Consider the following 52,517-nt stretch of genomic DNA (forward strand, 5'->3'; position numbering starts at 1 on the left):
GGGTTCTGCAAGAGCTGAAAAGCAGGTGAGGGCAGTAAGGCTGAGATCACAGGCAGCACTGGGTGCCATGCTAAGGGCAGGCTGTGGACTGTGGGAGATCGGGCAGGACTGAACAAGCCACAGGTCTTAGCAGAACCTGTGTAGAACCCTGTGCAGAGAAGGATTGCTGAAGAAACATAGGAACAGAGGTAGATATTAAAAGCAAGAATTATGTGACTGAGGACTACGCTGAGTAAAGTAGAAGAGTTATGGCCCGATGTGAGATGGGTATCTGCCATGCAACCAATTTATGCTCCTCCAGGCACATCAGTATCTCCTCTGAGAGCTGTTCACTGTGTGCTTTTGTTGCCAGATACCAACTGGCAGAAGGTGGCGAGCATTGGCAGCCGCAAACAAAAAAAAGCCCTTGGGAGCGGACCGCTGAACACCGCACAATAGTGAATGTGAAAAATCAGGTCACTGGCATCCAGCTGGTTTATATGTCTATTAAACTGCAGGCGATGCTGCGAACCACTTCACCTCTGCTACCCCGTACGTCAAAGGATGCTGAGGGCAAGCGACGCTTGTGAAGCACTATTTATTAAAGGCTGGATTAAAGCAGCCATAGGGCCACATATTTAAGAATGGGGGGGAGGGGAGAATAAAACAGCAGCGCAGCGGTTGCCGTGCCCCCGTAGCCGTGCAGGTGAGCGGGCACCGCGCCTCAGCGTCACGGCGCCAACACCCCGCGCCGCGCGTGCAGGGGCGGGACCGGGGCGGCGAGCACGCGGGGCCGAGCGCGGCCAATCAGCGGCGGGCGGGCGGCTCGCGCGCGACCTAACGGTCACTGGGACCCTGCCCCTTCCCCGCGCCGCTCTCCGCGACCAGCACTGCGCCTGCGCCGCCGGCGCCCACTCCCCCCCTCCGCAGGTGATGCTGCTGCCCGCGGGGACGGGGCCGCCACTGGCGGCGGGGCCGGTCCCCGCTCCGCCCCGCTCCTGAGGCAGTGGCGGCGCAGCCGGTCCCACCGCCCGGCTCCCTCCGGCCGCCGTCCCCTCGCTCCGTCCTCGATGTCTGCCCCGCGGCGCGGAGGCCCTTTCACCGCCTCCCCGCCCCGCTGCTGCCCAGCGCCCCCCGGCTGAGGGGCGGCCCACCCTGCGCCGCCATGAAGGTGGAGGCGGGGGACGGCTCCGCGATCAACCTGTCGGTGCAGCAAGTGCTCAGCTTATGGGCTCATGGCACCGTCCTGCGGAACCTCACCGGTGAGCGCGGAGGGCTGTGGGGCCACCGGGCTGCGGGGACGGGAGGATGTCTTCCTCGCCTGCCTGCTCCTCCCGGCCGCTCGTGTGCGTGCGTGTGTGTGTGAGTGAGCTGCGTGGGGATGCCGGCGTGTTTTTTTGCTTTTTGGTATGCGATAAGAAGCTAAAGGGGTGTCTGCGTGTGTCGAGGGGGTTGGAACTCGATGATCCTTGAGGTCTCTTCCGACCTAAGCCGTCCTATGGTTCCATGGGCGTGTGAGGGAAGGGCGGTAGGAAGTGTGTGCGTGTAAATGCGTTTGAGCGGGTGGTTTTTCTTCTCGCTGGGCGTGCGTGCTTATTGGCGTTTGAGGGAAAGCTGTAAAAAAGCAGAAATGAGTGTGAGAAAGAGATGCACTCTTTTTTATTTATTTATTTTTCCTTCTACTCTGGATACGCCCCTGTGCAATGAGAGAGGTGTGAGCGAATGGAGTGGCAGATGTTTCCTGGGAAATAGGCATAGTTTTAAGCATCAGGGATTCTTAAAGACAAAGCCATTGTGTCGAACTAGAGCTCTGAAAGGGATGGGTGAGGCAGATCTCTGCTCCCTACTAGAAGGGAGCCTTGGTTAGCTTTAGTAACAACTGGCTCCATTCTTTTCTGCCTCTCACTGAAAAAAGATTCTGGCCTATGAGCTGCCGTAAGACAACCCCATAGGCATGTAGTGGAAAGGTGCATCTTGTGGCTCCCTGTTCTGTCCAGCCTAGATGGAAATCACAGATTTCCAGCTCTGAACTAGAACTGGTTTCATATCTGTAGCAAAGGTGTTACTGAGTACATTCTCTCTGCTATTACAGGGGTATATTAGTTGGTGAGAGATTAATGGTGCACCTCATGTTAAGGGCATATGTTTTGAATATTTCTAAAAGAGAATATTAGGTCACCTTTTTCCTTCTGTCTGTACAAGTGATACATGGAAACATTTGTCAAATAAGGAAAACAGGTGGATGGAATTAGAGGTGTGGCTGAAGTTTGGAGATGTAGTGAGCTAGATTATTGTCTTAACCTTTATGATCTTTCAATCTTTCCTTTCTACTTGACACTTTTCAGCTTAAGTTATACGTTTTAAATGTGACCAATAAAATGTTTAAAATGTCTCTGACAAATTTCAGAGGTGTTAGAGAGGTGTACTAATACAGCTCACTCTCTGGGTAGTTATTTTTATGTGCTCTCTGTAAAAATACTACTTGTACCTTTAAAGGGAAGAGTTAACAATGAGTTTAACTTCTCTTTGTGTTAGACATGTTAAAGTTTTTCTAATTAGAGCATTACACAACACAGGCGTTTCTATGAAACCCAGTGCTGAGGATTGGGTAAGAAAAGCTGCTGCTTGGTGCTTTTGCAGTGTAACAAGAGGTTGCACAGAATGCTTTTGATGTGGAGTGGTTGCCCTTCTGTATTTTAAAGAATGTGAAGAATAATTATTTATCCACAGTAACACTGATGGAGAATGTTAATACAGGCTGTCCTTACAGCTATAAGCCATTGTGTGATATGACAACAGAGAATGTTTTTAGCCGTCTACATAAGGCAGTGTTCCTGATTGTACCCTAGGAGACTTTTTAAGTGTGGTAATTGATAATGAATGATTATTATAGGTTCATAGGTTCATAAGGTTGGAAAGGACCTACAAGATCATCTAGTCCAACCATCCTCCTATCACTATCCCTACCCAACTACTAAATCAAATCCCTTAGCACCTCATCTAAACGCTTCTTGAACAGCACTAGAGATGGTGCCTCAACCACCTCCCTAGGCAGGCCATTCCAGTGCCTGACCACTCTTTCAGAACAAAAAATGTTTCCTCAGGTCTAATCTAAATCTTCCCCGGCGCAACTTGTGGCCATTCCCTCTTGTCCTGTCATTATTTATCAGGGAGAAGAGGCCCACCCCCTCCTCACCACAACCCCCCTTCAGGAAGTGGTAGAGTGCAATAAGGTCTCCTCTGAGCCTCCTCTTCTCCAGACTAAACAATCGCAGCTCCCTCAGCCGCTCCTCATAAGACTTGTGCTCCAGACCCCTCACCAGTTTTGTTGCCCTTCTCTGAACACGCTCCAGGGCCTCAATGTCCTTCTTGTAGTGAGGGGCCCAAAACTGAACACAGTACTCGAGGTGCGGCCGCACCAGAGCTGAGTACAGGGGGATGATCACCTCCCCGCTCCTGCTGGCTACACTATTTCTAATACAGGCCAGGATGCCGTTGGCCTTCTTGGCCACCTGGGCACACTGCCGGCTCATGTTGAGCCGAGCATCAACCAACACCCCCAGGTCCTTTTCCTCTCTACATTCTTCAAGCCATTCTGCCCCAAGTCTATAGCATTGCATGGGGTTATTGTGGCCAAAGTGCAGGACCCGGCACTTGGCCTTATTGAACCTCATCCCATTGAGCTCAGCCCAGCTGTTCAGCCTATCCAAATCCCTCTGAAGGGCCTCCCTACCCTCAGGCAGTTTGACACATCCTCCCAACTTGGTGTCATCTGCAAACTTACTGAGGGTACACTCAATTCCCTCATCTAGGTCATCAATAAAGATATTAAACAAGATGGGCCCCAAAACTGACCCTTGGGGGACACCACTCTTAACAGGACGCCAGCTGGACTTAACTCCATTAACTACTACCCTCTGGGCACGGCCCTCCAGCCAGTTCTCCACCCAGAGAAGAGTGAACCTGTCCACACCACGGGCTGCCAGTTTCCTCAGGAGAATACTGTGGGAGACCGTGTCGAAGGCCTTGCTGAAGTCCAGGTAGACTACATCAACAGCCTTTCCCTCATCTACCTGTCTGGTCACCCAGTCATAGAAGGAGATGAGGTTGGACAAGCATGACCTGCCCTTTGTGAACCCATGCTGGCTGGGTCTGATCCCTTTATTGCCATGCACGTGTTGTGTGATTTCCCTCAAGATCATCTGTTCCATAACTTTCCCTGATACCGAGGTCAGGCTGACAGGCCTGTAGTTCCCCGGGTCTTCCTTATGGCCTTTCTTGTAGATGGGAGTCACATCGGCAAGCCTCCAATCTTGTGGGACCTCTCCAGATAACCAGGAATTCTGATAGATGGCAGAAAGTGGCTCAGCAATCACCTCTGCTAGCTCCCTCAGCACCCTTGGGTGGATCCCATCTGGCCCCACGGACTTGTGGCAGTTCAGATGGAGGAGAAGATCTCTGACCATCTCTGCTTGGATCACAGGGGGTGCATTATGCGCCCCATCCTGGACTTCCAGGTCAGGGCAAGTACTGTGTGGACAACTGTTCTGTCTATTAAAGATAGATGTGAAGAAGGCATTGAGAACCTCAGCCTTTTCCTTATCATCTGTGGTTACATTCCCTGGCTCGTTGAGTAACGGAGGGAAATTTTCCTTAGTTTTTCTCCTGCTGTTAATATATTTGTAAAAGGGTTTCCTGTTCTCCTTTACAGCAGTAGCCAGTCTAAGTTCAAGCTGGGCTTTAGCATTTCTAATTTTCTGCCTGCAGATCTTGGCCAGTTCTCTGTAGTCACCCCAAGTAGCCTGTCCCATCTTCCAGAGGACATAGACTCTCTTTTTCTCTCGGAGTCTCAACAAAAGATCCCGGTTCATCCACACTGGTCTTTTTCTCCTCCGGCTTGACTTACAGGACTCCGGGACAGCCTGCTCCTGTGCCTTTAAGATTTCCATCTTGAGGAGCATCCAGGCTTCCTGGACCCCTTTACCCCTCAGGAGCAAGTCCCAAGGGACCCTTGCAACAAGTGTTCTGAACAGGTCAAAGTCTGCCCTCCAGAAGTCCAAGGTAATAGTTTTGCTAGTCACCCTCTTGACGTCACCCAGAATAGCAAACTCCACCATTTCATGTTCACTCTGGCCAGGACAATCTCCAACCTTCACATCCCCCTACTAGTCCTTCCCTGTTAGTGAAAAGTAGGTCAAGCAAGGCATCTCCCCTGGTAGGCTCTTGCACCAGCTGAGTCAGGAAGCAATCATCCACACATTCTAGAAATCTCATGGACTGCTTCCTCTGCGCAGTATTGTATTTCCAGCATATATCAGGGAAGTTGAAGTCCCCCATGAGAACGAGTGCTGGCCATCGTGCAACATCTATGAGTTGTTTATAGAACACCTCGTCTATTTCTTCATCCTGACTAGGTGGTCTATAACAGACCCCCACCACGATGTCACTCCTAAAGACTATCCCCCTGATCCTTATCCATAGGGACTCTACTTTATCATTTCCAACCTCAAGCTCTTCAACATCAAAACACTCTTTGATATAGAGAGCTATGCCACCACCCTTTCTTCCCTGTCTATCCCTTCTGAAGAGCTTGTAGCCATCAATCCCAGTATTCCAGTCATGGGAGAGGTCCCACCATGTTTCTGTAACAGCCACAAGGTCATAGTTAGCCTGCCTCACAATGACTTCAAGCTCTTCTTGTTTATTGCCCATGCTGCGTGCATTGGTATAGATGCACTTCAGCTGAGATATCTGCCTCACCCCTTTCTCCAGCACAGCCTCCTTAGGCTCTTTACTGGTGAGCCCTGTTTTATCCCCTTCCCCCGTCACAGCTAGTTTAAAGCTCTCTCAATGAGTCCAGCTAGCTCCTGTGCTAGGATTCGTTTCCCCCTTTGGGATAGGTGCATCCCATCAACAGATAACAGGCCAGGAGCCGAGTAAACTGTCCCATGGTCAAAAAACCCAAAGTGTCTATCTCTACACCAACCTCTCAGCCAGTTATTCATCACCTGTGTTTTCCTAGCCCATTCTGTGTCCTTCACCACCCCAGAAGGTATGGAAGCAAACACCACTTGTGCTCCCACCCCTTGAACTAATCGCCCTAATCCCCTGAAATCTCTTTTCATAGTTCACAGACTTCTCTGAGATATTTCATTGCAGTCTGCCTGAACTACGAGTAACGGGTAGTAGTCGGTGGGGCGTATCAAGTCCGGGAGTCTTCTAGCAATGTCCCTGATCCGAGCCCCAGGGAGACAGCACACTTCCCTGCGGTTTGGGTCTGGTCTGCAAATGGGGCCCTCAGTTCCCTTTAGAAGGGAGCCACCCACTATGATCACCTTCCTTTCTTTCTTAGTAGCAGCAGTCTCAATGCACGGAGGTGACTGCCTTGCCATTGGTGACCTCCTGCGGGAATCTTCCTGCACTACACCCCTTATCACCTCTTCAACATCCAATGCTGCAAATCTATTGCTTAGGGGTATCTGGGGACACTGGGGAGGCAGAGGGGGAGATTGCCCACGGTACCGAGCAGGGACTCTCTGCCAGCCCTCCCTATCCCTCAGATATCCCCCTTCTGCCCTACGGGGACAGGTCAGGGAGTCCACCACCAATTGCGGGTGATCTCCCTGGTGCCTTTCTCTCTGGCGCTCTGGGGAGCTACTCCACCAGTCAATCTCCCGCTCACAGTCCCTGATGGCCCTCAGTCTCTCAACCTCCTCTTTCAGTTCAGCCACCATGCTAAGCAGATCTTCCACCCGCTCACACCTTGCACAGGAGAACTGCTTAGCACCCTCATCCAGCAGTAGCAGGCTCTGGCACTCCTTGCAACCAGAGACCTGTGTAGCCACGCTTCTAGGCAGACCTTCTGTCTGTGTTGCCACAGCCTTCTTAAGGCAAGCCCTCTGTCTAGTAGAGACCATGGCACAAAAAAAAATAAAAACAAAGAAATGAAAAATTGAAAGTAAATAAATAAATAAATAATAGTTTATAATAATATATAAATAGATATGAAATGTAATGTGATACTTCGCTGCCCTCCCTGAGCCTTATTCAGCTGAGGGGTGCGGGCAAATGCGCTGAAACCCTGGCAACGTCTACGCCTCATTAACGCCTACGACTTGTTAACCTCTCGCGAGGTTAACTTGGGACTGCCCGCTCTCACTCGGTTCCCGAGAGACTGGAACCTCCCGAAAATCCGCCCTGTACCTCAATCAGCCACTGCAGCTCCGGCTGTGCCGATTTCAAAGCAGTTGATCACGAGGACTGAGTGATACTTCCGGGTTCTGACCGTTTTAAATCCCCGCCGTTGCCCTGGCAACGCCTACGCCAGTCAGCCTCCCGCGAGAGAGAGCTGCCGGGGTCTGCTGGGACTAGCTGCTCTCACTCGGTTCCCGAGAGACAGGAACCTCCCGAAATCCAGGGTGCTGGTTAATGCAATCATGCAATGTCTTAATTCAAACTTCAGGAGCACGTTTTACTTTGTTGACTGAAATTGATATCTTTGTATTCAGAGCACAGATACTTCTTGCTTGACTTAATTTTGTAGCCCACAGTGGTAGACTCGATACATAGATGAAAATAGCAAGAGAACTTTTTTGGAGCCCTGTGTGAGGTGTTAGGGACAGTCATTTGTCTGACGATGCAAGGTAAGAACTGGAAGAGAAAGAAACACTGAAGATGAAGGGCTGAGAATGTGCTCGGTATTTACTGAAGCTAAGTGGTAGCATGTTCACACATGAGGGTTTCTCTGAAAGTTATGCCTCCTATTTTATTATGTTACCCCACAAAATCAGAGGTGGAAGCCGGTGGTATAACAGTTGATGTTGAACCTTCCCACCAGTGTTCCATTACATGCTGCTGCTGTGTGACAGAAGGTGGTCTAACAGAATGCTGTTTGACATGCAAGTGCAGATGGAACAAAAGTGTCATTGAATTCTTCTGTGTGGAATCAGTTGCATGCGCTGGCAGTCATTGGTGCTTGTTGAGCATTGACAGGGGCCAAACAATTGATGTGAGCAAAGCAAGGTAGTGGGTGGTGTGTTTCAGCAGTGGCAACAGTGGTGTGAAAGACGAACCATGTTCCAGACAGCCATGTGCAGCTGTCACAGCACAAAATGAAGAGTGTCTTGATCAGTTCATCTGTGCAGATCAGCTAATGGTGGTCACTATGCTGAGCAGTAGTGTAACTGAGAATCTGCTCTTCAAATAATGCCGTTGTGCTCTTTATGTCTGTTGTAGTTTCCACAGAAATAAATAGGAGGCATTACTTACAGAGTGGCTTGCCTACATAAAGTTATTTGGTAGTGTTAGCTTTTGCATACTCTGAGTCTTGACTTTGCAATTTTTTAATTTTTTTATTTGAACAAGCTGTTATTAGAGGGCAAATCAAAATTTTTAAAAGTTGGAAGAGATGTGAATGTTATTTTGAACTGGAGTGTTCAATACCTTTTTGTTATTACAAAAATCTAATCTTTCAGGTTTTCTATACCTACTGTGATGTGTATATGTGTGTTATGTTTCTTATATAATCTGAGTATGACATGTTAGATTTAGATATAATATCTATAATTAACTAAATTACCAAAGTAGTACTCTAAATCTGGAGTGTTAGGGCATGAATTTGGCTTTGTGACTGGTGCTGCTGCCAAGACTTTTCTTTGTTTGTTTAGATACCAGAGTGGCCTACATGGCCCCTGGCTTACAGGCAGAGGATGGGATTCATCTCTTTCAAAGAGGGAAGAATCTTTTTTGGAAAAGCTGTCAGGGATTTAAACTAGGTTTAAAGGGGGGAGGAAGGTGGATAGTGACCCTGCCTATGATTAGACATGGGACAGCACAGCTACATTACAGGGGCAGGGTGCTAGTGAAGGCCTGCTGCTCCAGATGTGTTGACAACACTGTAGCACACTTGAAATTGTATGATGATGAGCCAGGAACCACTGAGGCAATAGGAGATGGCAATAGAAAAATTCAAGGAAAGTTACTTCAAAGGAATTAAGGAGTTATCCTCTAAGGAGGAGGAAAGTCTGGCTACTCAGCTGAGGCACCTCTACACCAACGCACATAGTTTGGGAACACATGGGAGGAGCTGGAAGCCACTGTGCTACTAGAAAACCATGGCGTAGTTGCTATCACTGAAACCCATTAGGATGATTCCTGTGACTGGAGTGTGGCTATCAGTAACTAAAATGAAGGAGGGGAGGAGTTGCCTTCTGCATATTCCATACCCATATCTAAGGAAGAAACAATGTGAAGAGCAGTCCCTGAAGAATATCCATGAGCAAGTCAAGAGCCTGTAAATGGGAGATAGAGACTGAGGCAATGAAGGGAGATGTGTTGTGTGCCTACTATAGGCTGCCTGATGAAGCAGAGCCTGTTGATGAAGCGTTCTTCCTTCAGCTAGAGTAGGCATTGTGATCACTGTTTCTTGTCCTGCTAGGCTTATTCTGACACCTGCTTGGAAAAGTACCAGAGTGAGATTGTGGGCAATCCATGAGGCTCTTGAAATGCACTGAGGATATCTTGAGTCAAGTAATAGACAAACCTACCAGAGGGATGCAATACTGAACCTGCTACTCACCAACACAAGTGAACTGACACAGTGTTAGTCACAAGTGAGCTAACATCAGTATAGGAGGCTGCCTGGGCTATAGTGACAACACAATGGTGGAGTTCACACTTCTGAGGGATATCAGACAGATAAAAGTAAAAGCAGGATGCTAGATTTTAGGAAAGCCAGATTCCAGTTCTTCAGAACGTTAGTCGATAAAACTCACAGGAAATTTGTCCTCAAGGGCAAGGGAGGAGAGCGGTGCTGGCAAATCCTTAAGGAAGCTTTCCTTAAGGCACAAGAGCATCCCAAGGTGTAGGAAGTCAGGAAAGGGAGGCAAGAGATCAGTATGGCCTGCTGATCAAACTGGGAAGCAAGACGATGTACAGACAGCAGAAGCAGGGATGGGTACACTGGGAGGAGCATAGGAATGCTGCTAATTTATGTAGGGATTAGGCCAAAAAGGCCAAGGCCCAACTAGAACTGGACTTGGCAAGAGGTGCAAAGTAGAAAAAGAAGGTCCTCAAGAGGTACGTCAACTAGAAAAGAAAAGTCCAAGAAAGCAAGGTATACCTCTCCCCCTACTCTGTGAGCAATACAGGTAAGCTTGTAACAGTGGATGAGGAAAAGGCTGATATGCTCAACAAGACTTTTGCATCAGTTTTCATTGTCAGTTATTTTTCATACACCTCTCTAATAGAGGGTGGGAACTTGCAGAGCAATGTCCTTTCCACTGTAAGCAAACATCAGGTTTGTGACCACCTAAGGAACCTGAACATCTACAAGTCTATAGGTCCCGATGAGATGTATCTCAGCATCCTGAGGGAGCTGGCTGACATAGTGACCACACCACTCTCTGATATTTGCAAAGACTTGGAAGTTAGGTGATGCCTATGGTGACTGGGAAAAAGGCAGTGCTTTACTTGTTTTTGAGAAGGGTAGAAAGAATGTCTCAGGGAACTACAACCTGGAAGCCTCACTTCTGTGCTGGGGGAGATCATGGAACAGATGCCCTTGGAAGCTGTGTTGAGGCATGTAGAAGAGAGAGAAGTGATATGGGAGACCAGTACGGCTTTAACAAAGACAAATTCTGCCTGACCAACCTAGTGGCCTTCTATGATTGTGGAACTGTGTCAATGGACAAGGGAGGAGCTGCTGATGTCATCTATGTCAGCCAGTATGTTGAGGGAGGTGATCCTTCTTTTCTACTCTGTCCTGGTGTGACCTCACCTGAAGTACTGTGTCCAAATGTGGACTCCTCAGTACAGGAGAGACATGGACCTGTTGGAGCATGTCTGGAGGAGGGCCACAGACTTGTTCCAAGGGATGGAACACCTCCCTTGTGGGAACAGGTTGAAAGAGCTGATGTTCAGCCTGGAGAAGAGAAGGCACTGGGGAGACCTGAGAGCAGGCTTTCTGTATCTAAAGGAGAGCTATGAGAAGGTAGGGGACAGACTTTTCAGCAGGATCTGTTGTGATAGGAAAAGGAGAAATGATTTCAAAGTAAAAGAGGGGAAACTTATATTGGATATAAAGGGAAAAAGAAATACTGTAAGGGTAGTGAAATGCTAGAACACATTGCCCTGATAGTTGCCCTCTTCTCGGAGGCGTCAAGCATCAGTCTGGATGGGACTCTGAGCAACCTGATGTTGTTGTGTATGTGCAACTCCATTGCAATGAACGGGCAATAGGTCACCTTTAATGGTCCCTTCCAACTCAAATGATTCTATGAATTAGAAGTTATTCAAGCCCAGCTGGTTTTCTGGCAAAATAATAATGGTAATAATCCCACTCAGTGCAATCTGTGCAATGAATCAGCTACCATTGCTTGTAAGGATCTGTAGCTCACTTACAGGTAAAGCTAACTTGTTATTGCTACACCAGCAAGATATTCCATATGTGCAGTTCTTATCATGGGAAGAGCAAGCTAATTAGTGTAGTTGCATGCATGCATACACAGATTTTTTTGACAGTACGTTTTCTTTTCAAGGCAGCAGCAATTGATCACGTCAGTCAGTTTATACCTCTCTAAGTATGAGTCTTGTATGTAGGACACGTATCTGTTGCATCAGCATGTTCTTAAAACACTAAGGTTTCATTTTCTTCTCATTTTTAGGCATCAAAACTACGGGTTCTTTTTTGATCAAGCAAGATATTGATCTTTTTGTGCTCAGAAATGCACATTCTTTATTCCTTCATGGAATCATGGGATGTGTTACCCACAACCCTTCCTTTGCTGTCTCCAGTGCATCTCTAGCATGCTAGTTATCTTAGGACTGTCTCATTGTACTTCTGAATTTGGGTGATACTGAATTTTAGAGAATCTCAAGCTTCTCTGTGCACATTTGTGCACTATGTGCTAAGTTCTCTTCTTTCAGCCTGTCAGAATAAGAACGAGCAAGTTGCACTCTAGTATGTGGAGCTTGAAGCATCCTCCAATTTTCTTAAAAAGTTGGCTTCTTTTTCCCCTGTTCATTCATGAAAAAAAGTTTATAGAATCAGAGAATCATAGAGTGGTTTGAGTTGGAAGGCATCTTTAAGTTCATTTAATTCCAATCCTCTGCTATAAACAGGGACACCTCCCACTAAACCAGATCTTACAGGGAGTTTCAACTGCGAAGCAAAGTAGCAGAGTTTTGCTTTGTATCCTTCAATGGAGGACTTTTTTTCTTCACTCAAAATCTAGTTCTCCTTGCAACAGGAGAGAATATCTTCATTACGAATTCTGTGAGGGTAGGTGAAGATGAAAAACCATCTACTCTGCTCCCAACTCTAATCAGCTACTTCCATTTAACAAATTGAGACAAGTTGGTGAAGAGTGGGTAATCTAAAGGATGTGTACTTGATGGAGTTGCATACAAAATCCAAAGAGAGATTCTGAGAGTGATTTGCCTTCTCAGAGGATGAAAGACAGTTAACCAGTCCTCAGATGCTTGCTGTGTCCCTCATCCTGCTACTGACATTTGCAACTCAGAGCATTACAGCTGATGTTCCCAACTCATCTCTTCGCACCTGTCACTTCTACCTTCTGTGTCTTCTTCCTGAATAAACTCATTTTTATGTTCTTCATCATATGCAGATGAAGATATAAAGGCTTCTGCCCTCTATGCACCTCCCCTCCAACTGCTGTGAAGTGAATGCCTACGTGTTTTAGCATCTGTAGTCAGTCTGGCAAAAAAAAAATAGAAGGTATTAAGAATGATATATAATTAGATGGTATTGGGATAGTGTGGATGTATGTACTGCTACCTGCACTTCTTGCTTTGCTGACTTTAAAGCACTATTGGGTTGAAAACCTAAGCCTCTGTGAAGTTCTGGTCTGTAACTTTTTCCTTAAAACACTACAGCTGCATTTGTGGGGAGCAAGAAATACTTTTGGGTGTTCTCTGGTTTTCTTTCTAATGCATTTGATATATATATATTGCTTTAAGGAATGGGAGAAAAAAGTGCCAAAGGACTCCATTTTATATTCCTTTACCCAACAGGACATCTGGAGCTGGTTCTATTCTGATGTCATCTTCCCTAAATATAAAATACAGCATGATACTAATTTTCCTTGAGGCTTATTTGGAGTTTAAATAAGATCAAAGTAGTTGATCATTATGCAGTTATTTCCTTGTGTAAGGAGTTTCTACTGGATTCTTAGTTACAGGAGAGAGTAGTCAACCCTTCCATAATCTTTTGTTTTCTTCTAAGAATACTGTTGCTATAAGTCTTCCTATGACAGGAAATCAATTTCCTTTTCCATGTTGTGAAAGGGTCAGCAATGACCACATTGATTTCCTAAGGGGCATTGCAGTGCCTAGTAAACTCCGTGGAAATTGCATGGGTGATGATGACTAACTCACTGCCCAGTTTCATGCTGGAGTCTTTCAGCTCAAGCTCCTCAGCTACCATGTAAGAGAAAACAAGTGCAGAATTCAGTGTGCTAGTACTGTCCCTCAGATTTGCAATGGCAATACTAACAGCTTTACTTCTCTCCAGACCATATTTACATATTAATCATTAACTTCTAATTAACTGGCTACTTAACAGACTGTCATAATCTCAGATCCTTTCCTGCCTACTAGTCTTCTCTTCTTGGGTTACAAGTTAAATGCTTATCTCATTTTCTTGCAATTTTATGAAATTGATACCTACCCGCATTCAGTGTCCTGCAGCAGCATGTATTCTAGAAGATTTTAGTTAGACTGTAGAAGAACTGATGGACTAACCTTCATCAATACACCATTCTCACTCCTATGGAGTGTTTGGGAATCTTATGGTATACAAAAGATGGCAACTGTAACACTGTATAAGAACCAAGCTGCTGCTTTGCCTGTGGATTTGAAATGCCTACTCTAAGTACATCACTGTGGTGTCAGGTTATTTTGACCATAATGACATAAGATGTTCTCACTTTTCCCAGGTAGAAGTTTCATCTTTTGCATTCATATTAGTCAAGAAAAATTAAAGCTTGAGACAAAAACTTTGTCAGAACAGTGCCTTGACAACACAAGTTTCTTTTTCACTAAAAGTATTTTGTGTACCAGGATTTAAGATTTGTGATACAAAAATTGTGTAGCTGACTTGATTGCAGAGAAGAACACTGCATCCAGGAAATGAGTAGCATCTCTGCTACAGTGTTTACTGGGAAACAAGGTAAAGCTTTGTCACCGGTTTGCGGGACAGTTCGACCCGGTACCGTGACAATTGAGGCAGGGGACCCACGGGCCCACACCCCGGGGAAGGGGAAGGGGAAAGGGAAAAAGGAGAAGGGAGATGGGCCCAGGAACAAAACAGTGGCAACGATCTGAGGAGGAAAGCTAATTTACTAAATAAGATATCAGAAAGGAAAATAACACAATATAATATAATATAATTGGAATTGAGGCAAATGAATCAAATAAAATGAGCAAGAGAGAGAGTGTCCGATAAACCGAAGGCCTTACGCTAACGCTGAAGGCGGACGGCTGCAACAAACACCCACTGCCGAGCTCGGTCCCGAAGGGAAGAGAGAGTCCTGTGACTGCAGACAGTTTTTATCTTTCCCTCTGAGCGTAAACACGTAAGAACGCAAAGCATCGCAAAGTCCTCTGGGGAATGGAGTTCTTCTTCTCTTCTGAGACAGGCATACCTGGAACTATCGATGGTCCACGGAGCTGGAACATTAACTCTTTAACTCTAAATGCACTACATGATGTTATGATGTGGAATACCAGTACCAAAAATCATAAAACCATGACATTCCACCCCTTATTCAACATCATTACATCATGCTTAATATATATATATACATAAACAATGATTAACAAGCATTAAATACAAACACATACAACATACATATATACATATATACATATATACATAGTAATAGAATTACTGAGGGCGCTCTCCCCACATCAAATTCCCTTGTGGTACACACTGAACATCCCCATTCTTCTGCATCACCCACCAGGTAGACCCAGGTCCCTGAGCAAAAACAGTCCCACGGAGAGGTTTGCCCTCTCCAGAAGCTGGAAGAACCCAAACCGCTTTTCCCAACATGTTCTTCACATGTACTACAGGAACCTTATCTCCTTCTACAGTGGGTAGAGAGCTGGATTGGGCAGGACCATCGCGATTGATGGATCCTCTGGTGTTGACCAACCAGGTGGCTTCTGACAAATTCTTCTCCCAGTGCTTAAATGTTCCACCACCCATTGCTTTCAACATTGTTTTTAACAACCCATTGTACCTTTCAATTTTACCAGAAGCTGGTGCATGATAGGGGATATGATAAATCCACTCGATGCCATGATCTTTGGCCCAAGTATTTACAAGAGAATTTTTGAAATGAGTTCCATTATCAGACTCAATTCTCTCTGGAGTGCCATGTCGCCATAGGACTTGTTTCTCGAGCCCTAAGATGGTGTTCCGGGCGGTAGCATGGGGTACTGCGTATGTTCCAAACGTTTTACCTTCAGGCCAGTCCATGATCACCTCCAGGATTCCTGGACGGTTGAGGTTCCCCATCCGAGCTCGCTGTGTAATCAGTGCAGTCCACTTACTCCAAGTGGCATCAGTAGCATGATGGGTAGAGGGAGCTGTTCCTTTGAACATCCAGCTCAGCACTGGCAGTCGAGGTGCCAGGAGGAGCTGTGTTTCAGTACCGATTACTTCGGAAGCAGCTCGAACCCCCTCGTACGCGGCTAAGATCTCCTTCTCAGTTGGAGTGTAGCGCTCCTCAGACCCCCTGTACGCCCGACTCCAGAATCCAAGGGGTCGGCCTCGGGTCTCTCCAGGAGCTCTTTGCCACAAACTCCAAGTGGGACCTTCCTTTCCAGCAGCAGTGTAGAGGATGTTCTTTACATCCTGTCCCGTCCGCACTGGCCCCAGGGCCACGGCGCGGGCTATCTCCTGCTTAATTTGTTCAAAAGCCTGCTGCTGCTCAGGGCCCCACACAAAATCATTCTTCTTCCGCGTCACCCGATAGAGAGGGCTCACAATGAGACTGTAGTTTGGAACATGCATTCTCCAAAAGCCCACTACACCCAGAAAAGCTTGGGTTTCTGTCTTACTGGTGGGTGGAGACATGGCAGTAATTTTGTCAATCACATCTGTAGGGATGTGACGACGTCCATCTTGCCACTTTATACCTAGGAACTGAATTTCCTGTGCAGGCCCTTTCACTTTGCTTCGCTTGATAGCAAAGCCAGCTCATAGGAGAATTTGGATAATCTGCTCTCCTTTCTCAAAGACTTCCTCTGCTGTATTGCCCCATACAACAATGTCATCAATGTATTGCAGATGCTCAGGAGCACCACCCTGCTCCAATGCAGTTTGGATCAACCCATGGCAAATGGTTGGACTGTGCTTCCACCCCTGGGGCAAACGGTTCCAGGTGTACTGAACGCCCCTCCAGGTGAAGGCAAACTGTGGCCTGCATTCTGTGGCCAGAGGAATTGAAAAGAAGGCATTAGCAATGTCAATGGTGGCATACCACTTGGCTGCTTTTGACTCCAGTTCATACTGGAGTTGTAACATGTCCGGTACAGCAGCACTCAGTGGGGGTGTGACTTCATTCAGGCCACGGTAATCTACCGTCAGCCTCCATTCTCCACTGGCTTTACGCACCGGCCATATGGGGCTGTTAAAAGGTGAGTGAGTTTTGCTGATCACTCCCTGTCTCTCTAGCTGACGGATCAGGTTATGAATGGGGAGCAAGGAATCCCTGTTGGTGCGGTACTGCCGTCTGTGGACTGTTTTTGTAGCAATTGGTACCTGTTGCTCCTCCACTTGGAGCAACCCCACAACAGACGGATCTTCTGATAGGCCAGGTAAAACAGATAGCTGCTTAATGTTGTCTGTGTCCACAGCAGCTATTCCAAAAGCCCATCGGTACCCCTTGGGATCCTTAAAGTGCCCCCTTCTGAGATAGTCTATACCGAGTATGCATGGAGCCCCCTGTTCGGTCACTATAGGATGCTTCTGCCAGTCTTTACCAGTGAGGCTTATTTCTGCCTCCAACACAGACAATTCCTGAGAGCCCCCAGTCACTCCAGAGATATAAATCAGTTCTGCCCCTTTATAACTTGAAGGCATTAGAGTACACTGTGCACCAGTATCCACCAGTGCCTCATATTTTTGTGGTTCTGATGTGCCAGGCCACCGAATCCACACAGTCCAATACACTCTATTATCCCTCTCCCTCCTCTGGCTGAGGGCAGGGCCCCTCTATTGGTTACCTGTAGTGACAGGAACAACTTCACTGGTCGTTGGTCTGTGTTGTAATTCTCTCACCCGTGCTCGCAGTGCAGGGGTGGGTTTTTGATGCCATTCCTTCATATCTTCTCCATTTTCACGTAAGTAACTCCACAGAGCCGCGCGTGACATGAAGTTAGTGCTGTCATTTGCTCGAGCAGGACGGCGTTTGCTTCTGAAAGCTGCAATCTTTTCAACCCTATCAATCAGTCGGGATACTTTCTCTAACACGTCTTCCATCTGTACTTCTAACCTTGATATGGCTGAAATGGAAGCGTGTGATGGTGGAAATTTTTGTTCAAAGTTTTGAAGTGTAAGAATCAGTTCAAAAACTGGGGGTTTTCTGTCTTGGTCCTCATATCTGTTGAACGTTGTCACTAGTGTACCGGCGTACCTTTCTGGTGCTGTTTTTGAAAGCTTCTGACATATTTCGGGTGTACTCCTTACTTTCTCTGGATCATGGTCCCGATCTTCAGGATCAAACGTGGGATCATACAGCATTTCCGCCACAGCTGTTTCTCTCAAATACTGGATGCCTTCCTCAATAGTTTTCCATCTTTTCACTTTAGGTGCCAGGTCACTCTTGTAGGGATATCTTTCCCTCACAGCTACTAACATTCGTTGCCAGAGGCTGGCGATTCCATCCATATACCGGCTGATCCCTCTGTCGACAGCTGGGTCACGGGCAATGTTTCCTAGTTGGCGAGCTTCATTACTGTTGAGGGACACACTGTTGGCCCCGTTGTCCCAACACCGAAGCAACCAAGTGACAATACTCTCATCCGGACGTCGAATAAACTCTTTTCTTGAGCCTTGAATCTCAGACATTTTCATGGGTCGACGAAACGTGGTAACTTTGACTCTCTCATCATCCTCATCATCACTATGTCCATGCCTCTCACTTTTCTTTGTTGCCTTTCTTGGTGGTGGTGGTGTTGAGGACCCCCCCTCGCCTGGATCTTCCTCTTCTTTCGCCACCTCTTCTTTGCGTTCTAGGCGTGAGGACACACGTTTCCATTTCTGGCCTTCTACCGGGGCAACTGACTTTGATACTGGTGCTTCCGAACAAAAGACAGAGATTCACTCTAAAAATATGTCTCTGCCCGGCTAAGGTAGCTAGTCGTGCCCCACGTTGGGCGCCAAAATTGTCACCGGTTTGCGGGACAGTTCGACCCGGTACCGTGACAATTGAGGCAGGGGACCCACGGGCCCACACCCCGGGGAAGGGGAAGGGGAAAGGGAAAAAGGAGAAGGGAGATGGGCCCAGGAACAAAACAGTGGCAACGATCTGAGGAGGAAAGCTAATTTACTAAATAAGATATCAGAAAGGAAAATAACACAATATAATATAATATAATTGGAATTGAGGCAAATGAATCAAATAAAATGAGCAAGAGAGAGAGTGTCCGATAAACCGAAGGCCTTACGCTAACGCTGAAGGCGGACGGCTGCAACAAACACCCACTGCCGAGCTCGGTCCCGAAGGGAAGAGAGAGTCCTGTGACTGCAGACAGTTTTTATCTTTCCCTCTGAGCGTAAACACGTAAGAACGCAAAGCATCGCAAAGTCCTCTGGGGAATGGAGTTCTTCTTCTCTTCTGAGACAGGCATACCTGGAACTATCGATGGTCCACGGAGCTGGAACATTAACTCTTTAACTCTAAATGCACTACATGATGTTATGATGTGGAATACCAGTACCAAAAATCATAAAACCATGACAAGCTTCCTCTTATGTCTAAGAACAAGTTAGTGTTAAATATACCATTTCAAAATTGTGTTGACCTTCCAGCAGTTCAGTTTCGTTTTCTTCAAGACTGGCAGATGGCTCAACCACACTGTCACTGAGGACTGAAATGTAAGATTTTCACATATCTTTGAGGACTGAAGGTCTTCATAGCTCAACATCTACAAGCTGGAAAATGCTTACTCCTGGCTGCTAAACGCTTTCTTAATTCCTAAAGTGCTTTTCTGTAACTTCTGTTCTTTGTGGTTATTTGAATGGTAATATAGAATATAAAGCTTGCATTTTTCACTACCACTTCGTCTAAAGCAGTTTACACTTGAGGACCTGCTCATTCTTCTTCTAAACTATAGTCTGCTTAGTCTATACTAACAGTCTACTGTAAACGAACAGTCCACTCTTGGTCTTACCATGGGGCAGGGGCTTAGTTTTCATCATTTTGATAAAGTTTCAAGCCATTGGGAGTCTGATTTGAGATGCCTTTCTTAACATCTTTCTATGAAAGAGTCTTTGCAGTGAAAGGGTAACTTTTCTAATGCAACTTTTGAGAAAGGAGTATGTTCACTTGTGCAAAAATGACTCAAGGTGTTCCTTTCAGACGGGATTTTCTTGCCAAATTTGTGTGCGATTTACATATGTAGGAAACTGAACTTTTTCCCCTCTCAATTCATATTTACCATAAGTGCTTGTAGGATTGTAAGATTTCCTATTGTCAGATCCTCTGGTCAATCTTGCTTATTTGCTGCCACTAGGAGTAAAACAAAGGAAAAAAAAAAAAAAGATGGGAATGCTAAAGCTGTGCTAATAACAGATGAGGCATGGCATGTTAGGATTGCAAGAGAGATTTCCCTCCTGAGCCATCTATGACCATGGTATATTAGATTGGCAATTAGTCAGTCTTTATTAAACATAGTGTAGTGGAAATATTAAGTCACAGCTTGAAACAGTGTTTGAGCACCTGGTAGGAAGGCAGGGCCAACCCAGGGGAGATCAGGTGCAAGCAATGCACCTGAGTGACTGGAAGGGGTGGAGCCAGGATCTACCCCTTCCCAGACTTCATTTAAGGGTTGGTAGTGGAGATCCCTGCCTACCTGTGGACTTTACAGGCCTTCTGAGGGTAAGTGGTTTCTTTCTCTTATTTCTGCACCCACTGCTGTCATGTCTAAGTGGGTCTGCACTCACTGTTGCCTGGGACCTTGCTGCTCTGTTGTCTTGTTGTGCTTTCTGTTACACCTAGCAAAGAGGTTTTTCATATATTTGAAGACTGTGGCACTCTTGCCCCTATTCTATGGCTTCTGAGAATGAGGCATTTGAGAAGTGCTGTGGTTCTCATCCTTGCGCAAAATTTTTATGTGACCTAATTCAGGGCAGAGGGCAAAGGGGTGGAGGGCCTTGATAGAGCTGCTTGGGGCCACCATTAGTATGTATGTGTATGCATGTTCAATCACCTCGAAAGACAAGTTGCACCTTGAGCTACAGCTGCTAGTATCAGTTGTATTTAGATTTAGCAGCTACTTTCCTTGCTCCTCTCCTGAGTGGGTCTTTTGGTTATCCTAACTTGAAGGAGTTAATGTCTCATAGTGTGTATTTGCCTTTTATGCCTGTGTGAATGTGGAAGAGTTGATTCTATTCTTAAAATACTATTAATTGAAAAAGCTTGAATTTCTTGTGCTGTGGATATACATTCCATATGGAAATCGGTCTTAAAGGACTGCAGTTGGTGTATAGCAACCATTCTTTCATTGTTTCTGCTCAAATGACTGATGCGTGTCAAGCTGCAGTAATACAGGCTCACCTGATAAACAGTTGTAAGGAAACTTGCTTTTTTTAGGAGAAACTGCAGCAAAAACTCTGAATTAAATTTGAAATTAAATGTGGAAATGTCTCCCAGCTTGCTAAAGACACACGTGATCATCAAAATAGTTGATATTTTTGTTACACGTGAATACATTTTGGATTCCAATTTTTGTATTTTCTTACCCTTCCCAATTATCGTGTTTTTAGAAGATTATCACTAAATGAGCAAGCTTCTTTGATTTGTGTGTAGACTCATTGATGCTTTCTGTTCTTTGAAGGTAATGGCGAGGTCTAGCATTCTTAGGAATGCCTGTGCTCTGCTTGTTCTCATGATCACCTGCCCTTGTTCTGTAACTTACATTATGGTAGCTCCTTGTTTCTGTAAGAATCTGAGCTAAGCAATTAGAATAAAGCAGATGTGTTACACTCAGCATTATTTCTATTTTTCCCTTTTGAAGACCATTGGATGGAAGATTACCATTACAGCTCCCTCCTGGTAGAAGAACTGAAGTCTTCAATCTCACTTTTGCTATTTGGTGTTATAGCTTGATGTGGTCTTTTCTTGTAGAAGATAGTTCCTTTTTCCTGGTTCCCTTCCTTTCAGAGAGAATTCCCGTCCTGCAGCTACATTTTCAATATCTCAGTAAGAAAATAAAGTTAATGAAGAAACCATTGAAAGAATGATCTTTGTTAATAAGATCTGTTATTACAAAAACTGTCCTATAACTATTTTCATGCTGTTTTTTTAATCATTAGCACTATTCCTTTAAGACAGACTGCTGAAAGAGGCTAGTGTCATGATCATATGTTGATGTTTGCACCTTAACAGCTTTCAATACTGAAATCATTGTTATGTTTCTTTTGCTATTGATTGTATGTAATGTTTCTAAATCTCTTATAAAGCTGTTGCCTGAGAAATATTAATCTTTTATTTAACTGTTTTCTTTCAGAGATGTGGTACTGGGTTTTCCTCTGGGCTCTCTTCTCCTCTCTCTTTGTCCATGGTGCTGTGGGAGTATTAATGTTGGTGATGCTGCAGAGGCATAGGCAGGGGAGGCTGATCTCTGTCATTGTGGTCAGCATTGGATTTCTGGGTTCTGTAACTGGAGCAATGATAACCAGTAAGTTTATCTTTTGTGTTTTACTTCTTTACACCTAAAATTAAAATTATTAAGAGATTTGTTTTAATATATTTGGTAATTATTAAGGATTTTGCTTTCATTGTATAGTAATTCTAACGATGGCTAAGTTTTTCCAGTTCTGTGAAGATGAAATGATTTCAGAATTGTTAGCAGATGGTTGTCTTACTCTTTCATTTTGTCTACTTGTGTACCAAGCTATTCAAATATCTGTGGTCAACAAATAATATCGTTTGAGGGTCAGAATTTGCAGTCCTGTCTTTGTAATTGTTGCTGATTTTAGCCAAAGCATGTGGGTGGTGGTTTTTTTTTTTTTTTAATCAATCTTGTCTATCGGTACCCTTAGATCCACCTGTTTCCTTTGGAAATAAGGTCCCAATTCCTTTGATTTCAGGGCTGGCTTCCTGCTCTCTTCTTTGGGCCTGCTGGAGATATTTATTGCATCTAGATAGGATGTTGCACTTCTAAAAGAGTTAAAGGTGCTGTGTAGGCAGTGACTTACAGAAAGCTATTGGCTTTTATTTTGTTTTTAATAGGTATCTAATGATCTAATATATTCATTCCACTCAGGACAGACCAAGTAATTGTGTTTGACTCAAGGATTTGAAAGACCTTTCGTTGTTGTCAAAATAGTATTTTTTCTGTTTTATTTGGGATAAGGAGGAATGACTGTAGTTGTCATCCCTGCTCTGTTCTTCCCCTCCAAAATATTAAAAAAAAAAAAAATCAAGTGATGTATGTGTGTGCTATTATCTTGGGTACAATGCTCTTGGATAAGAGCATTTGTTATAGCATGTCTAATGGTGTTATTCCAAAGTCAACCACTTGAGAAATATTTTATACTTTTTATTTCTTCCATTGGAGTTAGTGCCTTATCTGGTACACTTTTCTGTTTAAAGAAAGATGAATTAATACAAGGTTCATCAAGCTATCTCTAAAACCTGTGCTGATCATTAAAACTTTACAGAAAGTGGAACTGTATCACATTAGAAAGTGCAGAGGTGTTCCACTTGACCAAGTATAGCACGCAGCTGGTGCTGCCAAGAACATTTTGAGGAACTGCTGCTTAGCTGTTTTCATCTAGTTGTTGGTATCAGGCACTGTTATTTACATTTCCTAAGAAATTATATTATGTTTCAATCTTGAAACATACTGTCAGGTCAGTAATTTTTTACTTTATCACATATAACTACTTTAATCCAGTTTATAAATGGACTGTGGTGTCTTTCCCAAACAGGCAATAGAACGCTGAGTTTTCTGTTTGGGTTGGACAGAGAATATTATTTCTGTTGGAAATAAGCTTGTGCTTATTGTCTGAAACAGTGTTGGTAAGGAATTCTTAACAATACAGTCAATGGATTGTGTGGTGCCCTTAATATCTTGGACAGAAACTATTGCTCAGACGTCTTCAGTGTTATTGACAAGGTGGTCTAACTTGAAAGGCATAGAGCCTTTGAAGGTAAGGAACTGTAAATCTAGAGGCCATTGTAGAGCCTTAAGCCGTAGGCAAATACTCTTGCATTTGTGTGAAGCTGTTCTTTGGTTGTTTTGTGGCAGGTTATTTCTTATGTTTTCTTAGACTGAAAATTCTTGTTGCCTATTAATTTTCAACTTTGATTAAAAATACAAAAATGCCTTTGGCCTTTTTTCAAAATGATGTTTTAATTTCTGTATATTTCCCAGCCTGAAATGTTATTGTTTAACATCATTTGGGTTTTTTTCTTTTTAGGGTAAGGCATATGGAACCATATTACATTGCATGTTATGCTTTTATTAAATTGTTCTGTGTTTAAAGTAGCAGTGATCCTGTTATCGTGCAGGTCAGCTGCATGACCAGTTGTGAAGAACTAAAGATAGGATGTGTAATTTTGAATATCCAAGCTTGTAATGTTTTAACTTTTCTATAGGTGGGGAAGTCTCCTTGTTTCTGACATGAGTTTACTTTGCCTCTATCTTCTGTACATAGAAATAGAGCAATATAGTTCTGTTTTTTTCACAACCAATTTTGGATGTCAAAATGTTTAAAGAGTAAGCAGTGCTGTTTACGAGTAAGAATGCATTTCACCAGGGAATTTCTCTGAGCTTACACTGTAGACTTGTCATTCTCATTGGTTTTGCACAGAGACAAAATTGGATTAGCCAAGAATGTTATTTCTGGACACCACTTCTATTTCATGCTAAAAGAAATTTTGTGGGGAGTTTCTAAAGACAAATAAAATATTTAAAAGAGGATTTTTAATTGCTACTGTGCAGCAAAGTAGGATATAAACAAGTGTTTAGCCTTTTGGATAGGCCCAGTCCTGCTTTTAAGAAATTGAAAGGGAAAACCAACATCTATTTCCAGTCTTCTTCATTGTTTGTGTAAGTGATAGTACTACAGCCTGTTAAATGGTACAAGTTTGATTTTGTGCATGATAAGCCTCTGGAACTTAAGTATTTTGGGGATCTTTTACCAATATATAACAATGTATTTAAAAGTGATGAAACAAACCCAGTAACCAGAGTGAATAGTGGTAATAGTGTCAAAAACAACCTTGGGAACTGTTAAATATCAGACAATTTGAGACATGGATTTTTAGTTGCATTTTATCCCAGAGGGTCTATTCTTCTTCCTCCCTCCATGCATGCTCTTTTGGTGATGTTCTCATCTTCCTCAGTGGTGCAGCCTATTGTAGTATCCTTTAGCTCTATATCATTTGTGTTGGGTTATGCATTACAGCTTGTATTTCATGCCATTATCTAACAAATATATGATTACCGAAGTACAAAATTTTGTTTTTGGTCATTTTTTTTCCCCAGAGTATCTCAATGCTTTCTTAAGAAGCCAGACACTGCTATTATTGGGATACTGTAATTTGATGCTACTGGCTAATAAATCTTACCAAGTTGAATTCACTTTGAGAGTTCAATTGCCTGAATAATTTTAACATCAGTACTGGGCTCACTCTCAAGGATCATTTTCAGTTCCTGAAAGATGATAGTCAGGGGGCAAATGGAAAAGCTAACACAAGGTGGCTGAGTGAAATAACAAGGCTAGTGTTTTGGTGAGTTTTTTCTGTAGGAAATGTGCTTTGCAGGTAGCTTTTAAAGAAACAATTAGTGGTGGATTATCCTCTTCCTGAAACATTTGTAAAAATGAGGTAGCATTCTTTATGTCAGATGACATCTTAAAAATACTTTTTGGGACTTACTTCCATATCACAGATGGATTTTGGATCACTTCTGCGGGCTATTCCCTGTAGTGAATGAACAGCAAGGGGATTCCCGTGTTTCTTAACTCCTGGCATTTATTTCCAAAACTGTGGTGGCTTTTCAGTTTTGAGTTGGAAAAAGCCTTTGTGTACTCTGAAAGCATTTAATTGAACAGCGTTTGAGGCATCACATACGGAAGGTCTATAATTTAAAAATTCAGTGTTTTCTTTAGAAGTAAGCACTCTACAGCAAATACTAGCTGAGAAAATACCAAAGCAATAACAAAAAAAAAAAAAGGCCGTGCTACAGGTAATTTTGAGATATGGACTGAGTTATATTTTTATCTATAGACACAGTTGTATACAAGCCTCTTTCTATTTTGCTTGAATGTTTTGGTGTCCTCACACTGAAGAAATTTGAGAAGAAATTGTTACTTATTAACATTATATTTTTGGAAGGTAAATGCAAAGTTTTTCTTTCTTAGGCTCTTATTTCAAGTCAACATAACCATTGATCTGCTCTGTAGCTTTTGTTCTCTAACTGCACATGAAGAATTCACCATGTGAAAGATAGTAGGGGAAGGAGTAGGAGCAAGTGACTTTGTCTTCAGTGCAGTGTCTTGTTAATCTTGGTCATTTGTGTTATATTTCAAAGGAGAATTTGCATGCAACTGTACCAGGAGAAATAGTTTTCTTAATTTTATATAACTGAGAATCTAACGATATTGATTAGAAACTTCTCCTCGTACACAGTCACGAATTATAGAGTAAGAATTCTTGTTTTTTTCAGTTTTCTTGATTTGCCAAACTGTTGCTAATTGTTTAGTAGCTCAAGTCAAAGCTAATTAGCACAGTATGACCTGATTGTTTAACTGAAATATTAAATGAAACCAATAGATGTGCAGAATTTTGTTATCTTGTAGGTGTTTGGTCTCAGTGTTATCTTCTTCCTGTCTGTACAAAGACAATTACAGTTTGGACTTGGTAAATTCTAGGTGCACATCTTACAGGTTGTTTTTTTTTTTTTTGTGGAAATTTTTCAAATGAGCAGGAGGTGAGAAATAAATTTGAAGATACTTTAAAATGTGTGATTCACAACAAACAAAGCTTGTATTGGAACAGTTAATCTGGTTCACTTGGGAAAATTATCCCTGAAGATCTCTTATAAAACTAGGAAAAGTAAAGCAAGGCTAAAAAAATTATGTAATGCCATGAAGTAATACAGTGTTTGGTAATATTCTAGAAATAGCTAAGGCATAAACACAGGCAGTGATTTGTTATGTATTTCAGCCTTAGTTTTATTTCTATGATTTCACTTTTTTTTTTGTGATTCTTAGGTGCTGCAGTAGCTGGAATTTACAGAGTAGCAGGAAAGAATATGGCTCCCTTAGAAGCTCTTGTCTTTGGTGTTGGACAGACAGTACTGACATTAATTATATCGTTTTCAAGGATTCTTGCAACACTTTGAAACTTACGTAAAGATTGTCTACTAGCCTAAAAAAGTCTCTAATCTGAAGAGGAGCTTCCCAGAAGCGGATTCGTCAGCCTCATCAGTCTGCGAACGTGAATTCTAGTGCAAGTGAAAGTTCATAAGTTCATAAGGTTGGAAAGGACCTATAAGATCATCTAGTCCAACCATCCTCCTATCACTATCTCTACCGAACTACTAAATTAAATCCTTTAGCACCTCATCTAAACGCTTCTTGAACAGCGCTAGGGATGGTGCCTAGAAAGGAAGCGATGTGGAACAAGCACTACAAATCTAGAGGTTCAGTCAAATGAACAGACTGTCCTCTAGTGTCTGAACTGTTGTACTTCTGCACTGCACCTTATGTGCCTCAGTCAAAGGCAAGGTGCAATCCTTGTGCACAAAGTTGAGATAAAGCACCTTGAGTAGCTGCCAGTCAGGTTAATGCTTGGTAATGGGATCATTGTTCTTATCAGTGTTTTAATGAAATAAAGGGGCTATCCTGAATATTGCTGCATGTGCCAAACTTGGAGTTGAAATCTTAATCATTGGATAAGCTTTTTGAAGTTGTAGTTACAGAAGAATGCTAGGGACATGCTCTGTTTGATTTCAAGTGGAATAGTAAGATAGCTAGTTTTTGTACTAACAGACTATCTCTTTAAATATTCTTATTCAGTGCTAAACACATCACTGCAGGTAAATGTTGATAGGATTTCAGAACTACAACTGGAGCAACCCCGTTGCGATTGCCATGGTCTTAGAGTCACTTGTGGCAGTTTTTTAAAGATCAGCACATTTCTTCCTGGTCTTTGCTCTTCAGACATCAGTAATTTAAGGAGACTCTGTGGGAGAGGTAAAATCTGTTGTGTATGCATCATAAAATGATGCTTTCCTTATAATTTTTAGTCAAAATAATCTTGGATGTTTACTGGCCCTTCTGAAAACCATAGCAAGACTGCCTGCAAGTAAGCTCCCTTTATTTAGTTAAGTACTGGTAGGACTCTTAGCCCTACACACTTTTTTTTTTAAAGAATAGGCAAGTGTAACACAGACTTTAAGCAAGTTCACCTATGACACAAATGGCAAGGGATAAAGAAAATGATATACAATTTTCTACAGAACAAAGATGTTATTTGTTTATTAAAAGTTATCTTCAGAAGTTTGGAAGCCGGGCAGCACTGATGTATTTACTACCTTGTTTCTGAACACTTTGTATCCTTGGAAAGGTTAAGATTCCTGGAGATCTCAATTACATAGCTTTCAGTAGATTTTGTGCTTTTCTAGTTTAAAAGGAGCGGTAGTGTTGTGCATGTGAGATGTCTTAAATGTGAATGTTTGGAGTGAATAGAAATTTTAATGTTATTTATGAAGTGCAAAATTTAAAGGGCGCGATGTTCTGTGTGAGGAATAAGACATCTTTTACATCTTTATCCAACTGGATATTTTTCAGGAGTTGATTATTAAAGCTGACAGTAAATTGCCCAAAGGTTTTGCTGTTATAAGGTGTCAAAAGAGACTTTCAGAACTGTTGAAATCACCGGCATCTGCTGTACAGCTAAAAGAATATGGTTCAAATGTATTTACAATCAACATGCATTGCTTAGTGCTTCAAAATATTACAGTGAATTTACTTACTTGTCATTATTTTCCTCCACGTAAGCTGTTTGGCTTTTTTTACGTGTTAAAGATGCTAATAATTCTTTTCTTTAAAAGTGTTGTCAAGTTTGTACATTTTTTTCCAAAAAAAGGAAACAAAGCAAAGTTACAGACTCTGAAAGGATCAAGATAAAATAGAGGTTACAAATGTTTTTAATGTTATGCTTTGGCTTTGAATTGCTTTAAAATGTGACTGAATGCATATATTCTCATTACTTTGAATGTTCTCAGATCTTATTTTTCATGGTTTAATTTTATTTTTTTTACTTTCTACTGGTAGTTTCTGAGGTAACAATCATTGCACTTTAGACAATTTTTGCATCTGTAAAAAGGCAATTTAAGCTTCTCTCCATTGTTTCATGATATGGGAAAGAACTGTTTCAGGTTTTTAAATCTAATGGAATAATGAAATAATTGAAGGTATTTCTCCTAATGTGCCTTGCTGTATGTATTTTTTAGGGGAGAAGATTAAAAAGTTTCTTTGTTCTTGTTCTATTTTTGGTATTATGAATGAATTTAATTATTTGATATGTTTTAGTCAACAGACATTAAAACATTTGTTTGACATCTTGGAAATATTTGTCTAGATCCAAACCAACCCTCTCACAAAGCATTGTATTCAGTAGCTTAAATTGTCTTATGACATTACCTCACCCTTACACTTCTTTCTTCATGATTTCTAAATTTCACTGAGCATCTGAATTCTTATTTATTATATGGGATGATTGTGATATCACTGTTCAAGGACTTGCTGTCTTTCACCACTTTAAACTGTCAGACTACTGCTAATGTAAGCAATGTATGTAACTAATAAAATTTTACTGATGAAATTCATTCTTCATTTTAATGCAGTGGCAATGAATTTTCTTCCATTCTAACTTCTTTGTCAAGGAGGCATCCTTGCGGATGTTAAATAACCTTCCTCTGAGTAATTTGTATTGTACAGATCCTTTTAGTGGCTTTAAATCAATTGGGTGCTAAGTTGTGTTCTGCTTTATATGACATTATTGCCTTCCAACAATCAGTGGGCAGATACAGTGCCTGGTTAGTGTAACAGAAAAGAGTTATGTATTCAGATAGGAAATTGGTCTTCACTATTCATTGTTAAGGGTAAATGAGTATAATTACTTTAAGAAGTTTTCCTTGTTAGTTGTGTGAATCTAATGCATAATAATTCCAGAAGGGAAAGGAAGTGCAAGTGCTCTTATGCCTCTGAAACTTTCAGGATTCACTCCCCTTCTATATGGACAGCACTGTTAAATAAAAGGTGCTCTAGTCAAGATGCAATGTGTGCGTGTGTGTGTGTGTATATATATATATATGAATGATGATGGTTTGGAGATGTGTCCATACCTTATGCAAATAATTTAAATACTTGCCCAAGAGAAAGAAAATTACTTAGGATAACCTTTTTTCCTTTGCTACTGTATCTTGTACATGAATGGCACTGATGGTACTCTGATTTGCTTTGAACAATAAAGTGTTGTGTGGATGTCTACACAGGACCTTTTAGAGCTGTCTTGTAATAGCTCTGTGTTAGTGTCAGTAGGTACATTCTGTGCATTGTTAATCACTTAATTTCCAGTAGAAAACAACGCCATCTTTAGAGGAGGTTAGAATACTGAATATATTGTTTACTGCAGAGACAGCTTTGGTGCTTTGTTAGAAGCTGCTGCTGCTAAAGATACAAGCATTCCTCACACTTAACATACCTCCGTGATAAAAGAAATTTTGTCTTGAGAAAGTCTTTCTGTTGATTGTTCTTTAAATTTGTGGGTAATTCTGAGTTTGTGAAACTAATCTATGTGCTATCACTAACAATGTAATATGAAGTTTCCTTAAGAAGCTGACCGTAAACCAATAACGTTATAGTTCTGAATATTCAACACAGACCTATGAGAGTAGCCCAGCAGCTTTCTGGTTTTAAGGTTGTCAATGGTTTGTGGGCTGATTTGGCCCAGTTCTGTGACTAATGGGGTGGGGTGCCCACACCCTGGGAAAGGGGCAAGAGGGGGAGGGTAGGGAGATGGGCCTAAAAACAAACCAGCAGCAATGATCTGAGGAAGAGAACTAATTTGATGAGTAAGATATCAGAATGCAGAATAATATAATTCAGAATAATTGGAACTGAAGCTAATAAATTAAGTGTGAGAGTGTGTCTAAAACTGAAGACCTTACTCTAAAGCTGAAGGTAGGACAGCCCCCACTGCAGATGATGCAGCGGGGAATAAAAAAAGGCAGTCTTAGGACTTGTGTGCAGTTTTATCTTTGAGTGGAAAACGGGAATGCAAAGTCCTCTGGAGTGTGCAGTTGTTCTTCAATTCTGAGAACCAGGTACCCAGAAATTTGTCTGTTCATGGAACTGGAGCATTAACTCTTTATCTTCCAGTGCCTTACGTGATGTTATGATGTGGAAGACTGATAACAAAAATCATAAAACCATGGTAAGGTATGGTGCTTTTACTAGTCTAATATAAAGCTGGACATTGGGATTTATTTTTATTGTGGTTTATATCTATTTGAATTGTGTTAGAGTTGGGGAGTGATTTGTATATTGCCATTTGAGAGGAAGCTGAAATGGACTCGTACCTCTGATAACTGCAAGAATGGATTTTATTGATGTTTTCTGTATTTTATTTACTAAGCAGATTGTAATAATGCCTTTCCTTCAGTAAGTTTGAATACCATATCATGAGTCTGTCAAGCTGCGTGTTTTTGTACAAGGACGTTAAAAATCACACAAGTATAATTCCACAGAGTAATTTTCATCTTCAGACAAAATAGTGAATTTAATATGTGGGAGTCTGACATCTGGATATAGCTGCTACTATGTAATGTATTCTCAGTTTTTCTGTGAATCTGCTGTGATAGGATTTTTCACATAAGCTTGCCAGCTACTACGGTGTTTTATCTGTGTAACTTTCAGCTCTAGAGGGTAAAATTAATGATGAGACACTTAAGAAGAAAGGGTTGTCTTGTCCCATTCTCTTAAATCTTGTCCCATTCTCTTAAATCCTGTCTTGTGGCTGATTGTATTACCTAGAAGAAATAAACACTTTAAGTATAATTAGATTATGAAGATGTTCTTCATTTCAAATTAAGTAAATGATCTAGACAATCCAGATGCAGTAAAATCAATCTATTTTCTTCTGTTCATGGCTTAGCTCAATGTTTTAAAGCTGATGTATTGAGTATACAAAAAGTTGGAGGATAACTTCATTTGAGTTCTATACTGAATTTAATGTACACGTGGCTTAGGCTTAGAATCATAGAATGTGTTGTTATACTGACAGAATATCTTTTGAATGGTTTCCTAAAAAATAAAACCAACATAGTTTTAACCTGTGATCTCAGGTTAAAATTAAGTAATGAAGAAAGGCTGCTTCAATTCTCAGTTGTTGCTTCAAAATGGATTAGATGTTCTTTGTGCGTGTAAATTCAACTCAACTGAAAAAATGTTATAGGATTAAAAGTCAATTTTTGTCGCCTTTAAATTTGGGGGGAAAGTGTTCTGTACTCTATTACAGTGATGAAATCTTCAGCTAGATGGCATTCGCTTCTAAAACGAATTGCATATACTTTGGTGAAAACTAAGTTGTTGTAGAAGGTATACACTAGGGTTAAAGTCTGCCATTTGATACCATGTAAGATAGAAAAATGGTGTCCTGATGGCATCTGTTTTGACCTTCTTGCATCTAAAGTTATACAGGAAATACGTTTAAATTCAATGCACAAACTTAGTAACAAAGATATCTCCAGTCTGCGTCAATATGCTTTTACCTAGGGCATTCCACCAGTGTGACAGGTGTAAAAACAATTTTACTCTGAAGTGTTGATCTAGAGAAACACTTTTCCTTCAAAAAAATTTTCCTCCTACTTCTAGCTATCAGTGTTTCTGGTAGTGACCAAATGCTTTATGAAGTTACTGCATGAATGCTAGTAAGTTTATTAGCAATCAAAGGGAATGGATGGTATGTCCTTTTGTGCTTCTTTTGTGAACTGGAGGGAAAAAAACAAGGTAAAATAAATTCTGGAGAGATTTATCAAATAAATAATGGTTTATTGATTTAAATGTTATGCTATTTGAGATTTAAACTTCACATTTAATTTGGGTACTTAATATCAACATTGTGTGAATTGATTTTAGGTTATCTATCAGTGTAATGTATATTGATGAGGACATCAGTATTTAGATGTTTAACCTTTTTAAATTATGCTTGAAGGTTTTACTCATTTGAAGTGCACTTTTATAACAGTTTGAAAGATAACACGGTTTCAAAGGTCCTCAATATTTTTGTTGATGTAACAAAATAAACAAGTATTTATGTAATTAAACTTTTGACCGTGGTATTACATAGAATAGTACTTACTGATTTAAAAGCATGAATAGAGTCCACTGAGGATACATACTTCAGCCTTTTTCTAATGGTAAAATAGGTGGTATTTGATACCTGTATTGAGTACTGTAACAGTTGTATGGTTAAGTTTTACTAATACAACCAGCGTAATGACCATCTAGGTTTGACTGAACAAGTAAGGAGAGAGAAACAGGAGTCTGAAAGTCTTTAATATGAAGAAAGCAGAATTAATATCTGTTTATTCCATGGACAAAACTACATGCTGCCTCAATGCCCTGTACTTGTTTTCATTAAGCTTGTCTTAAATGTTAGGTCATGCACAGTGCAGCTTCTCTGAAGTGTTTTGTAGGCATAACTCATTCTTCTGGTTTGTATTTTAGAACTAAATATTCATAATTTCACCTGCTGAAGTTAATTAAGCTAGGGATCCTGACCTATGCATTTGTTATGAAGCTCCAAGATAATGAGCCAAGACTTAAGTGAACATGTGCAACTGCATCCAGGTTCTCAGTTACTTAAAGAAAAAGATTTTTCTACATACTATCAATTTTTATTTTTATGTGGTTGCACAATGGAATATTTAATTCTGAGATTTTGAGAACCATTGTTGTTTTGTTTTTTTCTGTGATAGGAAAATGTGTAGCGGCTTACGTGAAAAACTTGCAAGTTAATCAATTTCTCGTGTTCACTTCCTTGGTTAAAAATTTGTTAAAATAGTTTTAGTAAGTTTCTATTGTTTATTGCATGTTATTGCATAATTCATCATATAGTTATGCATTGACTTTTGTTTGGAATGACCTGCGTTGCTGGTGAGGTTTAAGCACTCTAAAGAATCGCTACCAAAGGTGGTAGGGAAAATGGTTTATTGAAGCTTCACTTCTACAGTATTTTACTTCGTGTGATGGCAAGGTTCAACTTATTACTACATAGAGGATATAACAGAGTTTCCAATACAAGTTCTCATAACCCAGTGGTGTGTGTTACGCAAGGTATCACTCATTTACTGAAGATCTACAGCTTGTAAGGGCTCTTTCCTTGAGGAATGTCCTTGAGAGATGGCCTAACTCATTGGACGATCACTGCCTTACAGCCACAGCTTAGCAGGAAGAGTTTAAAGCTCAGTTGGGCCATCACATTCATGGATAAACTGCTTGGCCTGTTGACAGATTACAAAAGATGGAAAAAGTGCTCTTTGAACCCACAACTTCTGTTCCTTGATAGATCAGACTTGGAAGAACCTCCTTCTGTTCATGTGTTGATTACAAGATCAGTTTTCTGGTTTAAAAGCTTGGGAACATCAAAGCACACTGTGTTGCCTGCTTCTGTGTGAGTTGTTCAAACAAGAATTAATGTTGGAATTAAGGAAGTTCATGACCTGATTACAGTGTGGGCCTTTACTTCCTTTGTCACCTGAACCAAACTTCCATTAGCTTGGTCAAGGAATTGAGTGCATCTGAAGCACTCTGGCAACAAAATTTGACATTCTTTCAGTCTGATTTAAATGTATGAAATGTAATATAAAATAATAAGATATAAAATAAAACTGAAATTAATACTTCAATGCTGCAGATTCTTTTAGACCATAAAGGTGTGATCCTGCAAGTGTTTTATTTCTGCTTGATAAATGCAAAAATAATAATAATAATAAAATCCCTTAGTGGTAAATATATTAGTACAAGACTGAAGTGAGTCAGACTTTCATTTCTCCATTTTCCTCCCCACATTTAATGCATACAGATGCTGCTGGTTAAACTGTAGCACGTGGGGAAAAAATATCAGAATGAAATATATGGCTAGTTAGCACTGAATCTGAGGCACTTCCTTTGGTAGTGATATTATGCATACCCACTTGAATAAATATATTCTCAATTTAGAGGAAAAAAAAATGGTGGCAGAAGGAAAAAAAAAAAAACAACAGATTATTTTCCGCATTTCATCATCAAATTGTCAACTAGTGATTAAACGCTATTTGGAAAATACTCTGAGACAACATGATATAAGTGGTTTTCCCTAGTTGATTTATGTTGACCTGCTGGAATATAATCATGCTTTTTATTTCTGTGTTTGTCACATGTGCTTTGTTTTTAAAGAAGCTTAATTCAATATGAGTACATTATTATATCTTAGAGATGTCATTTTTATAAATTATAACATAAGCTTTGTGGTACTTATTTTAAGTATGGTTTTATTTGCTTTATATGTTATTAAATCAAATGGACTACACTGATTCTACTTTTTTTCATGCAGACTGAAATAACTGCTTTTATAGACTGCTTCAGATAATTTCTCATGAACATCTTAAGGGACTCAGGAGAGCATAAAAGCAGATTGCTATAACTTAAGGTAGTGTTACTTTTGGTTTTTGCTTGGTTTTTGCTGTGCTTTTATTGTTTGCAAGTAAATATTGATTCTAAGATGAGCTTTTAGTGCAGGTATGGAAATTGGTCAAAATACCAGTCTTCTGATTATAAGCTCTGAAGAGATGTGCATGATATTGTGTTGTCCCTTATACAAAAATATACTTTCATATTAACTGCCAGAAGAAAGTAGCAAGTTTAATTTTGTACACGGTGTGGGTTCTGCCTCTGCAGAATGGCTGGGCACCCTTTGGGGTCCTGCCTTTGGCTGCAGTGATACCTCACAGCCACAGTGCTTCTGGCTGCCTTCCTGCCTGATATTTTGGCAGGAGCATCAGTGAGAACCTGAGAAGTGTCTGCATCAAGAGCAGAAGGATAGCAGGAGCTGAGGGTACCAGAGCTACTCTCAAAGGTCATCCCTGCTCCTGAATGGGAATTAAAATGGGGAGCAGGTGAAAATAACTTGATAAGGCATAAAATGGCTTGAGTGACACAAACTGTAGAATACCTTAAAAACAAAAGTAGGGAACCTAGATCTGACAGAGATGCAGGGCAACAGGTAAGGGTGCCTAAGAGGAGGATGTGCCTTGTTATGGCAGAGATTTTTGTAATGTGTGAAAGAGAAGGTGAGGACTGAGGGGAAAAAATAATAATAGAGTAGATGGCATGTGCTTAATCTGAAAGGTTAATTTTAAATTAGTTTTTCTTTCTGTGGAAAGAAATGTATAAAAGAATTAAATATAGATATACATAAAAATATAGATATCAACATCAAATATAATCCAGTAATATTACAATTCTGAATGGCGGCAATGCTGTCCAGGGTGGTGGCAGGGAGTAAGTAATGAGATAACAGAGAATAATAATTATTTTGTTGGAAGAAATAAAGGCAAATTCTAAGAAATTTTTGAAATTCATGCAACACTGCTTCACAGGCAGATGCTGTGCCAAAGTGATTGTATAGCTTCCTATATCCAATCTAATATTTATCTTTTGCAGAGTAAAAATTCTGTCACTAGATGGTGATGTTGGCCTTTGCATGCTTTCTTCTCTTCCTTTCTTCTTTCACATATTATTACCATACTGCAATTCCAGATAGTGGCCGAAACAATAATACTTACCTCCAGTTCAGTTTTAAAGCTGTTTCTGAATTGCATGCTTACAAATGTAAAAAGTCTTAAGACTTGAAGTCTAAGGGAAAGCAGAAACAATTTGCATCATTTTCCTCCTGATTTTATCTTTGTATTCAGTGTCATGTACCCAAGACATTTATTATTTATGACTGGTATTGTTCTTATGAGTTAGCATTGTGCTGTATAACATGAATGCTTTTAAAACTCCAAAGCTACAGAAAGATAAGAAAACACATAGCTGAAACGTGAATATCGAATTACTCTGTATGAGTAGCAGGTGACACAGTCATTTTTTTTAGTTGGAGAATGGAGCTGCTTTGATTTTGTAGTCCAGGATACAAAACTTTTGTCTGGTGTAGAACTGAGAGGAGTTGTTAAACTGGTACAGAAGCAAATCTCTCCTTGAACCTTTGACTTCTTACAGCATGTGGTTTTTTTGGTCTACCTTCTTAAATTCCACGTGGTGCAAATCTAATTCTGCCCTTTTAGAGACATCCAGTGACGAGATGAGTATTTTTCAGCAGTTCACTAAATGTGATGTTTTTGGTCTTTTGTGTTCGCTAGTGCAAATCAGAGCTTAATCTAGTGTAGCCCTGCTTTAGGCTCACATGTCAGAGCAATGCCATTCCATTAAAACTGTTACTCCATCACATGTTTGGGAAAGTGAAGTTCCCTCTGGCATTCTCCGTTGTCAGATACCTCTAATTGTAATTATGAAACATTAATTATGAAACATATTTCTGAAATGAGGGATTTTAGAGGTATTAAAACATTCACGTGAAACATTCTCATTCTTCAGTTTTGTGGATATGCCACTAGCCAGTTTGTTGCACAAGGAAACATGAATAAAAAGCAAAGTTTAGAAACTAGAAGAAACTCTTCAAGTTATCTCTCCAACCCTTTTGTCCTTCTGTTGAATGTCTACCTAAATGTTCTCTGAGCACCTTGCTTTAGAAAATTCCAATCCTGGGTCTTATGTATCAAGTGTGACCAAATTGGCATCCTTGTCTGGACGTGTCTACAAGAGTAACTGATATACCCAAAGTCTTCTTGCTAATAATATTCTTCTCTCTAGCTCCTGCATGTGGAAATGAAATGAACCACTTGTCAGTTAATTATTGCATTGTGTAAGAGCAAAGAAACTCTTGTTCAGTATTATCCTGTTTCTATCATTTTGTAGACAGCAATAATGGATATTTTGTTTAATGCTAAATAAATTGTTTGGTGGCAAAAAGGAAGGAAAAAAGATCTAGGAATAACCACGGTGAGTTTTTTGTCTATTTTTCTTCTGTAGTTCATTACTTCTTTCTATCTCTAGAAGTCTGGAAGTTCGGTTTCGTACACTAGATACTTGAGAAGGAGACACTTTAGTACCAAGACAGGGCCTTGCATTTCAGCATTTACAAAGCACTAACCATCTGTTTGAGTAATTTCTTTGCTGACAGACAGGATCCAGGTCAACTAATATCCTGACTGGCCTGCTTCATGAAGATCAGCCTTGTAAACAATGAGGTCAGTCAAAATTAGGTTGGAATTGACAGAAAAAAAAAAAAAAAACTATCAATTCCTGCTGGTAGCAGAGCTGTTATACAGGACCTCATCTCCTAAGCTGCTCTGTAGTGAACTGCAGCTCCTTCAGTAATTACAATGCAAAAGGAAATAATCTGAAATTCTTGGGGTAAACATAAAAACAAACAAACAAAACCCATACTTTCACTTATCTGTTTAAACAGTCACGTAATTACAGTGATTGTTTATGTCCAGAGTTGAACTACTCATTTTTATATTTAAGGTGTAGCTTCAAACCTGCCTCCTCTTCCGAAAAGGTCATTTAGAAATTGACTTTTTGAACAGTGCTGTTTGTAGCATGCCTTGGATTTAATAAATATTATTTTCCAGACTGAGTGATCTATTTGGGAGATTTATTTTGGTCAAACATGCTGATTAGAGCAAGCAGTGTTGTAGAACATTGGGGAAATCCAATGCTATTTTGGAATAGAGGAATGAATGCTAGGTGACCTAATATAGAAGGGGCTTTTTATCAAGTGCTATTTTATGTTTTAAATAATGGGATCTGTCTTTTGAAATTCTGGCACTATTACCATAAAAATAGAAGCACTCACATTACTTTACATGTTTAAGAATTTACATCTTGATTGAGAAGCATCCTATAATATAGCATGAACTTCTCTGCCATGTTTAATACTGTTTTTATTGATTTTTAATAAAAATGTATTGCTTTGTAATGAAATGGAGGAAAGGACTTCAATCTTAACATTAAGCTGCTTGGGAACTCTGAACTTCTGTTTTGCATCAGGAAGGTAATTTTACTTTATCAGCTAATTAACACAGATTTCAAGAAGGTTAATACCAAAACAAAAAATTGGATGTCTTTTTTTTTGTTGTTGTTTTGCTTTTTTCTGACCAGGCTAAATGTATCTTTTTAGTCTTTAGAGTGCATCTGCTAATTGAAGTATCCAGCTAACTACTTGAGTAGGGAAAATACCTGTTGCATCTAAACCATAAACTTCATCAAGATATTCTGTGGAAAATTCCAGTTGAAAAATGGATGGTGATTCCCTGTTACAGACTTTGTGTAATAGTAACAGCAATATCCTGGCCTTCATCATAGGTTTGAGGGGTGGTGAGTTCTCTAGTTAGCTTGCAGTGCAGTAGTTAAAAGTGTCTGCCTTTGCAGAGTGGCCTCTGAGGATGTTCAGCGTAGCGTGTGGATCATGTGTCTGAAATACACTTTAAATGAGCTTTGAGATTCATTACTCTAATAATTGAACAAAAAGGGTAAAGCAAGCATTTATTAAATGCCGAAAATTGTGTGATGGGCTATTGTTCCCGCTGTCACAACACTAACTTAGAAGCGCTGGAAGATTCATTGCATACATTCAAACACTTCTAGTTGTGAACTTGAAACTTGTGGAGCTGTGAATTTTGAAGAAATAATGCCCTCCTTCAAAAATAAATTAAAAAGGTCAGACAATTCTGAAAGTGTAAGAGGAATGAGTGCTGGTAGCCATTATCCTTCTGAGACCTAGCAGTGCAGTGTAACCCTTCTGAAAAATCTGTACTTGATCAATCCTGTGATCTGGATGAAGATGTACAGATGCAGCTGATTGCAAGATTGTTGCCCCTGACTGTGGGTGTCAGTGTGAGGGAAGGAGACTATGTTGGTGAAGTTTCACTTAGCTAGACCTTGAGCCTTATTCAACTTGAGCCTTATTCAACTGGATGCGTGTATACAGGGCTTTACAATGCCTTTGCTGTTTGGTAAAGTGGCTATTAAAATTTTAATGTACATGTTTGCAAGATGCAGCCTAGTGCAAGACTTCTTCAGACTTCTCTGTGGCTGATCTTCCTCAAAGTGTTTGGCATCGTTTTCCTTTGGCTCAAAAAGGTTCAGCCCACTGATTTCATCCTATTCCCAAAGCAGTGATTTAAGTCTGAGCATCTAATAACCTCATTCCCACAAGAGCAGAAGTGTATAGTGCAGCACCTTGTGCAAAACTATTAGTGACTATAGCACTGTCAGCCCGAATACTACTTCTGAATAACAACCAGGTTACATCAGTTGATCTTTTCTCCTTCTCTTCTGGAATTGTCAGGAAATTCTCTGTCCAGGCTCAGTTTTGCAAACATGCGATTTAATATTAGCGAGGTTGAATTGCTTGTCTTGGACTGTCACATGAAAATAAAGACTGAAAGCTCCTGTGTCTGATGAGGTAAGAGCATGGACCATATAGGTGATGGGATTGAAGGGTCATAATATTTGCAGCTAGCCCAGCATGAAAGAGCTGTGCAGAAAGTGAACTTGATGTTAGCTTTTCTTCTATGCTTAAGTAGTTTCTGCTTTTGTATAAATAGCGGTAGTGTGTTCTGAGGCTGATTTAGGTGTGAACAGCTTTAGGGGAGTAGCTTGTTTTTTTTTTCTTTCAAGTCACTAATAGGTGTTACTCTACTACCTTGTCACTTACAGGTTGTTAATGTGGTTATTGCAGCAGCACTCTGCTGAAAGGCTGTAATTTACACGCACTCATCTCTGCTCCCTTCTGCTTCCCCTGGCCTTCTGTAATTTGCTTGTTACGGTGAGTATGATATTAAGTAAAAACATGGAGCATATTTCTTTCATTACTGTAGTCAGATGAAGTATTTTGGTACGGGATAAGTCCTCTAGATATGCACTGTCTCGAATGTATACTAAAATAATACAAGCTGGAGTGAAGGCATAATTCCTAGCGTGTGCTGGTCATGCAATTCACAACTTTATTTATTTACTATTAACATATTTTTAATGGTTTCTAAATCTCAACTATCTGCTAGATCACATTCATGCCGTATGTTTGTTTGTGCCTATGCTGAATCTAAGTTCCCTTTTCAGTGATGATTACTTTCTTCCAAATTGCTTTTAATTTCTGCTGAGGATCTCTCTGATTTCCATTTTTTTTATTAAGAGGATTTTAATGGTTTGATTTATATTCTGATGTTAAATGACAGCTGCTTTTGCATGTCTTGGCAGCATTCCCTCATTGGAACTCGCCTCAAAATATCCAAAATGATTTGCCTTTAATTGCCTGGGACAGTTGGTGTTAAAAATATGATGCTACGCATGAACAGTGACATATTCCTTTTCTCCAGGATTTCCTTTTGTGTGCATCTCATTGGCTGGTTTCTTTATGTGGGCTACAGGAAAGTGAGCTTTTCCTTATTGGTAGTTTGTGATATGTGGTGAGCAGGCTGAAAATATATGTATTTAAATCTATGCAAAGTATTAACTAAAAGGAGAAGAAAATAAAAAACCAAGTAGGGGCAAGCAAAATTGTTAACTATGGGTAGTGACACTGAGCATTTTTTGTCTGGCAACCTAACCCCTGCAACCCTAACCAACAACAGCATGTCTGATTGCTTTCAGCTGTATAAAAGAGAGGTAATGGCTGATTTTCAGGCAAGATGACATCAGAATGAAGAATGTAGTTCTTGGTTTTTAGAAGACTGCACACCTGTATGATTCTCCAGTGTAAAAAAATCTTCCCTCCTCCTTGTCTTTCCTTAAATACCAAGGAACAGGGAGCTGCAGGGAAAATCAAGCAGAAGTGTGAGATTTTTCAAGTGTGTCTACATTACAGCATTTTGTTGCTCCTTTGCTATTTCTGCCATGAGAAAATTGTGTTGCAGATAGAGTGGATAAAGAAAAGATATATTGACATAATAACATCCTTCAGTTTGGAGATTTGTGGTTGTTTTAGCAAGCCAAGGAGAACAGCTTAGGTTAACAATATTCCCTAGCAAAAGGAGGACTGCCACAGCTTTAGTTTAAAACATTGCATGTTCTTTAATTTACTTTTGATAAGCTGCGTATTCTAAGATCTCTGGTATGTTTTTCAAAGCCAAAAGGCATTACAAACAAACAACCAAACCAACCAACCAAAATATACTGACATTTCATCTTTTGCAGATGACTGTATTGCAAATGCTACCTTAACAAGGTATTCCTGTGTTGTAAAGGATGACTTGGATTGAATGGGCTTAGGGTGGAGCAGATTTCTTCCTGTAAGTGCTCAACACTTCTCTGGGGTAGCAGTTTCATTAGAGAAGGGCTGAAGGAGTAGGGAAGGAGAATATGAGGTCCTATTGCTGTTCTGTGACATGTGTGAGTTAGGAGCTGAGTGAATATTCAGTACTGTTGCAGTACTGAATAAGTAGTAATGTTAAGCCCTTCAGGAGGAGAATAGCTGTTATTTTAAGCATGCTCTGATTTATTTTCATAGAAATATTTTGAGTAGCTGTTTCATGCCACTTGTTTGTGTAAGCAAGCATTCCATATTTTGCTGAAGCAGCTATAAAAGGAAGGCATAAATTAGTAAATGCTTCTCACCTGCAATTCTCTGTTGCTGTACATTTCGTGAGTGCATTGATGCAAAGTCAAAAGAAAGGGTCAATTTACTTTTAAGTTATTGCTCTTGTGATAACATGCTCAATCTACATAAAGACAGAGCCAATCTCAGATATTTGAAGAAAGAGGCTGATAGAATATGATGTGAAGGGCTTGGCTTCCTGTGGATGTTTTCCATAATATAAAATAAAGGTGAAATTCTGCAGTAAGAGGGCCAGTGTATGCAATTAGTTGGAGACAGGTAACCTAGAGTATGTGTAGACAAAAGATGTTACAGTAAGTAAGGTGTGTTAAACATCATCATATGGAAGATATAATTCATGGGTCTCGTGAGGCTGACAGAAATGATCTAAAGTCTCCAACTAATTCCATAAAATGTTTGATTACTTTCATTACTGGACAAAGCACTGGTGACAGAGTCCTAAAACTCTTCCATCTTTTCACCACAATCGTGATATTTCTAAAAAAACCAAAACAAGACTGTAAAAATGAAGAAGCAGTTGTTCAGCATGCTGCCCTACCTACTTTTACTGTTCATGCCTGCAGTATGGTGGCTTGCTGTGCATGCTCATGTGCATCAGCAGTGCTCTGCTATGCCGCTGTCCGGAGAACAAACTCCAGTGTATCCATTAGGATATGTTTTCTTCTGGGCAAATGAGCATCTGGTGAGAGGAAATGTGAGTGGGAAAAGTTGCTGAGTGATGCGGGGCTGTGAAAAGAAGGAAATGAATAGTTGGTGATTTAGGGGGAGAGAAAGAGATGTTACAGGTTGGTTCTGGGAATGAGAAGAAAGGTACTTCAAGCTAATTGCCAGGGGGGCAGCAAGAGGGGCGGAAAGGAGGAGAACAATTTGAATGAATATTTCTTCTGCTTTCTTTGGAAAAGATTTTTAAAGGTTGTCTTAGCAAAAGAGTTAAGGATCTGTAATAACAGATATGGGAAGTCTAATAGTTAGCTAATTTAGCCCAAACCATAGATCCAACACTTATAAATAAGATCTCTGGCTGTCACTGAATAAATCAAGCCTGTTGCAAAACATGTTTTGAATGAAGACTAACTCACTTATATAGCAGCTTCTTATTTTCTCATAAAAGATACCACACTAACCAAGCAGCAAGATGTTCATCTTGTAAACTGAAAGGAAAGAGATTATGATTTTGGGGAGGGGTTAAAGTCTCCAGTTGGTACAAATGATTGGAGCTTCGTTATTCAGCTTTGTTTTGCAGGTGGTTTTGCAAAAGCATCTGGTTATCCCCTGGGCAAGCCAGTTGCCTAGCTGAATTATTTCACAAACTGTATAAATAGAGAAAATCCTCAAATATGCGTTGGGGTTCTGTGGGAGGGAAGAACTGGATTCATAGCATGCCTGTGGCAACATCCTAATTCACCTGCCTGGAGGTTAATCACAGGTCAGAGTGTGCATCTTTTAACTTCCTTGAATTAGCTTTCTCTGCTTCCAGGGCTTCCAGCTCCATCAATGCAAATGATGCAGAATGAGGGGTAATGCACATGGCTTTTCATGCTATACTAGATCTAATGGCCCTATTTGGCCATCTCTCTTCTCTTAAACTAACTGTTTTACATTGGACTTTTCCAGACACAGTTCCTAGGGCAGATTCTGTTTTTCACCTTTGAACAGTAACCTAACTGGCTTGCAGCCAGGAATGGTGGTGCCTGGGGAGGTTAGGAAGGAAAGAATCATATAGGAAATAATTGGTAGGAAGTTTCTGAGGGTGAGGAAAATGAAAGCAAGAGTCAGGTCTATAATAGAATTGTGATGAATACATACATTCAACTACAAGTGGTGCCTGAATAGAACAGTATTTTTTTTGCAGTTTTTTATTGTTCTAAAGCGCTATTCTTGCGTCTTATTTTGTTGTTGTTTTTTTAAACAAATACATTAACCTCTACTAGCACATCTGAATTGAAAAGTTAAATCTGAGCAGCTCTGAACGCTTGGGGAAATTCAGACTGTAAATCCAAACCCTGAATCCTTCTCCAATAAATGTGGAAGAGTTCGGTGAATCATAGAACTCCCATGTAATGAACAGGAGAATCCACAGCTAGATCAGGTTGCCTAGGGCCTGATGCAGCCTAACCTTGTTAAGTCTTTATGGACAGGGCATCAACCACATCAGTGGGCAACATGTGCCAGTGCCTCATCACCCTCGCTGTAAAAGATTGTTTCCTCATGTCTAACCTAAATCTATCCTCTTTGAGTTTGAAACTATTTCCCCTTGCTCTATCACCACAGACCCTGCTGCTTTGCATTTATTTAGACTCACAGTTGGGGATGCAGATGTAATGTAGAAAGCTTTGTCTTTAAGTGGATTGCCAGTGAAACAATGGACTGATCTTCTTATACGTACTTTTGAAAGCAAAATAAAATTAATCTGAACCTTTGGGTGCTTCTCAGGAGATAGTTATGCAGACAAATTGCATTTGGAGTCTTTGAAGTGAGGCTAAATAAGGCCCTGGGTAACCTGGTTTAGCTGTGCATGTCCCTATTCATTGCAGGGGAGTTGGACTAGGTGACCCTTAAAGGTCCCTTCCAATTCTAAGGATCCTGTGATTCTGAACAGCCTTTTAGCAGTTTCTTTGATCGGGTTGACACTAATTCTTAATTAGAACCTGCTGGAGTGCTTGAAGATCATTTCTGGTTCTTGCAAAATGACATGTTCACATGTAAATCTTTAATTTTTAAAATATGATGTTCTCAACAGCATCCTGTAAGGTCTATGAGAGATCTGTTCTGCAGATGGAGCTTAAAATAAAGCCTGGCATAAGCCTTTGGTACAGTACCCACTAATGACACAGCCACAAAGATGCATTAAGCAACAGTGCCAGAAATGAAAACTACTGCATAGGACACCCACCTGTATTTGCTCTTTGATGGTTTTGTGGTCCTGTGGTCTTACACCCTTGCACAGCAGATGTGTGTTTTGTATTTGGATGTTTTTTGGTTGGGGGGGGTTGTTTTCGATTTCTTTCTTTTTGCTGTGGATGTGTTCTGTATGAGTGGGTGATTACCTTGCTGTAATTCAGCTAATTGGCGGGAAGGCCTTCACCTCACTGTGGAAGTGGTGGGTTGTGAGGCACACTGCAATACTCTGATGTGGAGAAGTGATCTTTGATGACACCAAAGAACTTTTAACAAAGCAACACCATAGAGATCTGTGTTATTTGTACTGCTGCTGGAGGGAATATCTGAGTGCTTCACATCATAAGCCTGAGATTTGCTGCTTCCAGCACCGATTGAAAGCAGCAAGGTGAGGTAGTAAGCTTGCTGTGATTCAAAGAAGTGCAATGTAATTGCTTTGTGAGTTCTGGGATGCTCTTGTTCTTCCTTTCCTCAGTTCCCAGAAGGATACTGTGAGCTGTACTTCTGTTAAATCTCATACCGCAGCCCATATTTCACACATACATATTAGAATTGCCTGCTACTCTAGCATGGGTGTTCTGTTTGGTCTCCTATTCCATTCACCTTTTTTTTTCCCTCAGCCTATGGTACTTGGTCAGTAAGCCAGCATCAGTAGCCAACAATGAATAATAAATACTTGCTGGTGTTTATTAGCACAGACTGGTCCCTGAACAGTGGCAAATAGTAAAAGAATGGGTGTGTAAAAGAAATGTGCTCAATTTACCAGCAGCAGTGAAAGGACTATTTAACAACAGAGGGCAGTTGAATGCCTAAATGAAAAGGGTAAGAAGCCCAACTTGGAGAAAGGGTTTAATCTTCTTAGCTGGTGGTTAATGCTACATCTAGACAAGTAGTTATTTCTAATGCAGAAAGGAACAATTTGTTTACCAACTCCAAATCGTGGCATTTACTTTATTTTCAGTCCATCTTGGATATGCATGGGTATTTTCTGCGTACTTAAAATAAAATAAAACTGCTTAAAAAGACTTACAGCCACTTTCTGCTGTCACATTAAGGTTAGACCCTGTCAAAAACCCTACCTCGTTGGGTTTTGTTTTCAGAAAAAAGCCAGAAGCCACAGAACTTGCCAAATTTTTATTTTTTCCTTGAAAGCGCAGATGTCTAAGGAAGCACTGCTTTGCAAGGACTTCTGCAACCTTTGTTTTTTGACTCCTCAGGAATGTGACACATTGTTATCACAGTTGCCTAAGAGGCTTTAGCTGCAGGTTTATCATATACTGCAGGCTCATGAAGTATTTCCCTGGGGACCACGCTGCATTCTTGATTTACATGGCGTCTCCTCGCTAGCCAGCACCATTCAGTTCCTGTCCTCTTGGCATCCTGTCTTAGAAACTGACCTTCTATTCTCCATTAGCTGCCCTGAGTTGCTATTGAAAGAATGCCTGCTGTTCAGGAAGACGCACAGTGGTGTCTGGCAAGGGAAAACAGTGCTGGAGTTTCAGTGATGCAAACACATACATACTAAAAGCCATCTCAGGAAAAGCAGTGATGTTTATGTTCCTGCCTTTGAATTGGTATACTGTACATATTTGGAATTTTTATATATTAATACAGGTGCAAAAGAATTCAGTGGTGCTTAAAACAGCACATAAAGCCCCAATTTCCAAAACACTTGCTTGTTTCCAACATGCATTTAGGGAGATGTCAGTGTGGTGTTGTGGTATGTTTTTGTGTTTGTGTTTGCATATGTATCTTTTCACTTCAGTTTTTTAAGGAATTCAGTTTTGAGATGAAGAAAATAAATATTCCCTTCTTGGGAATACGCTGCCAAACTGTCAAGATTTCTTCAACTTCTTGTATAATAATACTGTAGATCTTGATGAAGACATTCGTGGGATTTGCAGGATCCCTGTGGAACATTTTAAAATCAGTGTCCTCAATTAATATAGCGTCCACAGGTAAAGCTATGTTATGTATTTGGAAATGTGCTCACCACCTCCTTTGCATGGAGGAGTGACCCTCTGAAAGACGTCCTCATGACAAGAAAAGCTCTTATATTCTTAAGCATCTCAGAAATAAGTTTGCCAGTTATAATTTTACACCCACTAGAGTTTTGAGACTGAACACAGAGAAAACATTTTTTATCTTATGTTCATTAAGATGTCATTCCATGCTGCCCACGTGCTCCTGCTTTAGAAAATGGAGCAATAAGCAAAATTGAGTTTCCTGATTTATTTTGTACCAGTTCCTTGCAAATGTCATGGCTCCCAATTTGCCAAGGTGGTGAAGTGCATATTCAGCTGTATGCATGCTGTTTACAGTGAGTTAATGGTAGTTCATGCTTAGACACATCAACAAGGAATTTATCTTGTGCTATTTAGCTGGGTCTAAGAGCCCTTCTTATATGTAAACCCTATTTGTAGGGAGTGCAAGAATGTGTATGGTATCTTCTAGAATATCTATCTACATGCTTATACACATGAGGTCTCTACAGAATATAGACCTATGATGGCTTAAAATATGTCTAAATAGATTTTTAATGAGCATAGGCTGAGCAATGTATTAGAGAATAAAGCAAAGGAACAGTACATTCCCTCTACTTCTCTCCTACATGTCATTCCCCTCCCTGGGCTGCATACCTGCTCCTGGGTAGGTTAGCAACTCTAAAAGTGCACAGTCTGTCAGATCTCTCACCTTATTGAGAGATATCACAGTGCAGTTATGTCACAGAATCACAGACTGTAGGGGTTGGAAGGGACCTCTGGAGATCATTGAGTCCAACCCCCTGCCAAAGCAGCTCCCTAGCCCAGGTTGCACAGTTAGGTGTCCAGGCGGGTCTTGAATGTCTCCAGAGAAGGAGACTCCACCACCTCTCTGTGCAGCTGTGCCACTGCTCCGTCACTGCACTGTGAAAAAGTTCCCATGCACATTTGTGTGGAACTTCCTACACTTCACTTTGTGGCCATTTCCCCTCATCCTATTGCCATACACTGCTGAGACTACATCCTCCTCCTCTTGCCTCCTGCACCTTAGATATGTATAGATGTGGATCAGATCCCCTCTGAGACTTCTTTTTTCGAGGCTGAACAGACCCAGGTCTCTCAGCCTTTCCTCATAAGGGAGGTGTTCCATGTCCTTTATCATCTTTGTAGCCTCTGCCGGACACTTTCCACGAGATCCTTGTCCTTTTAGTACCAGGGAGCCTGGAATTGGATGCAGTACTCCAGGTGAAGCTTCACCAGGGCAGGGTAGAGGGGGAGGATCACCTCCCTTTTATTTAAAATACATGTTCATTTTTTTGGAATGTTTAAAAGCCCTGCTAAAGAGCAATGACCTAGTAAACTCTGGCTTGCTACCCAAGCATTTTTTGCTCATGTTTCAGTTTCAAAAACAGTGCTTGTCATTAAGGCTGATCTCAAAACAATAACAAAGTAATAATAAATGCTTGTTTTTCTGAGAGATTAGGTAGAAGTTCATGCCCTGATCTTTCTTTCAAATATAGCCTCTTCCCATCATAGTTTTTAATACAATTTGAATGTTAGTGGAGGCTGAACAAATGATCATATTACATAGAGCACTGAGCAGGAAGGTTATCCCTCATAATTTTAATGCTTGAAAAATCCATAACTGTAAATGTTGTTCTGTTCAGGTATTTCTCTTCAGTGCTGACACAGCTGGTACCAGGAGTCAGAGGTTAATGTTTTCAGGCATGTACTGTTCCAGTTTTATGTTAGTTTTGTCAGTATGTTTTAGGACTAAATGCTGTCTTGATGGAGATGGTGTTTTAGGGATAGAGGAAGACAGACCTCACAACTGCAGAAGCTTTCTGCAATTTCAGAGCTAGAGGGCGTTCCGTTGTTGCTTTGTGCTGTGCCTGAGCTGGGAGTGCACTCAGCCTTTAACTCTCCTTTTCGTACCATTACCAGATCTTTACCTTGGATACTAAAAAGCAGTGATGTAGTATGTGTACAGTCTGACATGGTTATATGCTCACGTGAGTGCTTTTGTGTTAGTCCTTTGGTTTAATCACATAGATTTACAGTGATTATAGAATAAACTCTTTAGGTAGTATCTGTCTGCAGTCAACTGTCTGCATTTTAGTACTTGTTAGCATTTGTTCTGACAGGTACTCAGAACTTGCTACTCAAAGCGGTTCTACTTTTCTATTCTTGGAAATAAACCTTTAAAAATGTCAATAATTCCATGTTTAATGGGTGTGGTTTGAATTGTATTATTTTCTTAGTTTCAGGACATTTTTGTGCTTGATGAGAAGACTACTAATCATAAATGTTAAATATAATGTGACTGAAAACCTCTGGTAACAATTTTGATGCTTTAGAAAATTGGTTACTATTTTAGAGTTAAGCAAAAACTGAAATTTTTTTTGAAAAGCTTCTTATTTTTTTTCAACTGTAAACTTTTTGGAAAGCAGCATGTTAGTACTTACATCTTGCTTGAAAATTTCTTTCGATTTAAGTAGTGCTGGCAGTAAGAATTGTGCCTGTTCAATCAACAACTACACTAATAATCAGGACAGACATTTGGTGAAGAGAATACCTGAAATATATTGCTGTCTCTCCTAAATGAACTCCTGCTTGTGTAGTAATGATGCAACTAAAAATACATACATTAAGTAGCATGATCAGAATGCTAGCCAAAATCAATCACCTGAATGACACAGAGAGACAGCTGGGGCTAATAAAAACAACTAATAACACAGATACACACAGAGAAAAAAACAAACAACAAATTGCTCAGCTGGACTAGTAGTGGCTCTGTGTGCAGTATCTTTACATTCCTTACTAGTTAGATGATGTTTCTTTGCAGCAATTACACATTTCTCTCCCCAGGGGCCCATGTTCTCATGTAAGTGTTAACACACATTCCTCTCTGACAGTTTTTGGGTCTGTCCAACTGAGGTCATGATAATTAGAGATGGTAAAGATCCTTTGGATCACCACATCTTTCCCCCAGCCAGTACGCTTCTGTGTTTTGTTTTGATTTTTGACAGGAAATAATATTTCCAAAGCTTTGTTTAGATCAATTTTAAAGAAACTCAAGGTTATGCAGCTATTCATTTCTAGGGAGACTGTTTTGCATCATATAGACCTGAAGAATGATCTTTTTAATGTTTTCTTATTTTTCTTTGCTACTGTTACTTTTTTTTTCATCTGATAGACACTTAAAAATTCCCTATAACTATTGAATTTTGAGCTTGTCCTGTCATGAACAACTTCCTACTTAAGCAAGTCATGCATTACTGTAACTCTGAGTAGGAACTGAGTTCAGAGCTCAGCATGATGTGTCGCTTTATTGTACTGTTTTTGAGCTGCTTTCTTCCCTGGAAACTCTTATGCTGTTTTGGACTTAAAGTCAAGTTTGCTGCATGAACAAATGCATATCAAATGAAGCCAGATCTGCAAGTAAAGATTTTGGTCAGAGGATCCATGTGAGGCACACAAAGATGACCTCTAGGAGCAACCAGTACAGCATCACCAGGACCAAGATGAGCCTTGCTTTGAGGAGATGACTGGACTAGATGACGACCTGGAGAAATCCACAGTCTACCTTGTCCTAGTAGATAAGTTATGTCCAGGAGAAAGGCACTACAAGGTTGGATGATCACCACCTCTGTTGTCATCAGAAGGCTAATGTGTGGCCGCATCGAAGGCCTTTCACTTTGCAGTGGTTCCACCAAGCCATTTTCCTGGCCAGAGTGGGAGGCTTCCCCTTTGGAACCGGGCCTGCCCTCCACCTTTTCTTACTTGTCCTCAGCTCCAACCCCCATACTCATTCCACACCTGGAGTTCTCTCAGGTAGTTGGTGGGGACAGAATAGTCTTTGTTTTCTGACCTTATAAAATCAAACTCAGTTCCCTTTAGGACAAGATTATCAATCCAGCTGACCAAGGGAATCCAGAATGTGAAGTTTTAGAATTTTAGCAAAAGTTTTGATGCTGTTCTCATAGTATCCTTAGAATCCCTCTAGACAAAAGGTCCAGCATATACAGCTAGCAAGTGTGTGGTACAATGTGTGAACGATGTGGATCCCTTCCAACTCAGGATATTCTGTTTCCTTGATCTGGTGCTATAATTTATGCACTGCCGTGGAAGATCTGGCTTTGTTTTCTATCGCATACTGGGTACTCTTCTTGTCCTCAAAATGAGATGCCTCCTTCTCCTCCATTCTCGTGTCATCTTTCTTTTTGCTGCAAAGCCTTGTGTTAACTGAATGCATAGTGTGAGGGCAGACTCAATCAGAGTCTAGATTCATTAAGCAAACATTACTTGTGCAATAATGTGCTTCTGTCACTGTTCACTGAGAAGCAAAATAAGTCTGAAATGGGAATATCTGATGTTCTGTCCTTACTCTGGAGTTCTGTATTGTACTAACCTAATGTTAAACAATTTCTTGTGCCTGTCATATTTAATTATGAACATTATCTGAGTATAGCAATGAAATAGCTAACGACAAGTCCCCAGCACAAAACTAATCTATGCCACTCATTTTTCATTCTGATGTGAATTTGATACAATGACAGACCAATTGTATTAGAAATTATGCTCTATGAGTGGCATTCATTTCTTTCGTTAGTTACACTATCTCTAACAATATGCAAACTGTTCTGTGCTCTAAAGGAGACAAAAAGGTTTCTTAGGATGTGCAAAATATGTGATGTTCCAGTCATGCTGAGTTAAATGACATGTAGGCATCACTTAGAGCTTTTAATCCATACTGAATGTACCTTTTGTCTCTGTTAGCTGTCTAGTTTAGATATCAACTTTAATTATTTAATATTATTATTATTTATTTAATTAGATACCAACCATGAAATATTTTTGCTAACAAATGAGCTTGTTAGTTATGCAGTGGTCCATGAATAAACTTAAACAGATTTTGAGAATGGAAATGCTACTGGATTTGGGGGTAGTTAGCTTTCTTTCATCTTAAACTGAAGAACACAAGAAGGGGTATTTAACGTCTTCCCCATATGGAAAAGCTGAAAGCAAGAAAAAAGGATATAAACATAAAGTGCACCACTTGGTAGTACACGCCAACTTATATGAAATGTAAATAAGAAAACTGCTCTATGGAGTGAAATGTCAGGTAATCATTACTTTGTCTAGATATCAGACAACCCTTTTTCAAAACAGAATTGGAAAGCTTTCTAAAATGTTAGGAGTCAAAATTATTATGTAGGTTACACACAATTATTGCCAGTGCAACTAAGAACGGAATTTGATCCATCATTTAATTCTTCCGTGTGCTCTCTTATTTCAAAATGCCTTGTTGTGTGTGATGAAGTTATTTGAAGTCTAGATGAGAGTAAAGGAAAAGAAAATCCAATCTTTTTCTCTCTCATTATTTGTTTTTCTGCAGGAATGTTCAGCCTATTTTGGTATTTGAATCCACTGGGCTAGGAGCAGCTTGACTTGAGCTTGAACTCAGTGCTGCAAACAGTGTGCTTTGACTGATCAAGTGGTGTCTCTTCACTGTAATATCGTTTACTGCCATGTTGTTGCCAAAGCATGCCCCTGTCAAAATGTCAATTTAGGTTGGTACAAAGCTGAGGCTTTCTTCAACTGTCTTCATGATACAGAGTAGCTTATCACAGCAAAGTGAGGAGAAGTTGCTTTGAGCTGC

At 40.7% G+C, this 52,517-nt stretch overlaps 1 protein-coding gene across 1 annotated transcript; it reads left to right on the forward strand.

Annotated features, from left to right (window-relative positions):
• Positions 1–1,034: 1,034 nt before the first annotated feature.
• TMEM170B (transmembrane protein 170B) lies at positions 1,035–26,651 on the forward strand. The gene is made up of 3 exons (XM_065752341.1): positions 1,035–1,241; positions 21,739–21,909; positions 26,456–26,651. Exons 1-3 carry the CDS (start codon positions 1,145–1,147, stop codon positions 26,584–26,586), a joined length of 399 nt encoding a protein of 132 aa, XP_065608413.1. The 5' UTR covers positions 1,035–1,144; the 3' UTR covers positions 26,587–26,651.
• The last annotated feature ends 25,866 nt before the right edge of the window (positions 26,652–52,517 follow it).

Source organism: Cyrtonyx montezumae, unplaced genomic scaffold (assembly GCF_038088225.1).
Source record: "Cyrtonyx montezumae isolate F1298 unplaced genomic scaffold, pur_monq_1.0 scaffold_8, whole genome shotgun sequence".
In the NCBI taxonomy this organism is placed as follows: Eukaryota; Metazoa; Chordata; class Aves; order Galliformes; family Odontophoridae; genus Cyrtonyx; species Cyrtonyx montezumae.

Bases quoted from the DNA above. Each gene is read 5' to 3' on its own strand.
- TMEM170B (XM_065752341.1), top strand. From the start codon at position 1,145: ATGAAGGTGGAGGCGGGGGACGGCTCCGCGATCAACCTGTCGGTGCAG. The intron at 1,242-21,738 runs GTGAGCGCGGAG...GTTTTCTTTCAG, and splicing joins CGTCCTGCGGAACCTCACCG to AGATGTGGTACTGGGTTTTC. The intron at 21,910-26,455 runs GTAAGTTTATCT...TGTGATTCTTAG, and splicing joins AACTGGAGCAATGATAACCA to GTGCTGCAGTAGCTGGAATT.